Source organism: Coregonus lavaretus (assembly GCF_964263955.1).
Source record: "Coregonus lavaretus genome assembly, chromosome: 3".
In the NCBI taxonomy this organism is placed as follows: domain Eukaryota; kingdom Metazoa; phylum Chordata; class Actinopteri; order Salmoniformes; family Salmonidae; genus Coregonus; species Coregonus lavaretus.
Window position 1 is genome coordinate 20,653,494 of NC_139990.1, and position 72,089 is coordinate 20,725,582.

Sequence of the window (72,089 nt, forward strand, 5' to 3'; positions counted from 1 at the left end):
TCATTTGGATTTTGGGTGGATCAAAGCGGACCCGTTATTCCACTTTGACTCTGCACTTGTTAATCATTTAGAAACATCTGGATGGCCGAGGTGTTAAGGTGTTGGACTCATGATGGAATTGAATATTATTCAAGTTGATTTTAAACTAACTCCTGGTTGAAGTTTGATTTTGATTTATTCAAACCTCCTTTCACTCATTTGGATGTTGTGTTGATCCCTGCTGAAATAAATGGCTTTGTCCCCTTATTCCACATTGACTCAGCATTTGTTAAATCTTTAGAAACACCTGGAAGTTGAGTTTCTACGACGTTAGACTCATGATCCAAATGAAGAATGTTCTTGTTGGTTTGAAACCCCCTTCTTGTATCTAGTTAAACTTGTATTTGGATGAAATCAAGTCTCATTTAGATTTTGTCCGTCTCAAAGCCAAAATAACTGACTTTATGCCCCTAATTCCAATTTGACAGAGCACTTAATTGTACTTTACCTAAACCAGGATTGCCGAGAGGTTAAGGCGTTGGACTTAAGTTCCAATGGACATATGTCCTTGTGGGTTCGATCCCCACTCCTGGTAGACTTTTAGCTCTGAATTGGATGTAATCAACTCTCCTTCCACTCATTTGGATTTTGGGTGGATCAAAGCGGACCCGTTATTCCACTTTGACTCTGCACTTGTTAATCATTTAGAAACATCTGGATGGCCGAGGTGTTAAGGTGTTGGACTCATGATGGAATTGAAGATTATTCAAGTTGATTTGAAACTAACTCCTGGTTGAAGTTTGATTTTGATGTAATCAACCCTCCTTTCACTCATTTGGATGTTGTGTTTATCCCAGCTGAAATAAATGGCTTTGTCCCATTATTCCACATTGACTCAGCATTTGTTAAATCTTTAGAAACACCTGGAAGTCGAGTTTCTACGACGTTAGACTCATGATCCAAATGAAGAATGTTCTTGTTGGTTTGAAACCCCCTTCTTGTATCTAGTTAAACTTGTATTTGGATGAAATCAAGTCTCATTTAGATTTTGTCCGTCTCAAAGCCAAAATAACTGACTTTATGCCCCTAATTCCAATTTGACAGAGCACTTAATTGTACTTTACCTAAACCAGGATGGCCGAGAGGTTAAGGCGTTGGACTTAAGTTTCAATGGACATATGTCCTCGTGGGTTCGATCCCCACTCCTGGTAGACTTTTAGCTCTGAATTGGATGTAATCAACTCTCCTTCCACTCATTTGGATTTTGGGTGGATCAAAGCGGACCCGTTATTCCACTTTGACTCAGCACTTGTTAATCATTTAGAAACATCTGGATGGCCGAGGTGTTAAGGTGTTGGACTCATGATGGAATTGAAGATTATTCAAGTTGATTTGAAACTAACTCCTGGTTGAAGTTTGATTTTGATTTATTCAAACCTCCTTCCACTCATTTGGATGTTGTGTTGATCCCTGCTGAAATAAATGGCTTTGTCCCCTTATTCCACATTGACTCAGCATTTGTGAAATCTTTAGAAACACCTGGAAGTCGAGTTTCTACGACGTTAGACTCATGATCCAAATGAAGAATGTTCTTGTTGGTTTGAAACCCCCTTCTTGTATATAGTTAAACTTGTATTTGGATTAAATCAAGTCTCATTTAGATTTTGTCCGTCTCAAAGCCAAAATAACTGACTTTATGCCCCTAATTCCAATTTGACAGAGCACTTAATTGTACTTTACCTAAACCAGATTGGCCAAGAGGTTAAGGCGTTGGACTTAAGTTCCAATGGACATATGTCCTCGTGGGTTCGATCCCCACTCCTGGTAGACTTTTAGCTCTGAATTGGATGTAATCAACTCTCCTTCCACTCATTTGGATTTTGGGTGGATCAAAGCGGACCCGTTATTCCACTTTGACTCAGCACTTGTTAATCATTTAGAAACATCTGGATGGCCGAGGTGTTAAGGTGTTGGACTCATGATGGAATTGAAGATTATTCAAGTTGATTTGAAACTAACTCCTGGTTGAAGTTTGATTTTGATGTAATCAACCCTCCTTTCACTCATTTGGATGTTGTGTTTATCCCAGCTGAAATAAATGGCTTTGTCCCATTATTCCACATTGACTCAGCATTTGTTAAATCTTTAGAAACACCTGGAAGTCGAGTTTCTACGACGTTAGACTCATGATCCAAATGAAGAATGTTCTTGTTGGTTTGAAACCCCCTTCTTGTATCTAGTTAAACTTGTATTTGGATGAAATCAAGTCTCATTTAGATTTTGTCCGTCTCAAAGCCAAAATAACTGACTTTATGCCCCTAATTCCAATTTGACAGAGCACTTAATTGTACTTTACCTAAACCAGGATGGCCGAGAGGTTAAGGTGTTGGACTTAAGTTCCAATGGACATATGTCCTCATGGGTTCGATCCCCACTCCTGGTAGACTTTCAGCTCTGAATTGGATGTAATCAACTCTCCTTCCACTCATTTGGATTTTGGGTGGATCAAAGCGGACCCGTTATTCCACTTTGACTCTGCACTTGTTAATCATTTAGAAACATCTGGATGGCCTAGGTGTTAAGGTGTTGGACTCATGATGGAATTGAATATTATTCAAGTTGATTTTAAACTAACTCCTGGTTGAAGTTTGATTTTGATTTATTCAAACCTCCTTTCACTCATTTGGATGTTGTGTTGATCCCTGCTGAAATAAATGGCTTTGTCCCCTTATTCCACATTGACTCAGCATTTGTTAAATCTTTAGAAACACCTGGAAGTTGAGTTTCTACGACGTTAGACTCATGATCCAAATGAAGAATGTTCTTGTTGGTTTGAAACCCCCTTCTTGTATCTAGTTAAACTTGTATTTGGATGAAATCAAGTCTCATTTAGATTTTGTCCGTCTCAAAGCCAAAATAACTGACTTTATGCCCCTAATTCCAATTTGACAGAGCACTTAATTGTACTTTACCTAAACCAGGATTGCCGAGAGGTTAAGGCGTTGGACTTAAGTTCCAATGGACATATGTCCTTGTGGGTTCGATCCCCACTCCTGGTAGACTTTTAGCTCTGAATTGGATGTAATCAACTCTCCTTCCACTCATTTGGATTTTGGGTGGATCAAAGCGGACCCGTTATTCCACTTTGACTCTGCACTTGTTAATCATTTAGAAACATCTGGATGGCCGAGGTGTTAAGGTGTTGGACTCATGATGGAATTGAAGATTATTCAAGTTGATTTGAAACTAACTCCTGGTTGAAGTTTGATTTTGATGTAATCAACCCTCCTTTCACTCATTTGGATGTTGTGTTGATCCCAGCTGAAATAAATGGCTTTGTCCCATTATTCCACATTGACTCAGCATTTGTTAAATCTTTAGAAACACCTGGAAGTCGAGTTTCTACGACGTTAGACTCATGATCCAAATGAAGAATGTTCTTGTTGGTTTGAAACCCCCTTCTTGTATCTAGTTAAACTTGTATTTGGATGAAATCAAGTCTCATTTAGATTTTGTCCGTCTCAAAGCCAAAATAACTGACTTTATGCCCCTAATTCCAATTTGACAGAGCACTTAATTGTACTTTACCTAAACCAGGATGGCCGAGAGGTTAAGGCGTTGGACTTAAGTTTCAATGGACATATGTCCTCGTGGGTTCGATCCCCACTCCTGGTAGACTTTTAGCTCTGAATTGGATGTAATCAACTCTCCTTCCACTCATTTGGATTTTGGGTGGATCAAAGCGGACCCGTTATTCTACTTTGACTCAGCACTTGTTAATCATTTAGAAACATCTGGATGGCCGAGGTGTTAAGGTGTTGGACTCATGATGGAATTGAAGATTATTCAAGTTGATTTGAAACTAACTCCTGGTTGAAGTTTGATTTTGATTTATTCAAACCTCCTTTCACTCATTTGGATGTTGTGTTGATCCCTGCTGAAATAAATGGCTTTGTCCCCTTATTCCACATTGACTCAGCATTTGTGAAATCTTTAGAAACACCTGGAAGTCGAGTTTCTACGACGTTAGACTCATGATCCAAATGAAGAATGTTCTTGTTCGTTTGAAACCCCCTTCTTGTATCTAGTTAAACTTGTATTTGGATGAAATCAAGTCTCATTTAGATTTTGTCCGTCTCAAAGCCAAAATAACTGACTTTATGCCCCTAATTCCAATTTGACAGAGCACTTAATTGTACTTTATCTAAACTAGGATTGCCGAGAGGTTAAGGCGTTGGACTTAAGTTCCAATGGACATATGTCCTCGTGGGTTCGATCCCCACTCCTGGTAGACTTTTAGCTCTGAATTGGATGTAATCAACTCTCCTTCCACTCATTTGGATTTTGGGTGGATCAAAGCGGACCCGTTATTCCACTTTGACTCAGCACTTGTTAATCATTTAGAAACATCTGGATGGCCGAGGTGTTAAGGTGTTGGACTCATGATGGAATTGAAGATTATTCAAGTTGATTTGAAACTAACTCCTGGTTGAAGTTTGATTTTGATGTAATCAACCCTCCTTTCACTCATTTGGATGTTGTGTTGATCCCAGCTGAAATAAATGGCTTTTTCCCATTATTCCACATAGACTCAGCATTTCTTAAATCTTTAGAAACACCTGGAAGTCGAGTTTCTACGACGTTAGACTCATGATCCAAATGAAGAATGTTCTTGTTGGTTTGAAACCCCCTTCTTGTATCTAGTTAAACTTGTATTTGGATGAAATCAAGTCTCATTTAGATTTTGTCCGTCTCAAAGCCAAAATAACTGACTTTATGCCCCTAATTCCAATTTGACAGAGCACTTAATTGTACTTTACCTAAACCAGGATGGCCGAGAGGTTAAGGCGTTGGACTTAAGTTCCAATGGACAAATGTCCTCGTGGGTTCGATCCCCACTCCTGGTAGACTTTTAGCTCTGAATTGGATGTAATCAACTCTCCTTCCACTCATTTGGATTTTGGGTGGATCAAAGCGGACCCGTTATTCCACTTTGACTCTGCACTTGTTAATCATTTAGAAACATCTGGATGGCCGAGGTGTTAAGGTGTTGGACTCATGATGGAATTGAAGATTATTCAAGTTGATTTGAAACTAACTCCTGGTTGAAGTTTGATTTTGATGTAATCAACCCTCCTTTCACTCATTTGGATGTTGTGTTTATCCCAGCTGAAATAAATGGCTTTGTCCCATTATTCCACATTGACTCAGCATTTGTTAAATCTTTAGAAACACCTGGAAGTCGAGTTTCTACGACGTTAGACTCATGATCCAAATGAAGAATGTTCTTGTTGGTTTGAAACCCCCTTCTTGTATCTAGTTAAACTTGTATTTGGATGAAATCAAGTCTCATTTAGATTTTGTCCGTCTCAAAGCCAAAATAACTGACTTTATGCCCCTAATTCCAATTTGACAGAGCACTTAATTGTACTTTACCTAAACCAGGATGGCCGAGAGGTTAAGGCGTTGGACTTAAGTTTCAATGGACATATGTCCTCGTGGGTTCGATCCCCACTCCTGGTAGACTTTTAGCTCTGAATTGGATGTAATCAACTCTCCTTCCACTCATTTGGATTTTGGGTGGATCAAAGCGGACCCGTTATTCCACTTTGACTCTGCACTTGTTAATCATTTAGAAACATCTGGATGGCCGAGTTGTTAAGGTGTTGGACTCATGATGGAATTGAAGATTATTCAAGTTGATTTGAAACTAACTCCTGGTTGAAGTTTGATTTTGATGTAATCAACCCTCCTTTCACTCATTTGGATGTTGTGTTGATCCCAGCTGAAATAAATGGCTTTGTCCCATTATTCCACATTGACTCAGCATTTGTTAAATCTTTAGAAACACCTGGAAGTCGAGTTTCTACGACGTTAGACTCATGATCCAAATGAAGAATGTTCTTGTTGGTTTGAAACCCCCTTCTTGTATCTAGTTAAACTTGTATTTGGATGAAATCAAGTCTCATTTAGATTTTGTCCGTCTCAAAGCCAAAATAACTGACTTTATGCCCCTAATTCCAATTTGACAGAGCACTTAATTGTACTTTACCTAAACCAGGATGGCCGAGAGGTTAAGGCGTTGGACTTAAGTTCCAATGGACAAATGTCCTCGTGGGTTCGATCCCCACTCCTGGTAGACTTTTAGCTCTGAATTGGATGTAATCAACTCTCCTTCCACTCATTTGGATTTTGGGTGGATCAAAGCGGACCCGTTATTCCACTTTGACTCTGCACTTGTTAATAATTTAGAAACATCTGGATGGCCGAGGTGTTAAGGTGTTGGACTCATGATGGAATTGAAGATTATTCAAGTTGATTTGAAACTAACTCCTGGTTGAAGTTTGATTTTGATGTAATCAACCCTCCTTTCACTCATTTGGATGTTGTGTTTATCCCAGCTGAAATAAATGGCTTTGTCCCATTATTCCACATTGACTCAGCATTTGTTAAATCTTTAGAAACACCTGGAAGTCGAGTTTCTACGACGTTAGACTCATGATCCAAATGAAGAATGTTCTTGTTGGTTTGAAACCCCCTTCTTGTATCTAGTTAAACTTGTATTTGGATTAAATCAAGTTTCATTTAGATTTTGTCCGTCTCAAAGCCAAAATAACTGACTTAATGCCCCTAATTCCAATTTGACAGAGCACTTAATTGTACTTTACCTAAACCAGGATGGCCGAGAGGTTAAGGCGTTGGACTTAAGTTCCAACGGACATATGTCCTCGTGGGTTCGATCCCCACTCCTGGTAGACTTTTAGCTCTGAATTGGATGTAATCAACTCTCCTTCCACTCATTTGGATTTTGGGTGGATCAAAGCGGACCCGTTATTCCACTTTGACTCAGCACTTGTTAATCATTTAGAAACATCTGGATGGCCGAGGTGTTAAGGTGTTGGACTCATGATAGAATTGAAGATTATTCAAGTTGATTTGAAACTAACTCCTGGTTGAAGTTTGATTTTGATGTAATCAACCCTCCTTTCACTCATTTGGATGTTGTGTTGATCCCAGCTGAAATAAATGGCTTTTTCCCATTATTCCACATAGACTCAGCATTTCTTAAATCTTTAGAAACACCTGGAAGTCGAGTTTCTACGACGTTAGACTCATGATCCAAATGAAGAATGTTCTTGTTGGTTTGAAACCCCCTTCTTGTATCTAGTTAAACTTGTATTTGGATGAAATCAAGTCTCATTTAGATTTTGTCCGTCTCAAAGCCAAAATAACTGACTTTATGCCCCTAATTCCAATTTGACAGAGCACTTAATTGTACTTTACCTAAACCAGGATGGCCGAGAGGTTAAGGCGTTGGACTTAAGTTCCAATGGACAAATGTCCTCGTGGGTTCGATCCCCACTCCTGGTAGACTTTTAGCTCTGAATTGGATGTAATCAACTCTCCTTCCACTCATTTGGATTTTGGGTGGATCAAAGCGGACCCTTTATTCCACTTTGACTCTGCACTTGTTAATCATTTAGAAACATCTGGATGGCCGAGGTGTTAAGGTGTTGGACTCATGATGGAATTGAAGATTATTCAAGTTGATTTGAAACTAACTCCTGGTTGAAGTTTGATTTTGATGTAATCAACCCTCCTTTCACTCATTTGGATGTTGTGTTTATCCCAGCTGAAATAAATGGCTTTGTCCCATTATTCCACATTGACTCAGCATTTGTTAAATCTTTAGAAACACCTGGAAGTCGAGTTTCTACGACGTTAGACTCATGATCCAAATGAAGAATGTTCTTGTTGGTTTGAAACCCCCTTCTTGTATCTAGTTAAACTTGTATTTGGATGAAATCAAGTCTCATTTAGATTTTGTCCGTCTCAAAGCCAAAATAACTGACTTTATGCCCCTAATTCCAATTTGACAGAGCACTTAATTGTACTTTACCTAAACCAGGATGGCCGAGAGGTTAAGGCGTTGGACTTAAGTTCCAATGGACAAATGTCCTCGTGGGTTCGATCCCCACTCCTGGTAGACTTTTAGCTCTGAATTGGATGTAATCAACTCTCCTTCCACTCATTTGGATTTTGGGTGGATCAAAGCGGACCCTTTATTCCACTTTGACTCTGCACTTGTTAATCATTTAGAAACATCTGGATGGCCGAGGTGTTAAGGTGTTGGACTCATGATGGAATTGAAGATTATTCAAGTTGATTTGAAACTAACTCCTGGTTGAAGTTTGATTTTGATGTAATCAACCCTCCTTTCACTCATTTGGATGTTGTGTTTATCCCAGCTGAAATAAATGGCTTTGTCCCATTATTCCACATTGACTCAGCATTTGTTAAATCTTTAGAAACACCTGGAAGTCGAGTTTCTACGACGTTAGACTCATGATCCAAATGAAGAATGTTCTTGTTGGTTTGAAACCCCCTTCTTGTATCTAGTTAAACTTGTATTTGGATGAAATCAAGTCTCATTTAGATTTTGTCCGTCTCAAAGCCAAAATAACTGACTTTATGCCCCTAATTCCAATTTGACAGAGCACTTAATTGTACTTTACCTAAACCAGGATGGCCGAGAGGTTAAGGCGTTGGACTTAAGTTTCAATGGACATATGTCCTCGTGGGTTCGATCCCCACTCCTGGTAGACTTTTAGCTCTGAATTGGATGTAATCAACTCTCCTTCCACTCATTTGGATTTTGGGTGGATCAAAGCGGACCCGTTATTCCACTTTGACTCTGCACTTGTTAATCATTTAGAAACATCTGGATGGCCGAGGTGTTAAGGTGTTGGACTCATGATGGAATTGAAGATTATTCAAGTTGATTTGAAACTAACTCCTGGTTGAAGTTTGATTTTGATGTAATCAACCCTCCTTTCACTCATTTGGATGTTGTGTTGATCCCAGCTGAAATAAATGGCTTTGTCCCATTATTCCACATTGACTCAGCATTTGTTAAATCTTTAGAAACACCTGGAAGTCGAGTTTCTACGACGTTAGACTCATGATCCAAATGAAGAATGTTCTTGTTGGTTTGAAACCCCCTTCTTGTATCTAGTTAAACTTGTATTTGGATGAAATCAAGTCTCATTTAGATTTTGTCCGTCTCAAAGCCAAAATAACTGACTTTATGCCCCTAATTCCAATTTGACAGAGCACTTAATTGTACTTTACCTAAACCAGGATGGCCGAGAGGTTAAGGCGTTGGACTTAAGTTCCAATGGACAAATGTCCTCGTGGGTTCGATCCCCACTCCTGGTAGACTTTTAGCTCTGAATTGGATGTAATCAACTCTCCTTCCACTCATTTGGATTTTGGGTGGATCAAAGCGGACCCGTTATTCCACTTTGACTCTGCACTTGTTAATCATTTAGAAACATCTGGATGGCCGAGGTGTTAAGGTGTTGGACTCATGATGGAATTGAAGATTATTCAAGTTGATTTGAAACTAACTCCTGGTTGAAGTTTGATTTTGATGTAATCAACCCTCCTTTCACTCATTTGGATGTTGTGTTTATCCCAGCTGAAATAAATGGCTTTGTCACATTATTCCACATTGACTCAGCATTTGTTAAATCTTTAGAAACACCTGGAAGTCGAGTTTCTACGACGTTAGACTCATGATCCAAATGAAGAATGTTCTTGTTGGTTTGAAACCCCCTTCTTGTATCTAGTTAAACTTGTATTTGGATGAAATCAAGTCTCATTTAGATTTTGTCCGTCTCAAAGCCAAAATAACTGACTTTATGCCCCTAATTCCAATTTGACAGAGCACTTAATTGTACTTTACCTAAACCAGGATGGCCGAGAGGTTAAGGCGTTGGACTTAAGTTTCAATGGACATATGTCCTCGTGGGTTCGATCCCCACTCCTGGTAGACTTTTAGCTCTGAATTGGATGTAATCAACTCTCCTTCCACTCATTTGGATTTTGGGTGGATCAAAGCGGACCCGTTATTCCACTTTGACTCTGCACTTGTTAATCATTTAGAAACATCTGGATGGCCGAGGTGTTAAGGTGTTGGACTCATGATGGAATTGAAGATTATTCAAGTTGATTTGAAACTAACTCCTGGTTGAAGTTTGATTTTGATGTAATCAACCCTCCTTTCACTCATTTGGATGTTGTGTTTATCCCAGCTGAAATAAATGGCTTTGTCCCATTATTCCACATTGACTCAGCATTTGTTAAATCTTTAGAAACACCTGGAAGTCGAGTTTCTACGACGTTAGACTCATGATCCAAATGAAGAATGTTCTTGTTGGTTTGAAACCCCCTTCTTGTATCTAGTTAAACTTGTATTTGGATTAAATCAAGTCTCATTTAGATTTTGTCCGTCTCAAAGCCAAAATAACTGACTTTATGCCCCTAATTCCAATTTGACAGAGCACTTAATTGTACTTTACCTAAACCAGGATGGCCGAGAGGTTAAGGCGTTGGACTTAAGTTTCAATGGACATATGTCCTCGTGGGTTCGATCCCCACTCCTGGTAGACTTTTAGCTCTGAATTGGATGTAATCAACTCTCCTTCCACTCATTTGGATTTTGGGTGGATCAAAGCGGACCCGTTATTCCACTTTGACTCAGCACTTGTTAATCATTTAGAAACATCTGGATGGCCGAGGTGTTAAGGTGTTGGACTCATGATGGAATTGAAGATTATTCAAGTTGATTTGAAACTAACTCCTGGTTGAAGTTTGATTTTGATTTATTCAAACCTCCTTTCACTCATTTGGATGTTGTGTTGATCCCTGCTGAAATAAATGGCTTTGTCCCCTTATTCCACATTGACTCAGCATTTGTGAAATCTTTAGAAACACCTGGAAGTCGAGTTTCTACGACGTTAGACTCATGATCCAAATGAAGAATGTTCTTGTTCGTTTGAAACCCCCTTCTTGTATCTAGTTAAACTTGTATTTGGATGAAATCAAGTCTCATTTAGATTTTGTCCGTCTCAAAGCCAAAATAACTGACTTTATGCCCCTAATTCCAATTTGACAGAGCACTTAATTGTACTTTAGCTAAACCAGGATTGCCGAGAGGTTAAGGAGTAGGACTTAAGTTCCAATGGACATATGTCCTCGTGGGTTCGATCCCCACTCCTGGTAGACTTTTAGCTCTGAATTGGATGTAATCAACTCTCCTTCCACTCATTTGGATTTTGGGTGGATCAAAGCGGACCCGTTATTCCACTTTGACTCTGCACTTGTTAATCATTTAGAAACATCTGGATGGCCGAGGTGTTAAGGTGTTGGACTCATGATGGAATTGAAGATTATTCAAGTTGATTTGAAACTAACTCCTGGTTGAAGTTTGATTTTGATGTAATCAACCCTCCTTTCACTCATTTGGATGTTGTGTTGATCCCAGCTGAAATAAATGGCTTTGTCCCATTATTCCACATTGACTCAGCATTTGTTAAATCTTTAGAAACACCTGGAAGTCGAGTTTCTACAACGTTAGACTCATGATCCAAATGAAGAATGTTCTTGTTGGTTTGAAACCCCCTTCTTGTATCTAGTTAAACTTGTATTTGGATGAAATCAAGTCTCATTTAGATTTTGTCCGTCTCAAAGCCAAAATAACTGACTTTATGCCCCTAATTCCAATTTGACAGAGCACTTAATTGTACTTTACCTAAACCAGGATGGCCGAGAGGTTAAGGCGTTGGACTTAAGTTCCAATGGACAAATGTCCTCGTGGGTTCGATCCCCACTCCTGGTAGACTTTTAGCTCTGAATTGGATGTAATCAACTCTCCTTCCACTCATTTGGATTTTGGGTGGATCAAAGCGGACCCGTTATTCCACTTTGACTCTGCACTTGTTAATCATTTAGAAACATCTGGATGGCCGAGGTGTTAAGGTGTTGGACTCATGATGGAATTGAAGATTATTCAAGTTGATTTGAAACTAACTCCTGGTTGAAGTTTGATTTTGATGTAATCAACCCTCCTTTCACTCATTTGGATGTTGTGTTTATCCCAGCTGAAATAAATGGCTTTGTCCCATTATTCCACATTGACTCAGCATTTGTTAAATCTTTAGAAACACCTGGAAGTCGAGTTTCTACGACGTTAGACTCATGATCCAAATGAAGAATGTTCTTGTTGGTTTGAAACCCCCTTCTTGTATCTAGTTAAACTTGTATTTGGATGAAATCAAGTCTCATTTAGATTTTGTCCGTCTCAAAGCCAAAATAACTGACTTTATGCCCCTAATTCCAATTTGACAGAGCACTTAATTGTACTTTACCTAAACCAGGATGGCCGAGAAGTTAAGGCGTTGGACTTAAGTTTCAATGGACATATGTCCTCGTGGGTTCGATCCCCACTCCTGGTAGACTTTTAGCTCTGAATTGGATGTAATCAACTCTCCTTCCACTCATTTGGATTTTGGGTGGATCAAAGCGGACCCGTTATTCCACTTTGACTCTGCACTTGTTAATCATTTAGAAACATCTGGATGGCCGAGGTGTTAAGGTGTTGGACTCATGATGGAATTGAAGATTATTCAAGTTGATTTGAAACTAACTCCTGGTTGAAGTTTGATTTTGATGTAATCAATCCTCCTTTCACTCATTTGGATGTTGTGTTTATCCCAGCTGAAATAAATGGCTTTGTCCCATTATTCCACATTGACTCAGCATTTGTTAAATCTTTAGAAACACCTGGAAGTCGAGTTTCTACGACGTTAGACTCATGATCCAAATGAAGAATGTTCTTGTTGGTTTGAAACCCCCTTCTTGTATCTAGTTAAACTTGTATTTGGATTAAATCAAGTCTCATTTAGATTTTGTCCGTCTCAAAGCCAAAATAACTGACTTTATGCCCCTAATTCCAATTTGACAGAGCACTTAATTGTACTTTACCTAAACCAGGATGGCCGAGAGGTTAAGGCGTTGGACTTAAGTTCCAATGGACATATGTCCTCGTGGGTTCGATCCCCACTCCTGGTAGACTTTTAGCTCTGAATTGGATGTAATCAACTCTCCTTCCACTCATTTGGATTTTGGGTGGATCAAAGCGGACCCGTTATTCCACTTTGACTCAGCACTTGTTAATCATTTAGAAACATCTGGATGGCCGAGGTGTTAAGGTGTTGGACTCATGATGGAATTGAAGATTATTCAAGTTGATTTGAAACTAACTCCTGGTTGAAGTTTGATTTTGATGTAATCAACACTCCTTTCACTCATTTGGATGTTGTGTTTATCCCAGCTGAAATAAATGGCTTTGTCCCATTATTCCACATTGACTCAGCATTTGTTAAATCTTTAGAAACACCTGGAAGTCGAGTTTCTACGACGTTAGACTCATGATCCAAATGAAGAATGTTCTTGTTCGTTTGAAACCCCCTTCTTGTATCTAGTTAAACTTGTATTTGGATGAAATCAAGTCTCATTTAGATTTTGTCCGTCTCAAAGCCAAAATAACTGACTTTATGCCCCTAATTCCAATTTGACAGAGCACTTAATTGTACTTTAGCTAAACCAGGATTGCCGAGAGGTTAAGGCGTTGGACTTAAGTTCCAATGGACATATGTCCTCGTGGGTTCGATCCCCACTCCTGGTAGACTTTTAGCTCTGAATTGGATGTAATCAACTCTCCTTCCACTCATTTGGATTTTGGGTGGATCAAAGCGGACCCGTTATTCCACTTTGACTCTGCACTTGTTAATCATTTAGAAACATCTGGATGGCCGAGGTGTTAAGGTGTTGGAATCATGATGGAATTGAAGATTATTCAAGTTGATTTGAAACTAACTCCTGGTTGAAGTTTGATTTTGATGTAATCAATCCTCCTTTCACTCATTTGGATGTTGTGTTTATCCCAGCTGAAATAAATGGCTTTGTCCCATTATTCCACATTGACTCAGCATTTGTTAAATCTTTAGAAACACCTGGAAGTCGAGTTTCTACGACGTTAGACTCATGATCCAAATGAAGAATGTTCTTGTTGGTTTGAAACCCCCTTCTTGTATCTAGTTAAACTTGTATTTGGATTAAATCAAGTCTCATTTAGATTTTGTCCATCTCAAAGCCAAAATAACTGACTTTATGCCCCTAATTCCAATTTGACAGAGCACTTAATTGTACTTTACCTAAACCAGGATGGCCGAGAGGTTAAGGCGTTGGACTTAAGTTCCAATGGACATATGTCCTCGTGGGTTCGATCCCCACTCCTGGTAGACTTTTAGCTCTGAATTGGATGTAATCAACTCTCCTTCCACTCATTTGGATTTTGGGTGGATCAAAGCGGACCCGTTATTCCACTTTGACTCTGCACTTGTTAATCATTTAGAAACATCTGGATGGCCGAGGTGTTAAGGTGTTGGACTCATGATGGAATTGAAGATTATTCAAGTTGATTTGAAACTAACTCCTGGTTGAAGTTTGATTTTGATGTAATCAACCCTCCTTTCACTCATTTGGATGTTGTGTTTATCCCAGCTGAAATAAATGGCTTTGTCCCATTATTCCACATTGACTCAGCATTTGTTAAATCTTTAGAAACACCTGGAAGTCGAGTTTCTACGACGTTAGACTCATGATCCAAATGAAGAATGTTCTTGTTGGTTTGAAACCCCCTTCTTGTATCTAGTTAAACTTGTATTGGATGAAATCAAGTCTCATTTAGATTTTGTCCGTCTCAAAGCCAAAATAACTGACTTTATGCCCCTAATTCCAATTTGACAGAGCACTTAATTGTACTTTACCTAAACCAGGATTGCCGAGAGATTAAGGCGTTGGACTTAAGTTCCAATGGACATATGTCCTCGTGGGTTCGATCCCCACTCCTGGTAGACTTTTAGCTCTGAATTGGATGTAATCAACTCTCCTTCCACTCATTTGGATTTTGGGTGGATCAAAGCGGACCCGTTATTCCACTTTGACTCAGCACTTGTTAATCATTTAGAAACATCTGGATGGCCGAGGTGTTAAGGTGTTGGACTCATGATGGAATTGAAGATTATTCAAGTTGATTTGAAACTAACTCCTGGTTGAAGTTTGATTTTGATGTAATCAACCCTCCTTTCACTCATTTGGATGTTGTGTTTATCCCAGCTGAAATAAATGGCTTTGTCCCATTATTCCACATTGACTCAGCATTTGTTAAATCTTTAGAAACACCTGGAAGTCGAGTTTCTACGACGTTAGACTCATGATCCAAATGAAGAATGTTCTTGTTGGTTTGAAACCCCCTTCTTGTATCTAGTTAAACTTGTATTTGGATGAAATCAAGTCTCATTTAGATTTTGTCCGTCTCAAAGCCAAAATAACTTACTTTATGCCCCTAATTCCAATTTGACAGAGCACTTAATTGTACTTTACCTAAACCAGGATGGCCGAGAGGTTAAGGCGTTGGACTTAAGTTCCAATGGACATATGTCCTCGTGGGTTCGATCCCCACTCCTGGTAGACTTTTAGCTCTGAATTGGATGTAATCAACTCTCCTTCCACTCATTTGGATTTTGGGTGGATCAAAGCGGACCCGTTATTCCACTTTGACTCAGCACTTGTTAATCATTTAGAAACATCTGGATGGCCGAGGTGTTAAGGTGTTGGACTCATGATGGAATTGAAGATTATTCAAGTTGATTTGAAACTAACTCCTGGTTGAAGTTTGATTTTGATGTAATCAACCCTCCTTTCACTCATTTGGATGTTGTGTTTATCCCAGCTGAAATAAATGGCTTTGTCCCATTATTCCACATTGACTCAGCATTTGTTAAATCTTTAGAAACACCTGGAAGTCGAGTTTCTACGACGTTAGACTCATGATCCAAATGAAAAATGTTCTTGTTGGTTTGAAACCCCCTTCTTGTATCTAGTTAAACTTGTATTTGGATTAAATCAAGTCTCATTTAGATTTTGTCCGTCTCAAAGCCAAAATAACTGACTTTATTCCCCTAATTCCAATTTGACAGAGCACTTAATTGTACTTTACCTAAACCAGGATTGCCGAGAGATTAAGGCGTTGGACTTAAGTTCCAATGGACATATGTCCTCGTGGGTTCGATCCCCACTCCTGGTAGACTTTTAGCTCTGAATTGGATGTAATCAACTCTCCTTCCACTCATTTGGATTTTGGGTGGATCAAAGCGGACCCGTTATTCCACTTTGACTCAGCACTTGTTAATCATTTAGAAACATCTGGATGGCCGAGGTGTTAAGGTGTTGGACTCATGATGGAATTGAAGATTATTCAAGTTGATTTGAAACTAACTCCTGGTTGAAGTTTGATTTTGATGTAATCAACCCTCCTTTCACTCATTTGGATGTTGTGTTTATCCCAGCTGAAATAAATGGCTTTGTCCCATTATTCCACATTGACTCAGCATTTGTTAAATCTTTAGAAACACCTGGAAGTCGAGTTTCTACGACGTTAGACTCATGATCCAAATGAAGAATGTTCTTGTTGGTTTGAAACCCCCTTCTTGTATCTAGTTAAACTTGTATTTGGATGAAATCAAGTTTCATTTAGATTTTGTCCGTCTCAAAGCCAAAATAACTGACTTTATGCCCCTATTTCCAATTTGACAGAGCACTTAATTGTACTTTACCTAAACCAGGATGGCCGAGAGGTTAAGGCGTTGGACTTAAGTTCCAATGGACATATGTCCTCGTGGGTTCGATCCCCACTCCTGGTAGACTTTTAGCTCTGAATTGTATGTAATCAACTCTCCTTCCACTCATTTGGATTTTGGGTGGATCAAAGCGGACCCGTTATTCCACTTTGACTCTGCACTTGTTAATCATTTAGAAACATCTGGATGGCCAAGGTGTTAAGATGTTGGACTCATGATGGAATTGAAGATTATTCAAGTTTATTTGAAACTAACTCCTGGTTGAAGTTTGATTTTGATGTAATCAACCCTCCTTTCACTCATTTGGATGTTGTGTTTATCCCAGCTGAAATAAATGGCTTTGTCCCATTATTCCACATTGACTCAGCATTTGTTAAATCTTTAGAAACACCTGGAAGTCGAGTTTCTACGACGTTAGACTCATGATCCAAATGAAGAATGTTCTTGTTGGTTTGAAACCCCCTTCTTGTATCTAGTTAAACTTGTATTTGGATGAAATCAAGTCTCATTTAGATTTTGTCCGTCTCAAAGCCAAAATAACTGACTTTATGCCCCTAATTCCAATTTGACAGAGCACTTAATTGTACTTTACCTAAACCAGGATGGCAGAGAGGTTAAGGCGTTGGACTTAAGTTCCAATGGACATATGTCCTCGTGGGTTCGATCCCCACTCCTGGTAGACTTTTAGCTCTGAATTGGATGTAATCAACTCTCCTTCCACTCATTTGGATTTTGGGTGGATCAAAGCGGACCCGTTATTCCACTTTGACTCAGCACTTGTTAATCATTTAGAAACATCTGGATGGCCGAGGTGTTAAGGTGTTGGACTCATGATGGAATTGAAGATTATTCAAGTTGATTTGAAACTAACTCCTGGTTGAAGTTTGATTTTGATTTATTCAAACCTCCTTTCACTCATTTGGATGTTGTGTTGATCCCTGCTGAAATAAATGGCTTTGTCCCCTTATTCCACATTGACTCAGCATTTGTTAAATCTTTAGAAACACCTGGAAGTCGAGTTTCTACGACGTTAGACTCATGATCCAAATGAAGAATGTTCTTGTTGGTTTGAAACCCCCTTCTTGTATCTAGTTAAACTTGTATTTGGATGAAATCAAGTCTCATTTAGATTTTGTCCGTCTCAAAGCCAAAATAACTGACTTTATGCCCCTAATTCCAATTTGACAGAGCACTTAATTGTACTTTAGCTAAACCAGGATTGCCGAGAGGTTAAGGCGTTGGACTTAAGTTCTAATGGACATATGTCCTCGTGGGTTCGATCCCCACTCCTGGTAGACTTTTAGCTCTGAATTGGATGTAATCAACTCTCCTTCCACTCATTTGGATTTTGGGTGGATCAAAGCGGACCTGTTATTCCACTTTGACTCAGCACTTGTTAATCATTTAGAAACATCTGGATGGCCGAGGTGTTAAGGTGTTGGACTCATGATGGAATTGAAGATTATTCAAGTTGATTTGAAACTAACTCCTGGTTGAAGTTTGATTTTGATGTAATCAACCCTCCTTTCACTCATTTGGATGTTGTGTTTATCCCAGCTGAAATAAATGGCTTTGTCCCATTATTCCACATTGACTCAGCATTTGTTAAATCTTTAGAAACACCTGGAAGTCGAGTTTCTACGACGTTAGACTCATGATCCAAATGAAGAATGTTCTTGTTGGTTTGAAACCCCCTTCTTGTATCTAGTTAAACTTGTATTTGGATTAAATCAAGTCTCATTTAGATTTTGTCCGTCTCAAAGCCAAAATAACTGACTTTATGCCCCTAATTCCAATTTGACAGAGCACTTAATTGTACTTTACCTAAACCAGGATGGCCGAGAGGTTAAGGCGTTGGACTTAAGTTCCAATGGACATATGTCCTCGTGGGTTCGATCCCCACTCCTGGTAGACTTTTAGCTCTGAATTGGATGTAATCAACTCTCCTTCCACTCATTTGGATTTTGGGTGGATCAAAGCGGACCCGTTATTACACTTTGACTCAGCACTTGTTAATCATTTAGAAACATCTGGATGGCCGAGGTGTTAAGGTGTTGGACTCATGATGGAATTGAAGATTATTCAAGTTGATTTGAAACTAACTCCTGGTTGAAGTTTGATTTTGATGTAATCAACCCTCCTTTCACTCATTTGGATGTTGTGTTTATCCCAGCTGAAATAAATGGCTTTGTCCCATTATTCCACATTGACTCAGCATTTGTTAAATCTTTAGAAACACCTGGAAGTCGAGTTTCTACGACGTTAGACTCATGATCCAAATGAAGAATGTTCTTGTTGGTTTGAAACCCCCTTCTTGTATCTAGTTAAACTTGTATTGGATGAAATCAAGTCTCATTTAGATTTTGTCCGTCTCAAAGCCAAAATAACTGACTTTATGCCCCTAATTCCAATTTGACAGAGCACTTAATTGTACTTTACCTAAACCAGGATTGCCGAGAGATTAAGGCGTTGGACTTAAGTTCCAATGGACATATGTCCTCGTGGGTTCAATCCCCACTCCTGGTAGACTTTTAGCTCTGAATTGGATGTAATCAACTCTCCTTCCACTCATTTGGATTTTGGGTGGATCAAAGCGGACCCGTTATTCCACTTTGACTCAGCACTTGTTAATCATTTAGAAACATCTGGATGGCCGAGGTGTTAAGGTGTTGGACTCATGATGGAATTGAAGATTATTCAAGTTGACTTGAAACTAACTCCTGGTTGAAGTTTGATTTTGATGTAATCAACCCTCCTTTCACTCATTTGGATGTTGTGTTTATCCCAGCTGAAATAAATGGCTTTGTCCCATTATTCCACATTGACTCAGCATTTGTTAAATCTTTAGAAACACCTGGAAGTCGAGTTTCTACGACGTTAGACTCATGATCCAAATGAAGAATGTTCTTGTTGGTTTGAAACCCCCTTCTTGTATCTAGTTAAACTTGTATTTGGATGAAATCAAGTTTCATTTAGATTTTGTCCGTCTCAAAGCCAAAATAACTGACTTTATGCCCCTATTTCCAATTTGACAGAGCACTTAATTGTACTTTACCTAAACCAGGATGGCCGAGAGGTTAAGGCGTTGGACTTAAGTTCCAATGGACATATGTCCTCGTGGGTTCGATCCCCACTCCTGGTAGACTTTTAGCTCTGAATTGGATGTAATCAACTCTCCTTCCACTCATTTGGATTTTGGGTGGATCAAAGCGGACCCGTTATTCAACTTTGACTCTGCACTTGTTAATCATTTAGAAACATCTGGATGGCCGAGGTGTTAAGGTGTTGGACTCATGATGGAATTGAAGATTATTCAAGTTGATTTGAAACTAACTCCTGGTTGAAGTTTGATTTTGATGTAATCAACCCTCCTTTCACTCATTTGGATGTTGTGTTTATCCCAGCTGAAATAAATGGCTTTGTCCCATTATTCCACATTGACTCAGCATTTGTTAAATCTTTAGAAACACCTGGAAGTCGAGTTTCTACGACGTTAGACTCATGATCCAAATGAAGAATGTTCTTGTTGGTTTGAAACCCCCTTCTTGTATCTAGTTAAACTTGTATTTGGATGAAATCAAGTCTCATTTAGATTTTGTCCGTCTCAAAGCCAAAATAACTGACTTTATGCCCCTAATTCCAATTTGACAGAGCACTTAATTGTACTTTACCTAAACCAGGATTGCCGAGAGATTAAGGCGTTGGACTTAAGTTCCAATGGACATATGTCCTCGTGGGTTCGATCCCCACTCCTGGTAGACTTTTAGCTCTGAATTGGATGTAATCAACTCTCCTTCCACTCATTTGGATTTTGGGTGGATCAAAGCGGACCCGTTATTCCACTTTGACTCAGCACTTGTTAATCATTTAGAAACATCTGGATGGCCGAGGTGTTAAGGTGTTGGACTCATGATGGAATTGAAGATTATTCAAGTTGATTTGAAACTAACTCCTGGTTGAAGTTTGATTTTGATGTAATCAACCCTCCTTTCACTCATTTGGATGTTGTGTTTATCCCAGCTGAAATAAATGGCTTTGTCCCATTATTCCACATTGACTCAGCATTTGTTAAATCTTTAGAAACACCTGGAAGTCGAGTTTCTACGACGTTAGACTCATGATCCAAATGAAGAATGTTCTTGTTGGTTTGAAACCCCCTTCTTGTATCTAGTTAAACTTGTATTTGGATTAAATCAAGTCTCATTTAGATTTTGTCCGTCTCAAAGCCAAAATAACTGACTTTATACCCCTAATTCCAATTTGACAGAGCACTTAATTGTACTTTACCTAAACCAGGATGGCCGAGAGGTTAAGGCGTTGGACTTAAGTTCCAATGGACATATGTCCTCGTGGGATCGATCCCCACTCCTGGTAGACTTTTAGCTCTGAATTGGATGTAATCAACTCTCCTTCCACTCATTTGGATTTTGGGTGGATCAAAGCGGACCCGTTATTCCACTTTGACTCAGCACTTGTTAATCATTTAGAAACATCTGGATGGCCGAGGTGTTAAGGTGTTGGACTCATGATGGAATTGAAGATTATTCAAGTTGATTTGAAACTAACTCCTGGTTGAAGTTTGATTTTGATGTAATCAACCCTCCTTTCACTCATTTGGATGTTGTGTTTATCCCAGCTGAAATAAATGGCTTTGTCCCATTATTCCACATTGACTCAGCATTTGTTAAATCTTTAGAAACACCTGGAAGTCGAGTTTCTACGACGTTAGACTCATGATCCAAATGAAGAATGTTCTTGTTGGTTTGAAACCCCCTTCTTGTATCTAGTTAAACTTGTATTGGATGAAATCAAGTCTCATTTAGATTTTGTCCGTCTCAAAGCCAAAATAACTGACTTTATGCCCCTAATTCCAATTTGACAGAGCACTTAATTGTACTTTACCTAAACCAGGATTGCCGAGAGATTAAGGCGTTGGACTTAAGTTCCAATGGACATATGTCCTCGTGGGTTCAATCCCCAGTCCTGGTAGACTTTTAGCTCTGAATTGGATGTAATCAACTCTCCTTCCACTCATTTGGATTTTGGGTGGATCAAAGCGGACCCGTTATTCCACTTTGACTCAGCACTTGTTAATCATTTAGAAACATCTGGATGGCCGAGGTGTTAAGGTGTTGGACTCATGATGGAATTGAAGATTATTCAAGTTGACTTGAAACTAACTCCTGGTTGAAGTTTGATTTTGATGTAATCAACCCTCCTTTCACTCATTTGGATGTTGTGTTTATCCCAGCTGAAATAAATGGCTTTGTCCCATTATTCCACATTGACTCAGCATTTGTTAAATCTTTAGAAACACCTGGAAGTTGAGTTTCTACGACGTTAGACTCATGATCCAAATGAAGAATGTTCTTGTTGGTTTGAAACCCCCTTCTTGTATCTAGTTAAACTTGTATTTGGATGAAATCAAGTTTCATTTAGATTTTGTCCGTCTCAAAGCCAAAATAACTGACTTTATGCCCCTATTTCCAATTTGACAGAGCACTTAATTGTACTTTACCTAAACCAGGATGGCCGAGAGGTTAAGGCGTTGGACTTAAGTTCCAATGGACATATGTCCTCGTGGGTTCGATCCCCACTCCTGGTAGACTTTTAGCTCTGAATTGGATGTAATCAACTCTCCTTCCACTCATTTGGATTTTGGGTGGATCAAAGCGGACCCGTTATTCCACTTTGACTCTGCACTTGTTAATCATTTAGAAACATCTGGATGGCCGAGGTGTTAAGGTGTTGGACTCATAATGGAATTGAAGATTATTCAAGTTGATTTGAAACTAACTCCTGGTTGAAGTTTGATTTTGATGTAATCAACCCTCCTTTCACTCATTTGGATGTTGTGTTTATCCCAGCTGAAATAAATGGCTTTGTCCCATTATTCCACATTGACTCAGCATTTGTTAAATCTTTAGAAACACCTGGAAGTCGAGTTTCTACGACGTTAGACTCATGATCCAAATGAAGAATGTTCTTGTTGGTTTGAAACCCCCTTCTTGTATCTAGTTAAACTTGTATTTGGATGAAATCAAGTCTCATTTAGATTTTGTCCGTCTCAAAGCCAAAATAACTGACTTTATGCCCCTAATTCCAATTTGACAGAGCACTTAATTGTACTTTACCTAAACCAGGATGGCCGAGAGGTTAAGGCGTTGGACTTAAATTTCAATGGACATATGTCCTCGTGGGTTCGATCCCCACTCCTGGTAGACTTTTAGCTCTGAATTGGATGTAATCAACTCTCCTTCCACTCATTTGGATTTTGGGTGGATCAAAGCGGACCCGTTATTCCACTTTGACTCAGCACTTGTTAATCATTTAGAAACATCTGGATGGCCGAGGTGTTGGACTCATGATGGAATTGAAGATTATTCAAGTTGATTTGAAACTAACTCCTGGTTGAAGTTTGATTTTGATTTATTCAAACCTCCTTTCACTCATTTGGATGTTGTGTTGATCCCTGCTGAAATAAATGGCTTCGTCCCCTTATTCCACATTGACTCAGCATTTGTGAAATCTTTAGAAACACCTGGAAGTCGAGTTTCTACGACGTTAGACTCATGATCCAAATGAAGAATGTTCTTGTTGGTTTGAAACCCCCTTCTTGTATCTAGTTAAACTTGTATTTGGATGAAATCAAGTCTCATTTAGATTTTGTCCGTCTCAAAGCCAAAATAACTGACTTTATGCCCCTAATTCCAATTTGACAGAGCACTTAATTGTACTTTACCTAAACCAGGATGGCCAAGAGGTTAAGGCGTTGGACTTAAGTTCCAATGGACATATGTCCTCGTGGGTTCAATCCCCGCTTCTGGTAGACTTTTAGCTCTGAATTGGTTGTAATCAACTCTCCTTCCACTCATTTGGATTTTGGGTGGATCAAAGCGGACCCGTTATTCCACTTTGACTCAGCACTTGTTAATCATTTAGATACATCTGGATGGCCGAGGTGTTAAGGTGTTGGACTCATGATGGAATTGAAGATTATTCAAGTTGATTTGAAACTAACTCCTGGTTGAAGTTTGATTTTGATGTAATCAACCCTCCTTTCACTCATTTGGATGTTGTGTTTATCCCAGCTGAAATAAATGGCTTTGTCCCATTATTCCACATTGACTCAGCATTTGTTAAATCTTTAGAAACACCTGGAAGTCGAGTTTCTACGACGTTAGACTCATGATCCAAATGAAGAATGTTCTTGTTGGTTTGAAACCCCCTTCTTGTATCTAGTTAAACTTGTATTTGGATGAAATCAAGTCTCATTTAGATTTTGTCCGTCTCAAAGCCAAAATAACTGACTTTATGCCCCTAATTCCAATTTGACAGAGCACTTAATTGTACTTTACCTAAACCAGGATGGCCAAGAGGTTAAGGCGTTGGACTTAAGTTCCAATGGACATATGTCCTCGTGGGTTCAATCCCCGCTTCTGGTAGACTTTTAGCTCTGAATTGGTTGTAATCAACTCTCCTTCCACTCATTTGGATTTTGGGTGGATCAAAGCGGACCCGTTATTCCACTTTGACTCAGCACTTGTAATCATTTAGAAACATCTGGATGGCCGAGGTGTTAAGGTGTTGGTCTCATGATGGAATTGAAGATTATTCAAGTTGATTTGAAACTAACTCCTGGTTGAAGTTTGATTTTGATTTATTCAAACCTCCTTTCACTCATTTGGATGTTGTGTTTATCCCAGCTGAAATAAATGGCTTTGTCCCATTATTCCACATTGACTCAGCATTTGTTAAATCTTTAGAAACACCTGGAAGTCGAGTTTCTACGACGTTAGACTCATGATCCAAATGAAGAATGTTCTTGTTGGTTTGAAACCCCCTTCTTGTATCTAGTTAAACTTGTATTTGGATGAAATCAAGTCTCATTTAGATTTTGTCCGTCTCAAAGCCAAAATAACTGACTTTATGCCCCTAATTCCAATTTGACAGAGCACTTAATTGTACTTTACCTAAACCAGGATTGCCGAGAGATTAAGGCGTTGGACTTAAGTTCCAATGGACATATGTCCTCGTGGGTTCGATCCCCACTCCTGGTAGACTTTTAGCTCTGAATTGGATGTAATCAACTCTCCTTCCACTCATTTGGATTTTGGGTGGATCAAAGCGGACCCGTTATTCCACTTTGACTCAGCACTTGTTAATCATTTAGAAACATCTGGATGGCCGAGGTGTTAAGGTGTTGGACTCATGATGGAATTGAAGATTATTCAAGTTGATTTGAAACTAACTCCTGGTTGAAGTTTGATTTAGATGTAATCAACCCTCCTTTCACTCATTTGGATGTTGTGTTTATCCCAGCTGAAATAAATGGCTTTGTCCCATTATTCCACATTGACTCAGCATTTGTTAAATCTTTAGAAACACCTGGAAGTCGAGTTTCTACGACGTTAGACTCATGATCCAAATGAAGAATGTTCTTGTTGGTTTGAAACCCCCTTCTTGTATCTAGTTAAACTTGTATTTGGATTAAATCAAGTCTCATTTAGATTTTGTCCGTCTCAAAGCCAAAATAACTGACTTTATACCCCTAATTCCAATTTGACAGAGCACTTAATTGTACTTTACCTAAACCAGGATGGCCGAGAGGTTAAGGCGTTGGACTTAAGTTCCAATGGACATATGTCCTCGTGGGATCGATCCCCACTCCTGGTAGACTTTTAGCTCTGAATTGGATGTAATCAACTCTCCTTCCACTCATTTGGATTTTGGGTGGATCAAAGCGGACCCGTTATTCCACTTTGACTCAGCACTTGTTAATCATTTAGATACATCTGGATGGCCGAGGTGTTAAGGTGTTGGACTCATGATGGAATTGAAGATTATTCAAGTTGATTTGAAACTAACTCCTGGTTGAAGTTTGATTTTGATGTAATCAACCCTCCTTTCACTCATTTGGATGTTGTGTTTATCCCAGCTGAAATAAATGGCTTTGTCCCATTATTCCACATTGACTCAGCATTTGTTAAATCTTTAGAAACACCTGGAAGTCGAGTTTCTACGACGTTAGACTCATGATCCAAATGAAGAATGTTCTTGTTGGTTTGAAACCCCCTTCTTGTATCTAGTTAAACTTGTATTTGGATGAAATCAAGTCTCATTTAGATTTTGTCCGTCTCAAAGCCAAAATAACTGACTTTATGCCCCTAATTCCAATTTGACAGAGCACTTAATTGTACTTTACCTAAACCAGGATGGCCAAGAGGTTAAGGCGTTGGACTTAAGTTCCAATGGACATATGTCCTCGTGGGTTCAATCCCTGCTCCTGGTAGACTTTTAGCTCTGAATTGGATGTAATCAACTCTCCTTCCACTCATTTGGATTTTGGGTGGATCAAAGCGGACCCGTTATTCCACTTTGACTCAGCACTTGTTAATCATTTAGAAACATCTGGATGGCCGAGGTGTTAAGGTGTTGGTCTCATGATGGAATTGAAGATTATTCAAGTTGATTTGAAACTAACTCCTGGTTGAAGTTTGATTTTGATTTATTCAAACCTCCTTTCACTCATTTGGATGTTGTGTTTATCCCAGCTGAAATAAATGGCTTTGTCCCATTATTCCACATTGACTCAGCATTTGTTAAATCTTTAGAAACACCTGGAAGTCGAGTTTCTACGACGTTAGACTCATGATCCAAATGAAGAATGTTCTTGTTGGTTTGAAACCCCCTTCTTGTATCTAGTTAAACTTGTATTTGGATGAAATCAAGTCTCATTTAGATTTTGTCCGTCTCAAAGCCAAAATAACTGACTTTATGCCCCTAATTCCAATTTGACAGAGCACTTAATTGTACTTTACCTAAACCAGGATTGCCGAGAGATTAAGGCGTTGGACTTAAGTTCCAATGGACATATGTCCTCGTGGGTTCGATCCCTAATCCTGGTAGACTTTTAGCTCTGAATTGGATGTAATCAACTCTCCTTCCACTCATTTGGATTTTGGGTGGATCAAAGCGGACCCGTTATTCCACTTTGACTCAGCACTTGTTAATCATTTAGAAACATCTGGATGGCCGAGGTGTTAAGGTGTTGGACTCATGATGGAATTGAAGATTATTCAAGTTGATTTGAAACTAACTCCTGGTTGAAGTTTGATTTTGATGTAATCAACCCTCCTTTCACTCATTTGGATGTTGTGTTTATCCCAGCTGAAATAAATGGCTTTGTCCCATTATTCCACATTGACTCAGCATTTGTTAAATCTTTAGAAACACCTGAAAGTCGAGTTTCTACGACGTTAGACTCATGATCCAAATGAAGAATGTTCTTGTTGGTTTGAAACCCCCTTCTTGTATCTAGTTAAACTTGTATTTGGATGAAATCAAGTTTCATTTAGATTTTGTCCGTCTCAAAGCCAAAATAACTGACTTTATGCCCCTAATTCCAATTTGACAGAGCACTTAATTGTACTTTACCTAAACCAGGATGGCCGAGAGGTTAAGGCGTTGGACTTAAGTTCCAATGGACATATGTCCTCGTGGGTTCGATCCCCACTCCTGGTAGACTTTTAGCTCTGAATTGTATGTAATCAACTCTCCTTCCACTCATTTGGATTTTGGGTGGATCAAAGCGGACCCGTTATTCCACTTTGACTCTGCACTTGTTAATCATTTAGAAACATCTGGATGGCCGAGGTGTTAAGGTGTTGGACTCATGATGGAATTGAAGATTATTCAAGTTGATTTGAAACTAACTCCTGGTTGAAGTTTGATTTTGATGTAATCAACCCTCCTTTCACTCATTTGGATGTTGTGTTTATCCCAGCTGAAATAAATGGCTTTGTCCAATTATTCCACATTGACTCAGCATTTGTTAAATCTTTAGAAACACCTGGAAGTCGAGTTTCTACGACGTTAGACTCATGATCCAAATGAAGAATGTTCTTGTTGGTTTGAAACCCCCTTCTTGTATCTAGTTAAACTTGTATTTGGATGAAATCAAGTCTCATTTAGATTTTGTCCGTCTCAAAGCCAAAATAACTGACTTTATGCCCCTAATTCCAATTTGACAGAGCACTTAATTGTACTTTACCTAAACCAGGATGGCCGAGAGGTTAAGGCGTTGGATTAGATTTCAATGGACATATGTCCTCGTGGGTTCGATCCCCACTCCTGGTAGACTTTTAGCTCTGAATTGGATGTAATCAACTCTCCTTCCACTCATTTGGATTTTGGGTGGATCAAAGCGGACCCGTTATTCCACTTTGACTCAGCACTTGTTAATCATTTAGAAACATCTGGATGGCCGAGGTGTTAAGGTGTTGGACTCATGATGGAATTGAAGATTATTCAAGTTGATTTGAAACTAACTCCTGGTTGAAGTTTGATTTTGATTTATTCAAACCTCCTTTCACTCATTTGGATGTTGTGTTGATCCCTGCTGAAATAAATGGCTTTGTCCCCTTATTCCACATTGACTCAGCATTTGTGAAATCTTTAGAAACACCTGGAAGTCGAGTTTCTACGACGTTAGACTCATGATCCAAATGAAGAATGTTCTTGTTGGTTTGAAACCCCCTTCTTGTATCTAGTTAAACTTGTATTTGGATGAAATCAAGTCTCATTTAGATTTTGTCCGTCTCAAAGCCAAAATAACTGACTTTATGCCCCTAATTCCAATTTGACAGAGCACTTAATTGTACTTTAGCTAAACCAGGATTGCCGAGAGGTTAAGGCGTTGGACTTAAGTTCTAATGGACATATGTCCTCGTGGGTTCGATCCCCACTCCTGGTAGACTTTTAGCTCTGAATTGGATGTAATCAACTCTCCTTCCACTCATTTGGATTTTGGGTGGATCAAAGCGGACCTGTTATTCCACTTTGACTCAGCACTTGTTAATCATTTAGAAACATCTGGATGGCCGAGGTGTTAAGGTGTTGGACTCATGATGGAATTGAAGATTATTCAAGTTGATTTGAAACTAACTCCTGGTTGAAGTTTGATTTTGATGTAATCAACCCTCCTTTCACTCATTTGGATGTTGTGTTTATCCCAGCTGAAATAAATGGCTTTGTCCCATTATTCCACATTGACTCAGCATTTGTTAAATCTTTAGAAACACCTGGAAGTCGAGTTTCTACGACGTTAGACTCATGATCCAAATGAAGAATGTTCTTGTTGGTTTGAAACCCCCTTCTTGTATCTAGTTAAACTTGTATTTGGATGAAATCAAGTCTCATTTAGATTTTGTCCGTCTCAAAGCCAAAATAACTGACTTTATACCCCTAATTCCAATTTGACAGAGCACTTAATTGTACTTTACCTAAACCAGGATGGCCGAGAGGTTAAGGCGTTGGACTTAAGTTCCAATGGACATATGTCCTCGTGGGATCGATCCCCACTCCTGGTAGACTTTTAGCTCTGAATTGGATGTAATCAACTCTCCTTCCACTCATTTGGATTTTGGGTGGATCAAAGCGGACCCGTTATTCCACTTTGACTCAGCACTTGTTAATCATTTAGAAACATCTGGATGGCCGAGGTGTTAAGGTGTTGGACTCATGATGGAATTGAAGATTATTCAAGTTGATTTGAAACTAACTCCTGGTTGAAGTTTGATTTTGATGTAATCAACCCTCCTTTCACTCATTTGGATGTTGTGTTTATCCCAGCTGAAATAAATGGCTTTGTCCCATTATTCCACATTGACTCAGCATTTGTTAAATCTTTAGAAACACCTGGAAGTCGAGTTTCTACGACGTTAGACTCATGATCCAAATGAAGAATGTTCTTGTTGGTTTGAAACCCCCTTCTTGTATCTAGTTAAACTTGTATTTGGATGAAATCAAGTCTCATTTAGATTTTGTCCGTCTCAAAGCCAAAATAACTGACTTTATGCCCCTAATTCCAATTTGACAGAGCACTTAATTGTACTTTACCTAAACCAGGATGGCCAAGAGGTTAAGGCGTTGGACTTAAGTTCCAATGGACATATGTCCTCGTGGGTTCAATCCCCGCTCCTGGTAGACTTTTAGCTCTGAATTGGATGTAATCAACTCTCCTTCCACTCATTTGGATTTTGGGTGGATCAAAGCGGACCCGTTATTCCACTTTGACTCAGCACTTGTTAATCATTTAGAAACATCTGGATGGCCGAGGTGTTAAGGTGTTGGACTCATGATGGAATTGAAGATTATTCAAGTTGATTTGAAACTAACTCCTGGTTGAAGTTTGATTTTGATTTATTCAAACCTCCTTTCACTCATTTGGATGTTGTGTTTATCCCAGCTGAAATAAATGGCTTTGTCCCATTATTCCACATTGACTCAGCATTTGTTAAATCTTTAGAAACACCTGGAAGTCGAGTTTCTACGACGTTAGACTCATGATCCAAATGAAGAATGTTCTTGTTGGTTTGAAACCCCCTTCTTGTATCTAGTTAAACTTGTATTTGGATTAAATCAAGTCTCATTTAGATTTTGTCCGTCTCAAAGCCAAAATAACTGACTTTATACCCCTAATTCCAATTTGACAGAGCACTTAATTGTACTTTACCTAAACCAGGATGGCCGAGAGGTTAAGGCGTTGGACTTAAGTTCCAATGGACATATGTCCTCGTGGGATCGATCCCCACTCCTGGTAGACTTTTAGCTCTGAATTGGATGTAATCAACTCTCCTTCCACTCATTTGGATTTTGGGTGGATCAAAGCGGACCCGTTATTCCACTTTGACTCAGCACTTGTTAATCATTTAGAAACATCTGGATGGCCGAGGTGTTAAGGTGTTGGACTCATGATGGAATTGAAGATTATTCAAGTTGATTTGAAACTAACTCCTGGTTGAAGTTTGATTTTGATGTAATCAACCCTCCTTTCACTCATTTGGATGTTGTGTTTATCCCAGCTGAAATAAATGGCTTTGTCCCATTATTCCACATTGACTCAGCATTTGTTAAATCTTTAGAAACACCTGGAAGTCGAGTTTCTACGACGTTAGACTCATGATCCAAATGAAGAATGTTCTTGTTGGTTTGAAACCCCCTTCTTGTATCTAGTTAAACTTGTATTTGGATTAAATCAAGTCTCATTTAGATTTTGTCCGTCTCAAAGCCAAAATAACTGACTTTATGCCCCTAATTCCAATTTGACAGAGCACTTAATTGTACTTTACCTAAACCAGGATGGCCGAGAGGTTAAGGCGTTGGACTTAAGTTCAAATGGACATATGTCCTCGTGGGTTCGATCCCCACTCCTGGTAGACTTTTAGCTCTGAATTGGATGTAATCAACTCTCCTTCCACTCATTTGGATTTTGGGTGGATCAAAGCGGACCCGTTATTCCACTTTGACTCAGCACTTGTTAATCATTTAGAAACATCTGGATGGCCGAGGTGTTAAGGTGTTGGACTCATGATGGAATTGAAGATTATTCAAGTTGATTTGAAACTAACTCCTGGTTGAAGTTTGATTTTGATGTAATCAACCCTCCTTTCACTCATTTGGATGTTGTGTTTATCCCAGCTGAAATAAATGGCTTTGTCCCATTATTCCACATTGACTCAGCATTTGTTAAATCTTTAGAAACACCTGGAAGTCGAGTTTCTACGACGTTAGACTCATGATCCAAATGAAGAATGTTCTTGTTGGTTTGAAACCCCCTTCTTGTATCTAGTTAAACTTGTATTGGATGAAATCAAGTCTCATTTAGATTTTGTCCGTCTCAAAGCCAAAATAACTGACTTTATGCCCCTAATTCCAATTTGACAGAGCACTTAATTGTACTTTACCTAAACCAGGATTGCCGAGAGATTAAGGCGTTGGACTTAAGTTCCAATGGACATATGTCCTCGTGGGTTCAATCCCCACTCCTGGTAGACTTTTAGCTCTGAATTGGATGTAATCAACTCTCCTTCCACTCATTTGGATTTTGGGTGGATCAAAGCGGACCCGTTATTCCACTTTGACTCAGCACTTGTTAATCATTTAGAAACATCTGGATGGCCGAGGTGTTAAGGTGTTGGACTCATGATGGAATTGAAGATTATTCAAGTTGACTTGAAACTAACTCCTGGTTGAAGTTTGATTTTGATGTAATCAACCCTCCTTTCACTCATTTGGATGTTGTGTTTATCCCAGCTGAAATAAATGGCTTTGTCCCATTATTCCACATTGACTCAGCATTTGTTAAATCTTTAGAAACACCTGGAAGTCGAGTTTCTACGACGTTAGACTCATGATCCAAATGAAGAATGTTCTTGTTGGTTTGAAACCCCCTTCTTGTATCTAGTTAAACTTGTATTTGGATGAAATCAAGTTTCATTTAGATTTTGTCCGTCTCAAAGCCAAAATAACTGACTTTATGCCCCTATTTCCAATTTGACAGAGCACTTAATTGTACTTTACCTAAACCAGGATGGCCGAGAGGTTAAGGCGTTGGACTTAAGTTCCAATGGACATATGTCCTCGTGGGTTCGATCCCCACTCCTGGTAGACTTTTAGCTCTGAATTGTATGTAATCAACTCTCCTTCCACTCATTTGGATTTTGGGTGGATCAAAGCGGACCCGTTATTCCACTTTGACTCTGCACTTGTTAATCATTTAGAAACATCTGGATGGCCGAGGTGTTAAGGTGTTGGACTCATGATGGAATTGAAGATTATTCAAGTTGATTTGAAACTAACTCCTGGTTGAAGTTTGATTTTGATGTAATCAACCCTCCTTTCACTCATTTGGATGTTGTGTTTATCCCAGCTGAAATAAATGGCTTTGTCCCATTATTCCACATTGACTCAGAATTTGTTAAATCTTTAGAAACACCTGGAAGTCGAGTTTCTACGACGTTAGACTCATGATCCAAATGAAGAATGTTCTTGTTGGTTTGAAACCCCCTTCTTGTATCTAGTTAAACTTGTATTTGGATGAAATCAAGTCTCATTTAGATTTTGTCCGTCTCAAAGCCAAAATAACTGACTTTATGCCCCTAATTCCAATTTGACAGAGCACTTAATTGTACTTTACCTAAACCAGAATGGCCGAGAGGTTAAGGCGTTGGACTTAAATTTCAATGGACATATGTCCTCGTGGGTTCGATCCCCACTCCTGGTAGACTTTTAGCTCTGAATTGGATGTAATCAACTCTCCTTCCACTCATTTGGATTTTGGGTGGATCAAAGCGGACCCGTTATTCCACTTTGACTCAGCACTTGTTAATCATTTAGAAACATCTGGATGGCCGAGGTGTTAAGGTGTTGGACTCATGATGGAATTGAAGATTATTCAAGTTGATTTGAAACTAACTCCTGGTTGAAGTTTGATTTTGATTTATTCAAACCTCCTTTCAGTCATTTGGATGTTGTGTTGATCCCTGCTGAAATAAATGGCTTTGTCCCCTTATTCCACATTGACTCAGCATTTGTGAAATCTTTAGAAACACCTGGAAGTCGAGTTTCTACGACGTTAGACTCATGATCCAAATGAAGAATGTTCAGGTTGGTTTGAAACCCCCTTCTTGTATCTAGTTAAACTTGTATTTGGATGAAATCAAGTCTCATTTAGATTTTGTCCGTCTCAAAGCCAAAATAACTGACTTTATGCCCCTAATTCCAATTTGACAGAGCACTTAATTGTACTTTAGCTAAACCAGGATTGCCGAGAGGTTAAGGCGTTGGACTTAAGTTCCAATGGACATATGTCCTCGTGGGTTCGATCCCCACTCCTGGTAGACTTTTAGCTCTGAATTGGATGTAATCAACTCTCCTTCCACTCATTTGGATTTTGGGTGGATCAAAGCGGACCCGTTATTCCACTTTGACTCAGCACTTGTTAATCATTTAGAAACATCTGGATGGCCGAGGTGTTAAGGTGTTGGACTCATGATGGAATTGAAGATTATTCAAGTTGATTTGAAACTAACTCCTGGTTGAAGTTTGATTTTGATGTAATCAACCCTCCTTTCACTCATTTGGATGTTGTGTTTATCCCAGCTGAAATAAATGGCTTTGTCCCATTATTCCACATTGACTCAGCATTTGTTAAATCTTTAGAAACACCTGGAAGTCGAGTTTCTACGACGTTAGACTCATGATCCAAATGAAGAATGTTCTTGTTGGTTTGAAACCCCCTTCTTGTATCTAGTTAAACTTGTATTTGGATGAAATCAAGTCTCATTTAGATTTTGTCCGTCTCAAAGCCAAAATAACTGACTTTAAGCCCCTAATTCCAATTTGACAGAGCACTTAATTGTACTTTACCTAAACCAGGATGGCCAAGAGGTTAAGGCGTTGGACTTAAGTTCCAATGGACATATGTCCTCGTGGGTTCAATCCCCGCTCCTGGTAGACTATTAGCTCTGAATTGGATGTAATCAACTCTCCTTCCACTCATTTGGATTTTGGGTGGATCAAAGCGGACCCGTTATTCCACTTTGACTCAGCACTTGTTAATCATTTAGAAACATCTGGATGGCCGAGGTGTTAAGGTGTTGGTCTCATGATGGAATTGAAGATTATTCAAGTTGATTTGAAACTAACTCCTGGTTGAAGTTTGATTTTGATTTATTCAAACCTCCTTTCACTCATTTGGATGTTGTGTTTATCCCAGCTGAAATAAATGGCTTTGTCCCATTATTCCACATTGACTCAGCATTTGTTAAATCTTTAGAAACACCTGGAAGTCGAGTTTCTACGACGTTAGACTCATGATCCAAATGAAGAATGTTCTTGTTGGTTTGAAACCCCCTTCTTGTATCAGGTTAAACTTGTATTTGGATGAAATCAAGTTTCATTTAGATTTTGTCCGTCTCAAAGCCAAAATAACTGACTTTATGCCCCTAATTCCAATTTGACAGAGCACTTAATTGTACTTTACCTAAACCAGGATTGCCGAGAGATTAAGGCGTTGGACTTAAGTTCCAATGGACATATGTCCTCGTGGGTTCGATCCCCACTCCTGGTAGACTTTTAGCTCTGAATTGGATGTAATCAACTCTCCTTCCACTCATTTGGATTTTGGGTGGATCAAAGCGGACCCGTTATTCCACTTTGACTCAGCACTTGTTAATCATTTAGAAACATCTGGATGGCCGAGGTGTTAAGGTGTTGGACTCATGATGGAATTGAAGATTATTCAAGTTGATTTGAAACTAACTCCTGGTTGAAGTTTGATTTTGATGTAATCAACCCTCCTTTCACTCATTTGGATGTTGTGTTTATCCCAGCTGAAATAAATGGCTTTGTCCCATTATTCCACATTGACTCAGCATTTGTTAAATCTTTAGAAACACCTGAAAGTCGAGTTTCTACGACGTTAGACTCATGATCCAAATGAAGAATGTTCTTGTTGGTTTGAAACCCCCTTCTTGTATCTAGTTAAACTTGTATTTGGATGAAATCAAGTTTCATTTAGATTTTGTCCGTCTCAAAGCCAAAATAACTGACTTTATGCCCCTAATTCCAATTTGACAGAGCACTTAATTGTACTTTACCTAAACCAGGATGGCCGAGAGGTTAAGGCGTTGGACTTAAGTTCCAATGGACATATGTCCTCGTGGGTTCGATCCCCACTCCTGGTAGACTTTTAGCTCTGAATTGTATGTAATCAACTCTCCTTCCACTCATTTGGATTTTGGGTGGATCAAAGCGGACCCGTTATTCCACTTTGACTCTGCACTTGTTAATCATTTAGAAACATCTGGATGGCCGAGGTGTTAAGGTGTTGGACTCATGATGGAATTGAAGATTATTCAAGTTGATTTGAAACTAACTCCTGGTTGAAGTTTGATTTTGATGTAATCAACCCTCCTTTCACTCATTTGGATGTTGTGTTTATCCCAGCTGAAATAAATGGCTTTGTCCAATTATTCCACATTGACTCAGCATTTGTTAAATCTTTAGAAACACCTGGAAGTCGAGTTTCTACGACGTTAGACTCATGATCCAAATGAAGAATGTTCTTGTTGGTTTGAAACCCCCTTCTTGTATCTAGTTAAACTTGTATTTGGATGAAATCAAGTCTCATTTAGATTTGTCCGTCTCAAAGCCAAAATAACTGACTTTATGCCCCTAATTCCAATTTGACAGAGCACTTAATTGTACTTTACCTAAACCAGGATGGCCGAGAGGTTAAGGCGTTGGATTAAATTTCAATGGACATATGTCCTCGTGGGTTCGATCCCCACTCCTGGTAGACTTTTAGCTCTGAATTGGATGTAATCAACTCTCCTTCCACTCATTTGGATTTTGGGTGGATCAAAGCGGACCCGTTATTCCACTTTGACTCAGCACTTGTTAATCATTTAGAAACATCTGGATGGCCGAGGTGTTAAGGTGTTGGACTCATGATGGAATTGAAGATTATTCAAGTTGATTTGAAACTAACTCCTGGTTGAAGTTTGATTTTGATTTATTCAAACCTCCTTTCACTCATTTGGATGTTGTGTTGATCCCTGCTGAAATAAATGGCTTTGTCCCCTTATTCCACATTGACTCAGCATTTGTGAAATCTTTAGAAACACCTGGAAGTCGAGTTTCTACGACGTTAGACTCATGATCCAAATGAAGAATGTTCTTGTTGGTTTGAAACCCCCTTCTTGTATCTAGTTAAACTTGTATTTGGATGAAATCAAGTCTCATTTAGATTTTGTCCGTCTCAAAGCCAAAATAACTGACTTTATGCCCCTAATTCCAATTTGACAGAGCACTTAATTGTACTTTAGCTAAACCAGGATTGCCGAGAGGTTAAGGCGTTGGACTTAAGTTCCAATGGACATATGTCCTCGTGGGTTCGATCCCCACTCCTGGTAGACTTTTAGCTCTGAATTGGATGTAATCAACTCTCCTTCCACTCATTTGGATTTTGGGTGGATCAAAGCGGACCCGTTATTCCACTTTGACTCAGCACTTGTTAATCATTTAGAAACATCTGGATGGCCGAGGTGTTAAGGTGTTGGACTCATGATGGAATTGAAGATTATTCAAGTTGATTTGAAACTAACTCCTGGTTGAAGTTTGATTTTGATGTAATCAACCCTCCTTTCACTCATTTGGATGTTGTGTTTATCCCAGCTGAAATAAATGGCTTTGTCCCATTATTCCACATTGACTCAGCATTTGTTAAATCTTTAGAAACACCTGGAAGTCGAGTTTCTACGACGTTAGACTCATGATCCAAATGAAGAATGTTCTTGTTGGTTTGAAACCCCCTTCTTGTATCTAGTTAAACTTGTATTTGGATTAAATCAAGTCTCATTTAGATTTTGTCCGTCTCAAAGCCAAAATAACTGACTTTATACCCCTAATTCCAATTTGACAGAGCACTTAATTGTACTTTACCTAAACCAGGATGGCCGAGAGGTTAAGGCGTTGGATTAAATTTCAATGGACATATGTCCTCGTGGGTTCGATCCCCACTCCTGGTAGACTTTTAGCTCTGAATTGGATGTAATCAACTCTCCTTCCACTCATTTGGATTTTGGGTGGATCAAAGCGGACCCGTTATTCCACTTTGACTCAGCACTTGTTAATCATTTAGAAACATCTGGATGGCCGAGGTGTTAAGGTGTTGGACTCATGATGGAATTGAAGATTATTCAAGTTGATTTGAAACTAACTCCTGGTTGAAGTTTGATTTTGATTTATTCAAACCTCCTTTCACTCATTTGGATGTTGTGTTGATCCCTGCTGAAATAAATGGCTTTGTCCCCTTATTCCACATTGACTCAGCATTTGTGAAATCTTTAGAAACACCTGGAAGTCGAGTTTCTACGACGTTAGACTCATGATCCAAATGAAGAATGTTCTTGTTGGTTTGAAACCCCCTTCTTGTATCTAGTTAAACTTGTATTTGGATGAAATCAAGTCTCATTTAGATTTTGTCCGTCTCAAAGCCAAAATAACTGACTTTATGCCCCTAATTCCAATTTGACAGAGCACTTAATTGTACTTTAGCTAAACCAGGATTGCCGAGAGGTTAAGGCGTTGGACTTAAGTTCCAATGGACATATGTCCTCGTGGGTTCGATCCCCACTCCTGGTAGACTTTTAGCTCTGAATTGGATGTAATCAACTCTCCTTCCACTCATTTGGATTTTGGGTGGATCAAAGCGGACCCGTTATTCCACTTTGACTCAGCACTTGTTAATCATTTAGAAACATCTGGATGGCCGAGGTGTTAAGGTGTTGGACTCATGATGGAATTGAAGATTATTCAAGTTGATTTGAAACTAACTCCTGGTTGAAGTTTGATTTTGATGTAATCAACCCTCCTTTCACTCATTTGGATGTTGTGTTTATCCCAGCTGAAATAAATGGCTTTGTCCCATTATTCCACATTGACTCAGCATTTGTTAAATCTTTAGAAACACCTGGAAGTCGAGTTTCTACGACGTTAGACTCATGATCCAAATGAAGAATGTTCTTGTTGGTTTGAAACCCCCTTCTTGTATCTAGTTAAACTTGTATTTGGATGAAATCAAGTCTCATTTAGATTTTGTCCGTCTCAAAGCCAAAATAACTGACTTTATGCCCCTAATTCCAATTTGACAGAGCACTTAATTGTACTTTACCTAAACCAGGATGGCCAAGAGGTTAAGGCGTTGGACTTAAGTTCCAATGGACATGTGTCCTCGTGGGTTCAATCCCCGCTCCTGGTAGACTTTTAGCTCTGAATTGGATGTAATCAACTCTCCTTCCACTCATTTGGATTTTGGGTGGATCAAAGCGGACCCGTTATTCCACTTTGACTCAGCACTTGTTAATCATTTAGAAACATCTGGATGGCCGAGGTGTTAAGGTGTTGGTCTCATGATGGAATTGAAGATTATTCAAGTTGATTTGAAACTAACTCCTGGTTGAAGTTTGATTTTGATTTATTCAAACCTCCTTTCACTCATTTGGATGTTGTGTTTATCCCAGCTGAAATAAATGGCTTTGTCCCATTATTCCACATTGACTCAGCATTTGTTAAATCTTTAGAAACACCTGGAAGTCGAGTTTCTACGACGTTAGACTCATGATCCAAATGAAGAATGTTCTTGTTGGTTTGAAACCCCCTTCTTGTATCTAGTTAAACTTGTATTTGGATGAAATCAAGTTTCATTTAGATTTTGTCCGTCTCAAAGCCAAAATAACTGACTTTATGCCCCTAATTCCAATTTGACAGAGCACTTAATTGTACTGTACCTAAACCAGGATTGCCGAGAGATTAAGGCGTTGGACTTAAGTTCCAATGGACATATGTCCTCGTGGGTTCGATCCCCACTCCTGGTAGACTTTTAGCTCTGAATTGGATGTAATCAACTCTCCTTCCACTCATTTGGATTTTGGGTGGATCAAAGCGGACCCGTTATTCCACTTTGACTCAGCACTTGTTAATCATTTAGAAACATCTGGATGGCCGAGGTGTTAAGGTGTTGGACTCATGATGGAATTGAAGATTATTCAAGTTGATTTGAAACTAACTCCTGGTTGAAGTTTGATTTTGATGTAATCAACCCTCCTTTCACTCATTTGGATGTTGTGTTTATCCCAGCTGAAATAAATGGCTTTGTCCCATTATTCCACATTGACCAGCATTTGTTAAATCTTTAGAAACACCTGAAAGTCGAGTTTCTACGACGTTAGACTCATGATCCAAATGAAGAATGTTCTTGTTGGTTTGAAACCCCCTTCTTGTATCTAGTTAAACTTGTATTTGGATGAAATCAAGTTTCATTTAGATTTTGTCCGTCTCAAAGCCAAAATAACTGACTTTATGCCCCTAATTCCAATTTGACAGAGCACTTAATTGTACTTTACCTAAACCAGGATGGCCGAGAGGTTAAGGCGTTGGATAAAATTTCAATGGACATATGTCCTCGTGGGTTCGATCCCCACTCCTGGTAGACTTTTAGCTCTGAATTGGATGTAATCAACTCTCCTTCCACTCATTTGGATTTTGGGTGGATCAAAGCGGACCCGTTATTCCACTTTGACTCAGCACTTGTTAATCATTTAGATACATCTGGATGGCCGAGGTGTTAAGGTGTTGGACTCATGATGGAATTGAAGATTATTCAAGTTGATTTGAAACTAACTCCTGGTTGAAGTTTGATTTTGATGTAATCAACCCTCCTTTCACTCATTTGGATGTTGTGTTTATCCCAGCTGAAATAAATGGCTTTGTCCCATTATTCCACATTGACTCAGCATTTGTTAAATCTTTAGAAACACCTGGAAGTCGAGTTTCTACGACGTTAGACTCATGATCCAAATGAAGAATGTTCTTGTTGGTTTGAAACCCCCTTCTTGTATCTAGTTAAACTTGTATTTGGATGAAATCAAGTCTCATTTAGATTTTGTCCGTCTCAAAGCCAAAATAACTGACTTTATGCCCCTAATTCCAATTTGACAGAGCACTTAATTGTACTTTACCTAAACCAGGATGGCCGAGAGGTTAAGGCGTTGGATTAAATTTCAATGGACATATGTCCTCGTGGGTTCGATCCCCACTCCTGGTAGACTTTTAGCTCTGAATTGGATGTAATCAACTCTCCTTCCACTCATTTGGATTTTGGGTGGATCAAAGCGGACCCGTTATTCCACTTTGACTCAGCACTTGTTAATCATTTAGATACATCTGGATGGCCGAGGTGTTAAGGTGTTGGACTCATGATGGAATTGAAGATTATTCAAGTTGATTTGAAACTAACTCCTGGTTGAAGTTTGATTTTGATGTAATCAACCCTCCTTTCACTCATTTGGATGTTGTGTTTATCCCAGCTGAAATAAATGGCTTTGTCCCATTATTCCACATTGACTCAGCATTTGTTAAATCTTTAGAAACACCTGGAAGTCGAGTTTCTACGACGTTAGACTCATGATCCAAATGAAGAATGTTCTTGTTGGTTTGAAACCCCCTTCTTGTATCTAGTTAAACTTGTATTTGGATTAAATCAAGTCTCATTTAGATTTTGTCCGTCTCAAAGCCAAAATAACTGACTTTATACCCCTAATTCCAATTTGACAGAGCACTTAATTGTACTTTACCTAAACCAGGATGGCCGAGAGGTTAAGGCGTTGGACTTAAGTTCCAATGGACATATGTCCTCGTGGGATCGATCCCCACTCCTGGTAGACTTTTAGCTCTGAATTGGATGTAATCAACTCTCCTTCCACTCATTTGGATTTTGGGTGGATCAAAGCGGACCCGTTATTCCACTTTGACTCAGCACTTGTTAATCATTTAGATACATCTGGATGGCCGAGGTGTTAAGGTGTTGGACTCATGATGGAATTGAAGATTATTCAAGTTGATTTGAAACTAACTCCTGGTTGAAGTTTGATTTTGATGTAATCAACCCTCCTTTCACTCATTTGGATGTTGTGTTTATCCCAGCTGAAATAAATGGCTTTGTCCCATTATTCCACATTGACTCAGCATTTGTTAAATCTTTAGAAACACCTGGAAGTCGAGTTTCTACGACGTTAGACTCATGATCCAAATGAAGAATGTTCTTGTTGGTTTGAAACCCCCTTCTTGTATCTAGTTAAACTTGTATTTGGATGAAATCAAGTCTCATTTAGATTTTGTCCGTCTCAAAGCCAAAATAACTGACTTTATGCCCCTAATTCCAATTTGACAGAGCACTTAATTGTACTTTACCTAAACCAGGATGGCCAAGAGGTTAAGGCGTTGGACTTAAGTTCCAATGGACATATGTCCTCGTGGGTTCAATCCCCGCTCCTGGTAGACTTTTAGCTCTGAATTGGATGTAATCAACTCTCCTTCCACTCATTTGGATTTTGGGTGGATCAAAGCGGACCCGTTATTCCACTTTGACTCAGCACTTGTTAATCATTTAGAAACATCTGGATGGCCGAGGTGTTAAGGTGTTGGTCTCATGATGGAATTGAAGATTATTCAAGTTGATTTGAAACTAACTCCTGGTTGAAGTTTGATTTTGATTTATTCAAACCTCCTTTCACTCATTTGGATGTTGTGTTTATCCCAGCTGAAATAAATGGCTTTGTCCCATTATTCCACATTGACTCAGCATTTGTTAAATCTTTAGAAACACCTGGAAGTCGAGTTTCTACGACGTTAGACTCATGATCCAAATGAAGAATGTTCTTGTTGGTTTGAAACCCCCTTCTTGTATCTAGTTAAACTTGTATTTGGATGAAATCAAGTTTCATTTAGATTTTGTCCGTCTCAAAGCCAAAATAACTGACTTTATGCCCCTAATTCCAATTTGACAGAGCACTTAATTGTACTGTACCTAAACCAGGATTGCCGAGAGATTAAGGCGTTGGACTTAAGTTCCAATGGACATATGTCCTCGTGGGTTCGATCCCCACTCCTGGTAGACTTTTAGCTCTGAATTGGATGTAATCAACTCTCCTTCCACTCATTTGGATTTTGGGTGGATCAAAGCGGACCCGTTATTCCACTTTGACTCAGCACTTGTTAATCATTTAGAAACATCTGGATGGCCGAGGTGTTAAGGTGTTGGACTCATGATGGAATTGAAGATTATTCAAGTTGATTTGAAACTAACTCCTGGTTGAAGTTTGATTTTGATGTAATCAACCCTCCTTTCACTCATTTGGATGTTGTGTTTATCCCAGCTGAAATAAATGGCTTTGTCCCATTATTCCACATTGACTCAGCATTTGTTAAATCTTTAGAAACACCTGAAAGTCGAGTTTCTACGACGTTAGACTCATGATCCAAATGAAGAATGTTCTTGTTGGTTTGAAACCCCCTTCTTGTATCTAGTTAAACTTGTATTTGGATGAAATCAAGTTTCATTTAGATTTTGTCCGTCTCAAAGCCAAAATAACTGACTTTATGCCCCTAATTCCAATTTGACAGAGCACTTAATTGTACTTTACCTAAACCAGGATGGCCGAGAGGTTAAGGCGTTGGACTTAAGTTCCAATGGACATATGTCCTCGTGGGTTCGATCCCCACTCCTGGTAGACTTTTAGCTCTGAATTGTATGTAATCAACTCTCCTTCCACTCATTTGGATTTTGGGTGGATCAAAGCGGACCCGTTATTCCACTTTGACTCTGCACTTGTTAATCATTTAGAAACATCTGGATGGCCGAGGTGTTAAGGTGTTGGACTCATGATGGAATTGAAGATTATTCAAGTTGATTTGAAACTAACTCCTGGTTGAAGTTTGATTTTGATGTAATCAACCCTCCTTTCACTCATTTGGATGTTGTGTTTATCCCAGCTGAAATAAATGGCTTTGTCCAATTATTCCACATTGACTCAGCATTTGTTAAATCTTTAGAAACACCTGGAAGTCGAGTTTCTACGACGTTAGACTCATGATCCAAATGAAGAATGTTCTTGTTGGTTTGAAACCCCCTTCTTGTATCTAGTTAAACTTGTATTTGGATGAAATCAAGTCTCATTTAGATTTTGTCCGTCTCAAAGCCAAAATAACTGACTTTATGCCCCTAATTCCAATTTGACAGAGCACTTAATTGTACTTTACCTAAACCAGGATGGCCGAGAGGTTAAGGCGTTGGATTAAATTTCAATGGACATATGTCCTCGTGGGTTCGATCCCCACTCCTGGTAGACTTTTAGCTCTGAATTGGATGTAATCAACTCTCCTTCCACTCATTTGGATTTTGGGTGGATCAAAGCGGACCCGTTATTCCACTTTGACTCAGCACTTGTTAATCATTTAGAAACATCTGGATGGCCGAGGTGTTAAGGTGTTGGACTCATGATGGAATTGAAGATTATTCAAGTTGATTTGAAACTAACTCCTGGTTGAAGTTTGATTTTGATTTATTCAAACCTCCTTTCACTCATTTGGATGTTGTGTTGATCCCTGCTGAAATAAATGGCTTTGTCCCCTTATTCCACATTGACTCAGCATTTGTGAAATCTTTAGAAACACCTGGAAGTCGAGTTTCTACGACGTTAGACTCATGATCCAAATGAAGAATGTTCTTGTTGGTTTGAAACCCCCTTCTTGTATCTAGTTAAACTTGTATTTGGATGAAATCAAGTCTCATTTAGATTTTGTCCGTCTCAAAGCCAAAATAACTGACTTTATGCCCCTAATTCCAATTTGACAGAGCACTTAATTGTACTTTAGCTAAACCAGGATTGCCGAGAGGTTAAGGCGTTGGACTTAAGTTCCAATGGACATATGTCCTCGTGGGTTCGATCCCCACTCCTGGTAGACTTTTAGCTCTGAATTGGATGTAATCAACTCTCCTTCCACTCATTTGGATTTTGGGTGGATCAAAGCGGACCCGTTATTCCACTTTGACTCAGCACTTGTTAATCATTTAGAAACATCTGGATGGCCGAGGTGTTAAGGTGTTGGACTCATGATGGAATTGAAGATTATTCAAGTTGATTTGAAACTAACTCCTGGTTGAAGTTTGATTTTGATGTAATCAACCCTCCTTTCACTCATTTGGATGTTGTGTTTATCCCAGCTGAAATAAATGGCTTTGTCCCATTATTCCACATTGACTCAGCATTTGTTAAATCTTTAGAAACACCTGGAAGTCGAGTTTCTACGACGTTAGACTCATGATCCAAATGAAGAATGTTCTTGTTGGTTTGAAACCCCCTTCTTGTATCTAGTTAAACTTGTATTTGGATTAAATCAAGTCTCATTAAGATTTTGTCCGTCTCAAAGCCAAAATAACTGACTTTATACCCCTAATTCCAATTTGACAGAGCACTTAATTGTACTTTACCTAAAACAGGATGGCCGAGAGGTTAAGGCGTTGGACTTAAGTTCCAATTGACATATGTCCTCGTGGGTTCGATCCCCACTCCTGGTAGACTTTTAGCTCTGAATTGGATGTAATCAACTCTCCTTCCACTCATTTGGATTTTGGGTGGATCAAAGCGGACCCGTTATTCCACTTTGACTCAGCACTTGTTAATCATTTAGAAACATCTGGATGGCCGAGGTGTTAAGGTGTTGGACTCATGATGGAATTGAAGATTATTCAAGTTGATTTGAAACTAACTCCTGGTTGAAGTTTGATTTTGATGTAATCAACCCTCCTTTCACTCATTTGGATGTTGTGTTTATCCCAGCTGAAATAAATGGCTTTGTCCCATTATTCCACATTGACTCAGCATTTGTTAAATCTTTAGAAACACCTGGAAGTCGAGTTTCTACGACGTTAGACTCATGATCCAAATGAAGAATGTTCTTGTTGGTTTGAAACCCCCTTCTTGTATCTAGTTAAACTTGTATTTGGATGAAATCAAGTCTCATTTAGATTTTGTCCGTCTCAAAGCCAAAATAACTGACTTTATGCCCCTAATTCCAATTTGACAGAGCACTTAATTGTACTTTACCTAAACCAGGATGGCCAAGAGGTTAAGGCGTTGGACTTAAGTTCCAATGGACATATGTCCTCGTGGGTTCGATCCCCGCTCCTGGTAGACTTTTAGCTCTGAATTGGATGTAATCAACTCTCCTTCCACTCATTTGGATTTTGGGTGGATCAAAGCGGACCCGTTATTCCACTTTGACTCTGCACTTGTTAATCATTTAGAAACATCTGGATGGCCGAGGTGTTAAGGTGTTGGACTCATGATGGAATTGAAGATTATTCAAGTTCATTTGAAACTAACTCCTGGTTGAAGTTTGATTTTGATGTAATCAACCCTCCTTTCACTCATTTGGATGTTGTGTTTATCCCAGCTGAAATGAATGGCTTTGTCCCATTATTCCACATTGACTCAGCATTTGTTAAATCTTTAGAAACACCTGGAAGTCGAGTTTCTACGACGTTAGACTCATGATCCAAATGAAGAATGTTCTTGTTGGTTTGAAACCCCCTTCTTGTATCTAGTTAAACTTGTATTTGGATGAAATCAAGTTTCATTTAGATTTTGTCCGTCTCAAAGCCAAAATAACTGACTTTATGCCCCTAATTCCAATTTGACAGAGCACTTAATTGTACTTTACCTAAACCAGGATGGCCGAGAGGTTAAGGCGTTGGACTTAAGTTCCAATGGACATATGTCCTCGTGGGTTCGATCCCCACTCCTGGTAGACTTTTAGCTCTGAATTGTATGTAATCAACTCTCCTTCCACTCATTTGGATTTTGGGTGTATCAAAGCGGACCCGTTATTCCACTTTGACTCTGCACTTGTTAATCATTTAGAAACATCTGGATGGCCGAGGTGTTAAGGTGTTGGACTCATGATGGAATTGAAGATTATTCAAGTTGATTTGAAACTAACTCCTGGTTGAAGTTTGATTTTGATGTAATCAACCCTCCTTTCACTCATTTGGATGTTGTGTTTATCCCAGCTGAAATAAATGGCTTTGTCCCATTATTCCACATTGACTCAGCATTTGTTAAATCTTTAGAAACACCTGGAAGTCGAGTTTCTACGACGTTAGACTCATGATCCAAATGAAGAATGTTCTTGTTGGTTTGAAACCCCCTTCTTGTATCTAGTTAAACTTGTATTTGGATGAAATCAAGTCTCATTTAGATTTTGTCCGTCTCAAAGCCAAAATAACTGACTTTATGCCCCTAATTCCAATTTGACAGAGCACTTAATTGTACTTTACCTAAACCAGGATGGCCGAGAGGTTAAGGCGTTGGACTTAAATTTCAATGGACATATGTCCTCGTGGGTTCGATCCCCACTCCTGGTAGACTTTTAGCTCTGAATTGGATGTAATCAACTCTCCTTCCACTCATTTGGATTTTGGGTGGATCAAAGCGGACCCGTTATTCCACTTTGACTCAGCACTTGTTAATCATTTAGAAACATCTGGATGGCCGAGGTGTTAAGGTGTTGGACTCATGATGGAATTGAAGATTATTCAAGTTGATTTGAAACTAACTCCTGGTTGAAGTTTGATTTTGATGTAATCAACCCTCCTTTCACTCATTTGGATGTTGTGTTTATCCCAGCTGAAATAAATGGCTTTGTCCCATTATTCCACATTGACTCAGCATTTGTTAAATCTTTAGAAACACCTGGAAGTCGAGTTTCTACGACGTTAGACTCATGATCCAAATGAAGAATGTTCTTGTTGGTTTGAAACCCCCTTCTTGTATCTAGTTAAACTTGTATTTGGATGAAATCAAGTCTCATTTAGATTTTGTCCGTCTCAAAGCCAAAATAACTGACTTTATGCCCCTAATTCCAATTTGACAGAGCACTTAATTGTACTTTACCTAAACCAGGATGGCCGAGAGGTTAAGGCGTTGGACTTAAATTTCAATGGACATATGTCCTCGTGGGTTCGATCCCCACTCCTGGTAGACTTTTAGCTCTGAATTGGATGTAATCAACTCTCCTTCCACTCATTTGGATTTTGGGTGGATCAAAGCGGACCCGTTATTCCACTTTGACTCAGCACTTGTTAATCATTTAGAAACATCTGGATGGCGAGGTGTTAAGGTGTTGGACTCATGATGGAATTGAAGATTATTCAAGTTGATTTGAAACTAACTCCTGGTTGAAGTTTGATTTTGATTTATTCAAACCTCCTTTCACTCATTTGGATGTTGTGTTGATCCCTGCTGAAATAAATGGCTTTGTCCCCTTATTCCACATTGACTCAGCATTTGTGAAATCTTTAGAAACACCTGGAAGTCGAGTTTCTACGACGTTAGACTCATGATCCAAATGAAGAATGTTCTTGTTGGTTTGAAACCCCCTTCTTGTATCTAGTTAAACTTGTATTTGGATGAAATCAAGTCTCATTTAGATTTTGTCCGTCTCAAAGCCAAAATAACTGACTTTATGCCCCTAATTCCAATTTGACAGAGCACTTAATTGTACTTTACCTAAACCAGGATGGCCGAGAGGTTAAGGCGTTGGATAAAATTTCAATGGACATATGTCCTCGTGGGTTCGATCCCCACTCCTGGTAGACTTTTAGCTCTGAATTGGATGTAATCAACTCTCCTTCCACTCATTTGGATTTTGGGTGGATCAAAGCGGACCCGTTATTCCACTTTGACTCAGCACTTGTTAATCATTTAGATACATCTGGATGGCCGAGGTGTTAAGGTGTTGGACTCATGATGGAATTGAAGATTATTCAAGTTGATTTGAAACTAACTCCTGGTTGAAGTTTGATTTTGATGTAATCAACCCTCCTTTCACTCATTTGGATGTTGTGTTTATCCCAGCTGAAATAAATGGCTTTGTCCCATTATTCCACATTGACTCAGCATTTGTTAAATCTTTAGAAACACCTGGAAGTCGAGTTTCTACGACGTTAGACTCATGATCCAAATGAAGAATGTTCTTGTTGGTTTGAAACCCCCTTCTTGTATCTAGTTAAACTTGTATTTGGATGAAATCAAGTCTCATTTAGATTTTGTCCGTCTCAAAGCCAAAATAACTGACTTTATGCCCCTAATTCCAATTTGACAGAGCACTTAATTGTACTTTACCTAAACCAGGATGGCCGAGAGGTTAAGGCGTTGGATTAAATTTCAATGGACATATGTCCTCGTGGGTTCGATCCCCACTCCTGGTAGACTTTTAGCTCTGAATTGGATGTAATCAACTCTCCTTCCACTCATTTGGATTTTGGGTGGATCAAAGCGGACCCGTTATTCCACTTTGACTCAGCACTTGTTAATCATTTAGATACATCTGGATGGCCGAGGTGTTAAGGTGTTGGACTCATGATGGAATTGAAGATTATTCAAGTTGATTTGAAACTAACTCCTGGTTGAAGTTTGATTTTGATGTAATCAACCCTCCTTTCACTCATTTGGATGTTGTGTTTATCCCAGCTGAAATAAATGGCTTTGTCCCATTATTCCACATTGACTCAGCATTTGTTAAATCTTTAGAAACACCTGGAAGTCGAGTTTCTACGACGTTAGACTCATGATCCAAATGAAGAATGTTCTTGTTGGTTTGAAACCCCCTTCTTGTATCTAGTTAAACTTGTATTTGGATTAAATCAAGTCTCATTTAGATTTTGTCCGTCTCAAAGCCAAAATAACTGACTTTATACCCCTAATTCCAATTTGACAGAGCACTTAATTGTACTTTACCTAAACCAGGATGGCCGAGAGGTTAAGGCGTTGGACTTAAGTTCCAATGGACATATGTCCTCGTGGGTTCGATCCCCACTCCTGGTAGACTTTTAGCTCTGAATTGGATGTAATCAACTCTCCTTCCACTCATTTGGATTTTGGGTGGATCAAAGCGGACCCGTTATTCCACTTTGACTCAGCACTTGTTAATCATTTAGATACATCTGGATGGCCGAGGTGTTAAGGTGTTGGACTCATGATGGAATTGAAGATTATTCAAGTTGATTTGAAACTAACTCCTGGTTGAAGTTTGATTTTGATGTAATCAACCCTCCTTTCACTCATTTGGATGTTGTGTTTATCCCAGCTGAAATAAATGGCTTTGTCCCATTATTCCACATTGACTCAGCATTTGTTAAATCTTTAGAAACACCTGGAAGTCGAGTTTCTACGACGTTAGACTCATGATCCAAATGAAGAATGTTCTTGTTGGTTTGAAACCCCCTTCTTGTATCTAGTTAAACTTGTATTTGGATGAAATCAAGTCTCATTTAGATTTTGTCCGTCTCAAAGCCAAAATAACTGACTTTATGCCCCTAATTCCAATTTGACAGAGCACTTAATTGTACTTTACCTAAACCAGGATGGCCGAGAGGTTAAGGCGTTGGATAAAATTTCAATGGACATATGTCCTCGTGGGTTCGATCCCCACTCCTGGTAGACTTTTAGCTCTGAATTGGATGTAATCAACTCTCCTTCCACTCATTTGGATTTTGGGTGGATCAAAGCGGACCCGTTATTCCACTTTGACTCAGCACTTGTTAATCATTTAGATACATCTGGATGGCCGAGGTGTTAAGGTGTTGGACTCATGATGGAATTGAAGATTATTCAAGTTGATTTGAAACTAACTCCTGGTTGAAGTTTGATTTTGATGTAATCAACCCTCCTTTCACTCATTTGGATGTTGTGTTTATCCCAGCTGAAATAAATGGCTTTGTCCCATTATTCCACATTGACTCAGCATTTGTTAAATCTTTAGAAACACCTGGAAGTCGAGTTTCTACGACGTTAGACTCATGATCCAAATGAAGAATGTTCTTGTTGGTTTGAAACCCCCTTCTTGTATCTAGTTAAACTTGTATTTGGATGAAATCAAGTCTCATTTAGATTTTGTCCGTCTCAAAGCCAAAATAACTGACTTTATGCCCCTAATTCCAATTTGACAGAGCACTTAATTGTACTTTACCTAAACCAGGATGGCCGAGAGGTTAAGGCGTTGGATTAAATTTCAATGGACATATGTCCTCGTGGGTTCGATCCCCACTCCTGGTAGACTTTTAGCTCTGAATTGGATGTAATCAACTCTCCTTCCACTCATTTGGATTTTGGGTGGATCAAAGCGGACCCGTTATTCCACTTTGACTCAGCACTTGTTAATCATTTAGATACATCTGGATGGCCGAGGTGTTAAGGTGTTGGACTCATGATGGAATTGAAGATTATTCAAGTTGATTTGAAACTAACTCCTGGTTGAAGTTTGATTTTGATGTAATCAACCCTCCTTTCACTCATTTGGATGTTGTGTTTATCCCAGCTGAAATAAATGGCTTTGTCCCATTATTCCACATTGACTCAGCATTTGTTAAATCTTTAGAAACACCTGGAAGTCGAGTTTCTACGACGTTAGACTCATGATCCAAATGAAGAATGTTCTTGTTGGTTTGAAACCCCCTTCTTGTATCTAGTTAAACTTGTATTTGGATTAAATCAAGTCTCATTTAGATTTTGTCCGTCTCAAAGCCAAAATAACTGACTTTATACCCCTAATTCCAATTTGACAGAGCACTTAATTGTACTTTACCTAAACCAGGATGGCCGAGAGGTTAAGGCGTTGGACTTAAGTTCCAATGGACATATGTCCTCGTGGGATCGATCCCCACTCCTGGTAGACTTTTAGCTCTGAATTGGATGTAATCAACTCTCCTTCCACTCATTTGGATTTTGGGTGGATCAAAGCGGACCCGTTATTCCACTTTGACTCAGCACTTGTTAATCATTTAGATACATCTGGATGGCCGAGGTGTTAAGGTGTTGGACTCATGATGGAATTGAAGATTATTCAAGTTGATTTGAAACTAACTCCTGGTTGAAGTTTGATTTTGATGTAATCAACCCTCCTTTCACTCATTTGGATGTTGTGTTTATCCCAGCTGAAATAAATGGCTTTGTCCCATTATTCCACATTGACTCAGCATTTGTTAAATCTTTAGAAACACCTGGAAGTCGAGTTTCTACGACGTTAGACTCATGATCCAAATGAAGAATGTTCTTGTTGGTTTGAAACCCCCTTCTTGTATCTAGTTAAACTTGTATTTGGATGAAATCAAGTCTCATTTAGATTTTGTCCGTCTCAAAGCCAAAATAACTGACTTTATGCCCCTAATTCCAATTTGACAGAGCACTTAATTGTACTTTACCTAAACCAGGATGGCCAAGAGGTTAAGGCGTTGGACTTAAGTTCCAATGGACATATGTCCTCGTGGGTTCAATCCCCGCTCCTGGTAGACTTTTAGCTCTGAATTGGATGTAATCAACTCTCCTTCCACTCATTTGGATTTTGGGTGGATCAAAGCGGACCCGTTATTCCACTTTGACTCAGCACTTGTTAATCATTTAGAAACATCTGGATGGCCGAGGTGTTAAGGTGTTGGTCTCATGATGGAATTGAAGATTATTCAAGTTGATTTGAAACTAACTCCTGGTTGAAGTTTGATTTTGATTTATTCAAACCTCCTTTCACTCATTTGGATGTTGTGTTTATCCCAGCTGAAATAAATGGCTTTGTCCCATTATTCCACATTGACTCAGCATTTGTTAAATCTTTAGAAACACCTGGAAGTCGAGTTTCTACGACGTTAGACTCATGATCCAAATGAAGAATGTTCTTGTTGGTTTGAAACCCCCTTCTTGTATCTAGTTAAACTTGTATTTGGATGAAATCAAGTTTCATTTAGATTTTGTCCGTCTCAAAGCCAAAATAACTGACTTTATGCCCCTAATTCCAATTTGACAGAGCACTTAATTGTACTGTACCTAAACCAGGATTGCCGAGAGATTAAGGCGTTGGACTTAAGTTCCAATGGACATATGTCCTCGTGGGTTCGATCCCCACTCCTGGTAGACTTTTAGCTCTGAATTGGATGTAATCAACTCTCCTTCCACTCATTTGGATTTTGGGTGGATCAAAGCGGACCCGTTATTCCACTTTGACTCAGCACTTGTTAATCATTTAGAAACATCTGGATGGCCGAGGTGTTAAGGTGTTGGACTCATGATGGAATTGAAGATTATTCAAGTTGATTTGAAACTAACTCCTGGTTGAAGTTTGATTTTGATGTAATCAACCCTCCTTTCACTCATTTGGATGTTGTGTTTATCCCAGCTGAAATAAATGGCTTTGTCCCATTATTCCACATTGACTCAGCATTTGTTAAATCTTTAGAAACACCTGAAAGTCGAGTTTCTACGACGTTAGACTCATGATCCAAATGAAGAATGTTCTTGTTGGTTTGAAACCCCCTTCTTGTATCTAGTTAAACTTGTATTTGGATGAAATCAAGTTTCATTTAGATTTTGTCTGTCTCAAAGCCAAAATAACTGACTTTATGCCCCTAATTCCAATTTGACAGAGCACTTAATTGTACTTTACCTAAACCAGGATGGCCGAGAGGTTAAGGCGTTGGACTTAAGTTCCAATGGACATATGTCCTCGTGGGTTCGATCCCCACTCCTGGTAGACTTTTAGCTCTGAATTGTATGTAATCAACTCTCCTTCCACTCATTTGGATTTTGGGTGGATCAAAGCGGACCCGTTATTCCACTTTGACTCTGCACTTGTTAATCATTTAGAAACATCTGGATGGCCGAGGTGTTAAGGTGTTGGACTCATGATGGAATTGAAGATTATTCAAGTTGATTTGAAACTAACTCCTGGTTGAAGTTTGATTTTGATGTAATCAACCCTCCTTTCACTCATTTGGATGTTGTGTTTATCCCAGCTGAAATAAATGGCTTTGTCCAATTATTCCACATTGACTCAGCATTTGTTAAATCTTTAGAAACACCTGGAAGTCGAGTTTCTACGACGTTAGACTCATGATCCAAATGAAGAATGTTCTTGTTGGTTTGAAACCCCCTTCTTGTATCTAGTTAAACTTGTATTTGGATGAAATCAAGTCTCATTTAGATTTTGTCCGTCTCAAAGCCAAAATAACTGACTTTATGCCCCTAATTCCAATTTGACAGAGCACTTAATTGTACTTTACCTAAACCAGGATGGCCGAGAGGTTAAGGCGTTGGATTAAATTTCAATGGACATATGTCCTCGTGGGTTCGATCCCCACTCCTGGTAGACTTTTAGCTCTGAATTGGATGTAATCAACTCTCCTTCCACTCATTTGGATTTTGGGTGGATCAAAGCGGACCCGTTATTCCACTTTGACTCAGCACTTGTTAATCATTTAGAAACATCTGGATGGCCGAGGTGTTAAGGTGTTGGACTCATGATGGAATTGAAGATTATTCAAGTTGATTTGAAACTAACTCCTGGTTGAAGTTTGATTTTGATTTATTCAAACCTCCTTTCACTCATTTGGATGTTGTGTTGATCCCTGCTGAAATAAATGGCTTTGTCCCCTTATTCCACATTGACTCAGCATTTGTGAAATCTTTAGAAACACCTGGAAGTCGAGTTTCTACGACGTTAGACTCATGATCCAAATGAAGAATGTTCTTGTTGGTTTGAAACCCCCTTCTTGTATCTAGTTAAACTTGTATTTGGATGAAATCAAGTCTCATTTAGATTTTGTCCGTCTCAAAGCCAAAATAACTGACTTTATGCCCCTAATTCCAATTTGACAGAGCACTTAATTGTACTTTAGCTAAACCAGGATTGCCGAGAGGTTAAGGCGTTGGACTTAAGTTCCAATGGACATATGTCCTCGTGGGTTCGATCCCCACTCCTGGTAGACTTTTAGCTCTGAATTGGATGTAATCAACTCTCCTTCCACTCATTTGGATTTTGGGTGGATCAAAGCGGACCCGTTATTCCACTTTGACTCAGCACTTGTTAATCATTTAGAAACATCTGGATGGCCGAGGTGTTAAGGTGTTGGACTCATGATGGAATTGAAGATTATTCAAGTTGATTTGAAACTAACTCCTGGTTGAAGTTTGATTTTGATGTAATCAACCCTCCTTTCACTCATTTGGATGTTGTGTTTATCCCAGCTGAAATAAATGGCTTTGTCCCATTATTCCACATTGACTCAGCATTTGTTAAATCTTTAGAAACACCTGGAAGTCGAGTTTCTACGACGTTAGACTCATGATCCAAATGAAGAATGTTCTTGTTGGTTTGAAACCCCCTTCTTGTATCTAGTTAAACTTGTATTTGGATTAAATCAAGTCTCATTAAGATTTTGTCCGTCTCAAAGCCAAAATAACTGACTTTATACCCCTAATTCCAATTTGACAGAGCACTTAATTGTACTTTACCTAAACCAGGATGGCCGAGAGGTTAAGGCGTTGGACTTAAGTTCCAATTGACATATGTCCTCGTGGGTTCGATCCCCACTCCTGGTAGACTTTTAGCTCTGAATTGGATGTAATCAACTCTCCTTCCACTCATTTGGATTTTGGGTGGATCAAAGCGGACCCGTTATTCCACTTTGACTCAGCACTTGTTAATCATTTAGAAACATCTGGATGGCCGAGGTGTTAAGGTGTTGGACTCATGATGGAATTGAAGATTATTCAAGTTGATTTGAAACTAACTCCTGGTTGAAGTTTGATTTTGATGTAATCAACCCTCCTTTCACTCATTTGGATGTTGTGTTTATCCCAGCTGAAATAAATGGCTTTGTCCCATTATTCCACATTGACTCAGCATTTGTTAAATCTTTAGAAACACCTGGAAGTCGAGTTTCTACGACGTTAGACTCATGATCCAAATGAAGAATGTTCTTGTTGGTTTGAAACCCCCTTCTTGTATCTAGTTAAACTTGTATTTGGATGAAATCAAGTCTCATTTAGATTTTGTCCGTCTCAAAGCCAAAATAACTGACTTTATGCCCCTAATTCCAATTTGACAGAGCACTTAATTGTACTTTACCTAAACCAGGATGGCCAAGAGGTTAAGGCGTTGGACTTAAGTTCCAATGGACATATGTCCTCGTGGGTTCGATCCCCGCTCCTGGTAGACTTTTAGCTCTGAATTGGATGTAATCAACTCTCCTTCCACTCATTTGGATTTTGGGTGGATCAAAGCGGACCCGTTATTCCACTTTGACTCTGCACTTGTTAATCATTTAGAAACATCTGGATGGCCGAGGTGTTAAGGTGTTGGACTCATGATGGAATTGAAGATTATTCAAGTTGATTTGAAACTAACTCCTGGTTGAAGTTTGATTTTGATGTAATCAACCCTCCTTTCACTCATTTGGATGTTGTGTTTATCCCAGCTGAAATGAATGGCTTTGTCCCATTATTCCACATTGACTCAGCATTTGTTAAATCTTTAGAAACACCTGGAAGTCGAGTTTCTACGACGTTAGACTCATGATCCAAATGAAGAATGTTCTTGTTGGTTTGAAACCCCCTTCTTGTATCTAGTTAAACTTGTATTTGGATGAAATCAAGTTTCATTTAGATTTTGTCCGTCTCAAAGCCAAAATAACTGACTTTATGCCCCTAATTCCAATTTGACAGAGCACTTAATTGTACTTTACCTAAACCAGGATGGCCGAGAGGTTAAGGCGTTGGACTTAAGTTCCAATGGACATATGTCCTCGTGGGTTAGATCCCCACTCCTGGTAGACTTTTAGCTCTGAATTGTATGTAATCAACTCTCCTTCCACTCATTTGGATTTTGGGTGTATCAAAGCGGACCCGTTATTCCACTTTGACTCTGCACTTGTTAATCATTTAGAAACATCTGGATGGCCGAGGTGTTAAGGTGTTGGACTCATGATGGAATTGAAGATTATTCAAGTTGATTTGAAACTAACTCCTGGTTGAAGTTTGATTTTGATGTAATCAACCCTCCTTTCACTCATTTGGATGTTGTGTTTATCCCAGCTGAAATAAATGGCTTTGTCCCATTATTCCACATTGACTCAGCATTTGTTAAATCTTTAGAAACACCTGGAAGTCGAGTTTCTACGACGTTAGACTCATGATCCAAATGAAGAATGTTCTTGTTGGTTTGAAACCCCCTTCTTGTATCTAGTTAAACTTGTATTTGGATGAAATCAAGTTTCATTTAGATTTTGTCCGTCTCAAAGCCAAAATAACTGACTTTATGCCCCTAATTCCAATTTGACAGAGCACTTAATTGTACTTTACCTAAACCAGGATGGCCGAGAGGTTAAGGCGTTGGACTTAAGTTCCAATGGACATATGTCCTCGTGGGTTCGATCCCCACTCCTGGTAGACTTTTAGCTCTGAATTGTATGTAATCAACTCTCCTTCCACTCATTTGGATTTTGGGTGTATCAAAGCGGACCCGTTATTCCACTTTGACTCTGCACTTGTTAATCATTTAGAAACATCTGGATGGCCGAGGTGTTAAGGTGTTGGACTCATGATGGAATTGAAGATTATTCAAGTTGATTTGAAACTAACTCCTGGTTGAAGTTTGATTTTGATGTAATCAACCCTCCTTTCACTCATTTGGATGTTGTGTTTATCCCAGCTGAAATAAATGGCTTTGTCCCATTATTCCACATTGACTCAGCATTTGTTAAATCTTTAGAAACACCTGGAAGTCGAGTTTCTACGACGTTAGACTCATGATCCAAATGAAGAATGTTCTTGTTGGTTTGAAACCCCCTTCTTGTATCTAGTTAAACTTGTATTTGGATGAAATCAAGTCTCATTTAGATTTTGTCCGTCTCAAAGCCAAAATAACTGACTTTATGCCCCTAATTCCAATTTGACAGAGCACTTAATTGTACTTTACCTAAACCAGGATGGCCGAGAGGTTAAGGCGTTGGACTTAAATTTCAATGGACATATGTCCTCGTGGGTTCGATCCCCACTCCTGGTAGACTTTTAGCTCTGAATTGGATGTAATCAACTCTCCTTCCACTCATTTGGATTTTGGGTGGATCAAAGCGGACCCGTTATTCCACTTTGACTCAGCACTTGTTAATCATTTAGAAACATCTGGATGGCCGAGGTGTTAAGGTGTTGGACTCATGATGGAATTGAAGATTATTCAAGTTGATTTGAAACTAACTCCTGGTTGAAGTTTGATTTTGATGTAATCAACCCTCCTTTCACTCATTTGGATGTTGTGTTTATCCCAGCTGAAATAAATGGCTTTGTCCCATTATTCCACATTGACTCAGCATTTGTTAAATCTTTAGAAACACCTGGAAGTCGAGTTTCTACGACGTTAGACTCATGATACAAATGAAGAATGTTCTTGTTGGTTTGAAACCCCCTTCTTGTATCTAGTTAAACTTGTATTTGGATGAAATCAAGTCTCATTTAGATTTTGTCCGTCTCAAAGCCAAAATAACTGACTTTATGCCCCTAATTCCAATTTGACAGAGCACTTAATTGTACTTTACCTAAACCAGGATGGCCGAGAGGTTAAGGCGTTGGACTTAAATTTCAATGGACATATGTCCTCGTGGGTTCGATCCCCACTCCTGGTAGACTTTTAGCTCTGAATTGGATGTAATCAACTCTCCTTCCACTCATTTGGATTTTGGGTGGATCAAAGCGGACCCGTTATTCCACTTTGACTCAGCACTTGTTAATCATTTAGAAACATCTGGATGGCGAGGTGTTAAGGTGTTGGACTCATGATGGAATTGAAGATTATTCAAGTTGATTTGAAACTAACTCCTGGTTGAAGTTTGATTTTGATTTATTCAAACCTCCTTTCACTCATTTGGATGTTGTGTTGATCCCTGCTGAAATAAATGGCTTTGTCCCCTTATTCCACATTGACTCAGCATTTGTGAAATCTTTAGAAACACCTGGAAGTCGAGTTTCTACGACGTTAGACTCATGATCCAAATGAAGAATGTTCTTGTTGGTTTGAAACCCCCTTCTTGTATCTAGTTAAACTTGTATTTGGATGAAATCAAGTCTCATTTAGATTTTGTCCGTCTCAAAGCCAAAATAACTGACTTTATGCCCCTAATTCCAATTTGACAGAGCACTTAATTGTACTTTACCTAAACCAGGATGGCCAAGAGGTTAAGGTGTTGGAATTAAGTTTCAATGGACATATGTCCTCGTGGGTTCGATCCCCGCTCCTGGTAGACTTTTAGCTCTGAATTGGATGTAATCAACTCTCCTTCCACTCATTCGGATTTTGGGTGGATCAAAGCGGACCCGTTATTCCACTTTGACTCTGCACTTGTTAATCATTTAGAAACATCTGGATGGCCGAGGTGTTAAGGTGTTGGACTCATGATGGAATTGAAGATTATTCAAGTTGATTTGAAACTAACTCCTGGTTGAAGTTTGATTTTGATGTAATCAACACTCCTTTCACTCATTTGGATGTTGTGTTTATCCCAGCTGAAATAAATGGCTTTGTCCCATTATTCCACATTGACTCAGCATTTGTTAAATCTTTAGAAACACCTGGAAGTCGAGTTTCTACGACGTTAGACTCATGATCCAAATGAAGAATGTTCTTGTTGGTTTGAAACCCCCTTCTTGTATCTAGTTAAACTTGTATTTGGATGAAATCAAGTTTCATTTAGATTTTGTCCGTCTCAAAGCCAAAATAACTGACTTTATGCCCCTAATTCCAATTTGACAGAGCACTTAATTGTACTTTACCTAAACCAGGATGGCCGAGAGGTTAAGGCGTTGGACTTAAGTTCCAATGGACATATGTCCTCGTGGGTTCGATCCCCACTCCTGGTAGACTATTAGCTCTGAATTGTATGTAATCAACTCTCCTTCCACTCATTTGGATTTTGGGTGGATCAAAGCGGACCCGTTATTCCACTTTGACTCTGCACTTGTTAATCATTTAGAAACATCTGGATGGCCGAGGTGTTAAGGTGTTGGACTCATGATGGAATTGAAGATTATTCAAGTTGATTTGAAACTAACTCCTGGTTGAAGTTTGATTTTGATGTAATCAACCCTCCTTTCACTCATTTGGATGTTGTGTTTATCCCAGCTGAAATAAATGGCTTTGTCCCATTATTCCACATTGACTCAGCATTTGTTAAATCTTTAGAAACACCTGGAAGTCGAGTTTCTACGACGTTAGACTCATGATCCAAATGAAGAATGTTCTTGTTGGTTTGAAACCCCCTTCTTGTATCTAGTTAAACTTGTATTTGGATGAAATCAAGTCTCATTTAGATTTTGTCCGTCTCAAAGCCAAAATAACTGACTTTATGCCCCTAATTCCAATTTGACAGAGCACTTAATTGTACTTTACCTAAACCAGGATGGCCGAGAGGTTAAGGCGTTGGACTTAAATTTCAATGGACATATGTCCTCGTGGGTTCGATCCCCACTCCTGGTAGACTTTTAGCTCTGAATTGGATGTAATCAACTCTCCTTCCACTCATTTGGATTTTGGGTGGATCAAAGCGGACCCGTTATTCCACTTTGACTCAGCACTTGTTAATCATTTAGAAACATCTGGATGGCCGAGGTGTTAAGGTGTTGGACTCATGATGGAATTGAAGATTATTCAAGTTGATTTGAAACTAACTCCTGGTTGAAGTTTGATTTTGATTTATTCAAACCTCCTTTCACTCATTTGGATGTTGTGTTGATCCCTGCTGAAATAAATGGCTTTGTCCCCTTATTCCACATTGACTCAGCATTTGTGAAATCTTTAGAAACACCTGGAAGTCGAGTTTCTACGACGTTAGACTCATGATCCAAATGAAGAATGTTCTTGTTGGTTTGAAACCCCCTTCTTGTATCTAGTTAAACTTGTATTTGGATGAAATCAAGTCTCATTTAGATTTTGTCCGTCTCAAAGCCAAAATAACTGACTTTATGCCCCTAATTCCAATTTGACAGAGCACTTAATTGTACTTTAGCTAAACCAGGATTGCCGAGAGGTTAAGGCGTTGGACTTAAGTTCCAATGGACATATGTCCTCGTGGGTTCGATCCCCAATCCTGGTAGACTTTTAGCTCTGAATTGGATGTAATCAACTCTCCTTCCACTCATTTGGATTTTGGGTGGATCAAAGCGGACCCGTTATTCCACTTTGACTCAGCACTTGTTAATCATTTAGAAACATCTGGATGGCCGAGGTGTTAAGGTGTTGGACTCATGATGGAATTGAAGATTATTCAAGTTGATTTGAAACTAACTCCTGGTTGAAGTTTGATTTTGATGTAATCAACCCTCCTTTCACTCATTTGGATGTTGTGTTTATCCCAGCTGAAATAAATGGCTTTGTCCCATTATTCCACATTGACTCAGCATTTGTTAAATCTTTAGAAACAACTGGAAGTCGAGTTTCTACGACGTTAGACTCATGATCCAAATGAAGAATGTTCTTGTTGGTTTGAAACCCCCTTCTTGTATCTAGTTAAACTTGTATTTGGATTAAATCAAGTCTCATTTAGATTTTGTCCGTCTCAAAGCCAAAATAACTGACTTTATACCCCTAATTCCAATTTGACAGAGCACTTAATTGTACTTTACCTAAACCAGGATGGCCGAGAGGTTAAGGCGTTGGACTTAAGTTCCAATGGACATATGTCCTCGTGGGTTCGATCCCCAATCCTGGTAGACTTTTAGCTCTGAATTGGATGTAATCAACTCTCCTTCCACTCATTTGGATTTTGGGTGGATCAAAGCGGACCCGTTATTCCACTTTGACTCAGCACTTGTTAATCATTTAGAAACATCTGGATGGCCGAGGTGTTAAGGTGTTGGACTCATGATGGAATTGAAGATTATTCAAGTTGATTTGAAACTAACTCCTGGTTGAAGTTTGATTTTGATGTAATCAACCCTCCTTTCACTCATTTGGATGTTGTGTTTATCCCAGCTGAAATAAATGGCTTTGTCCCATTATTCCACATTGACTCAGCATTTGTTAAATCTTTAGAAACACCTGGAAGTCGAGTTTCTACGACGTTAGACTCATGATCCAAATGAAGAATGTTCTTGTTGGTTTGAAACCCCCTTCTTGTATCTAGTTAAACTTGTATTTGGATTAAATCAAGTCTCATTTAGATTTTGTCCGTCTCAAGGCCAAAATAACTGACTTTATACCCCTAATTCCAATTTGACAGAGCACTTAATTGTACTTTACCTAAACCAGGATGGCCGAGAGGTTAAGGCGTTGGACTTAAGTTCCAATGGACATATGTCCTCGTGGGTTCGATCCCCACTCCTGGTAGACTTTTAGCTCTGAATTGGATGTAATCAACTCTCCTTCCAATCATTTGGATTTTGGGTGGATCAAAGCGGACCCGTTATTCCACTTTGACTCAGCACTTGTTAATCATTTAGAAACATCTGGATGGCCGAGGTGTTAAGGTGTTGGACTCATGATGGAATTGAAGATTATTCAAGTTGATTTGAAACTAACTCCTGGTTGAAGTTTGATTTTGATGTAATCAACCCTCCTTTCACTCATTTGGATGTTGTGTTTATCCCAGCTGAAATAAATGGCTTTGTCCCATTATTCCACATTGACTCAGCATTTGTTAAATCTTTAGAAACACCTGGAAGTCGAGTTTCTACGACGTTAGACTCATGATCCAAATGAAGAATGTTCTTGTTGGTTTGAAACCCCCTTCTTGTATCTAGTTAAACTTGTATTTGGATTAAATCAAGTCTCATTTAGATTTTGTCCGTCTCAAAGCCAAAATAACTGACTTTATGCCCCTAATTCCAATTTGACAGAGCACTTAATTGTACTTTACCTAAACCAGGATGGCCGAGAGGTTAAGGCGTTGGACTTAAGTTCCAATGGACATATGTCCTCGTGGGTTCGATCCCCACTCCTGGTAGACTTTTAGCTCTGAATTGGATGTAATCAACTCTCCTTCCACTCATTTGGATTTTGGGTGGATCAAAGCGGACCCGTTATTCCACTTTGACTCTGCACTTGTTAATCATTTAGAAACATCTGGATGGCCGAGGTGTTAAGGTGTTGGACTCATGATGGAATTTAAGATTATTCAAGTTGATTTGAAACTAACTCCTGGTTGAAGTTTGATTTTGATGTAATCAACCCTCCTTTCACTCATTTGGATGTTGTGTTTATCCCAGCTGAAATAAATGGCTTTGTCCCATTATTCCACATTGACTCAGCATTTGTTAAATCTTTAGAAACACCTGGAAGTCGAGTTTCTACGACGTTAGACTCATGATCCAAATGAAGAATGTTCTTGTTGGTTTGAAACCCCCTTCTTGTATCTAGTTAAACTTGTATTTGGATGAAATCAAGTCTCATTTAGATTTTGTCCGTCTCAAAGCCAAAATAACTGACTTTATGCCCCTAATTCCAATTTGACAGAGCACTTAATTGTACTTTACCTAAACCAGGATGGCCGAGAGGTTAAGGCGTTGGACTTAAATTTCAATGGACATATGTCCTCGTGGGTTCGATCCCCACTCCTGGTAGACTTTTAGCTCTGAATTGGATGTAATCAACTCTCCTTCCACTCATTTGGATTTTGGGTGGATCAAAGCGGACCCGTTATTCCACTTTGACTCAGCACTTGTTAATCATTTAGAAACATCTGGATGGCCGAGGTGTTAAGGTGTTGGACTCATGATGGAATTGAAGATTATTCAAGTTGATTTGAAACTAACTCCTGGTTGAAGTTTGATTTTGATTTATTCAAACCTCCTTTCACTCATTTGGATGTTGTGTTGATCCCTGCTGAAATAAATGGCTTTGTCCCCTTATTCCACATTGACTCAGCATTTGTGAAATCTTTAGAAACACCTGGAAGTCGAGTTTCTACGACGTTAGACTCATGATCCAAATGAAGAATGTTCTTGTTGGTTTGAAACCCCCTTCTTGTATCTAGTTAAACTTGTATTTGGATGAAATCAAGTCTCATTTAGATTTTGTCCGTCTCAAAGCCAAAATAACTGACTTTATGCCCCTAATTCCAATTTGACAGAGCACTTAATTGTACTTTAGCTAAACCAGGATTGCCGAGAGGTTAAGGCGTTGGACTTAAGTTCCAATGGACATATGTCCTCGTGGGTTCGATCCCCAATCCTGGTAGACTTTTAGCTCTGAATTGGATGTAATCAACTCTCCTTCCACTCATTTGGATTTTGGGTGGATCAAAGCGGACCCGTTATTCCACTTTGACTCAGCACTTGTTAATCATTTAGAAACATCTGGATGGCCGAGGTGTTAAGGTGTTGGACTCATGATGGAATTGAAGATTATTCAAGTTGATTTGAAACTAACTCCTGGTTGAAGTTTGATTTTGATGTAATCAACCCTCCTTTCACTCATTTGGATGTTGTGTTTATCCCAGCTGAAATAAATGGCTTTGTCCCATTATTCCACATTGACTCAGCATTTGTTAAATCTTTAGAAACACCTGGAAGTCGAGTTTCTACGACGTTAGACTCATGATCCAAATGAAGAATGTTCTTGTTGGTTTGAAACCCCCTTCTTGTATTTAGTTAAACTTGTATTTGGATGAAATCAAGTCTCATTTAGATTTTGTCCGTCTCAAAGCCAAAATAACTGACTTTATACCCCTAATTCCAATTTGACAGAGCACTTAATTGTACTTTACCTAAACCAGGATGGCTGAGAGGTTAAGGCGTTGGACTTTAGTTCCAATGGACATATGTCCTCGTGGGTTCGATCCCCAATCCTGGTAGACTTTTAGCTCTGAATTGGATGTAATCAACTCTCCTTCCACTCATTTGGATTTTGGGTGGATCAAAGCGGACCCGTTATTCCACTTTGACTCAGCACTTGTTAATCATTTAGAAACATCTGGATGGCCGAGGTGTTAAGGTGTTGGACTCATGATGGAATTGAAGATTATTCAAGTTGATTTGAAACTAACTCCTGGTTGAAGTTTGATTTTGATGTAATCAACCCTCCTTTCACTCATTTGGATGTTGTGTTTATCCCAGCTGAAATAAATGGCTTTGTCCCATTATTCCACATTGACTCAGCATTTGTTAAATCTTTAGAAACACCTGGAAGTCGAGTTTCTACGACGTTAGACTCATGATCCAAATGAAGAATGTTCTTGTTGGTTTGAAACCCCCTTCTTGTATCTAGTTAAACTTGTATTTGGATGAAATCAAGTTTCATTTAGATTTTGTCCGTCTCAAAGCCAAAATAACTGACTTTATGCCCCTAATTCCAATTTGACAGAGCACTTAATTGTACTTTACCTAAACCAGGATGGCCGAGAGGTTAAGGCGTTGGACTTAAGTTCCAATGGACATATGTCCTCGTGGGTTCGATCCCCACTCCTGGTAGACTTTTAGCTCTGAATTGTATGTAATCAACTCTCCTTCCACTCATTTGGATTTTGGGTGGATCAAAGCGGACCCGTTATTCCACTTTGACTCTGCACTTGTTAATCATTTAGAAACATCTGGATGGCCGAGGTGTTAAGGTGTTGGACTCATGATGGAATTGAAGATTATTCAAGTTGATTTGAAACTAACTCCTGGTTGAAGTTTGATTTTGATGTAATCAACCCTCCTTTCACTCATTTGGATGTTGTGTTTATCCCAGCTGAAATAAATGGCTTTGTCCCATTATTCCACATTGACTCAGCATTTGTTAAATCTTTAGAAACACCTGGAAGTCGAGTTTCTACGACGTTAGACTCATGATCCAAATGAAGAATGTTCTTGTTGGTTTGAAACCCCCTTCTTGTATCTAGTTAAACTTGTATTTGGATGAAATCAAGTCTCATTTAGATTTTGTCCGTCTCAAAGCCAAAATAACTGACTTTATGCCCCTAATTCCAATTTGACAGAGCACTTAATTGTACTTTACCTAAACCAGGATGGCCGAGAGGTTAAGGCGTTGGACTTAAATTTCAATGGACATATGTCCTCGTGGGTTCGATCCCCACTCCTGGTAGACTTTTAGCTCTGAATTGGATGTAATCAACTCTCCTTCCACTCATTTGGATTTTGGGTGGATCAAAGCGGACCCGTTATTCCACTTTGACTCAGCACTTGTTAATCATTTAGAAACATCTGGATGGCCGAGGTGTTAAGGTGTTGGACTCATGATGGAATTGAAGATTATTCAAGTTGATTTGAAACTAACTCCTGGTTGAAGTTTGATTTTGATTTATTCAAACCTCCTTTCACTCATTTGGATGTTGTGTTGATCCCTGCTGAAATAAATGGCTTTGTCCCCTTATTCCACATTGACTCAGCATTTGTGAAATCTTTAGAAACACCTGGAAGTCGAGTTTCTACGACGTTAGACTCATGATCCAAATGAAGAATGTTCTTGTTGGTTTGAAACCCCCTTCTTGTATCTAGTTAAACTTGTATTTGGATGAAATCAAGTCTCATTTAGATTTTGTCCGTCTCAAAGCCAAAATAACTGACTTTATGCCCCTAATTCCAATTTGACAGAGCACTTAATTGTACTTTAGCTAAACCAGGATTGCCGAGAGGTTAAGGCGTTGGATTTAAGTTCCAATGGACATATGTCCTCGTGGGTTCGATCCCCAATCCTGGTAGACTTTTAGCTCTGAATTGGATGTAATCAACTCTCCTTCCACTCATTTGGATTTTGGGTGGATCAAAGCGGACCCGTTATTCCACTTTGACTCAGCACTTGTTAATCATTTAGAAACATCTGGATGGCCGAGGTGTTAAGGTGTTGGACTCATGATGGAATTGAAGATTATTCAAGTTGATTTGAAACTAACTCCTGGTTGAAGTTTGATTTTGATGTAATCAACCCTCCTTTCACTCATTTGGATGTTGTGTTTATCCCAGCTGAAATAAATGGCTTTGTCCCATTATTCCACATTGACTCAGCATTTGTTAAATCTTTAGAAACACCTGGAAGTCGAGTTTCTACGACGTTAGACTCATGATCCAAATGAAGAATGTTCTTGTTGGTTTGAAACCCCCTTCTTGTATCTAGTTAAACTTGTATTTGGATTAAATCAAGTCTCATTTAGATTTTGTCCGTCTCAAAGCCAAAATAACTGACTATATACCCCTAATTCCAATTTGACAGAGCACTTAATTGTACTTTACCTAAACCAGGATGGCTGAGAGGTTAAGGCGTTGGACTTTAGTTCCAATGGACATATGTCCTCGTGGGTTCGATCCCCAATCCTGGTAGACTTTTAGCTCTGAATTGGATGTAATCAACTCTCCTTCCACTCATTTGGATTTTGGGTGGATCAAAGCGGACCCGTTATTCCACTTTGACTCAGCACTTGTTAATCATTTAGAAACATCTGGATGGCCGAGGTGTTAAGGTGTTGGACTCATGATGGAATTGAAGATTATTCAAGTTGATTTGAAACTAACTCCTGGTTGAAGTTTGATTTTGATGTAATCAACCCTCCTTTCACTCATTTGGATGTTGTGTTTATCCCAGCTGAAATAAATGGCTTTGTCCCATTATTCCACATTGACTCAGCATTTGTTAAATCTTTAGAAACACCTGGAAGTCGAGTTTCTACGACGTTAGACTCATGATCCAAATGAAGAATGTTCTTGTTGGTTTGAAACCCCCTTCTTGTATCTAGTTAAACTTGTATTTGGATTAAATCAAGTCTCATTTAGATTTTGTCCGTCTCAAAGCCAAAATAACTGACTTTATACCCCTAATTCCAATTTGACAGAGCACTTAATTGTACTTTACCTAAACCAGGATGGCCGAGAGGTTAAGGCGTTGGACTTAAGTTCCAATGGACATATGTCCTCGTGGGTTCGATCCCCACTCCTGGTAGACTTTTAGCTCTGAATTGGATGTAATCAACTCTCCTTCCACTCATTTGGATTTTGGGTGGATCAAAGCGGACCCGTTATTCCACTTTGACTCAGCACTTGTTAATCATTTAGAAACATCTGGATGGCCGAGGTGTTAAGGTGTTGGACTCATGATGGAATTGAAGATTATTCAAGTTGATTTGAAACTAACTCCTGGTTGAAGTTTGATTTTGATGTAATCAACCCTCCTTTCACTCATTTGGATGTTGTGTTTATCCCAGCTGAAATAAATGGCTTTGTCCCATTATTCCACATTGACTCAGCATTTGTTAAATCTTTAGAAACACCTGGAAGTCGAGTTTCTACGACGTTAGACTCATGATCCAAATGAAGAATGTTCTTGTTGGTTTGAAACCCCCTTCTTGTATCTAGTTAAACTTGTATTTGGATGAAATCAAGTCTCATTTAGATTTTGTCCGTCTCAAAGCCAAAATAACTGACTTTATGCCCCTAATTCCAATTTGACAGAGCACTTAATTGTACTTTACCTAAACCAGGATGGCCAAGAGGTTAAGGCGTTGGACTTAAGTTCCAATGGACATATGTCCTCGTGGGTTCGATCCCCGCTCCTGGTAGACTTTTAGCTCTGAATTGGATGTAATCAACTCTCCTTCCACTCATTTGGATTTTGGGTGGATCAAAGCGGACCCGTTATTCCACTTTGACTCAGCACTTGTTAATCATTTAGAAACATCTGGATGGCCGAGGTGTTAAGGTGTTGGACTCATGATGGAATTGAAGATTATTCAAGTTGATTTGAAACTAACTCCTGGTTGAAGTTTGATTTTGATTTATTCAAACCTCCTTTCACTCATTTGGATGTTGTGTTTATACCAGCTGAAATAAATGGCTTTGTCCCATTATTCCACATTGACTCAGCATTTGTTAAATCTTTAGAAACACCTGGAAGTCGAGTTTCTACGACGTTAGACTCATGATCCAAATGAAGAATGTTCTTGTTGGTTTGAAACCCCCTTCTTGTATCTAGTTAAACTTGTATTTGGATGAAATCAAGTCTCATTTAGATTTTGTCCGTCTCAAAGCCAAAATAACTGACTTTATGCCCCTAATTCCAATTTGACAGAGCACTTAATTGTACTTTACCTAAACCAGGATGGCCGAGAGGTTAAGGCGTTGGACTTAAATTTCAATGGACATATGTCCTCGTGGGTTCGATCCCCACTCCTGGTAGACTTTTAGCTCTGAATTGGATGTAATCAACTCTCCTTCAACTCATTTGGATTTTGGGTGGATCAAAGCGGACCCGTTATTCCACTTTGACTCAGCACTTGTTAATCATTTAGAAACATCTGGATGGCCGAGGTGTTAAGGTGTTGGACTCATGATGGAATTGAAGATTATTCAAGTTGATTTGAAACTAACTCCTGGTTGAAGTTTGATTTTGATTTATTCAAACCTCCTTTCACTCATTTGGATGTTGTGTTGATCCCTGCTGAAATAAATGGCTTTGTCCCCTTATTCCACATTGACTCAGCATTTGTGAAATCTTTAGAAACACCTGGAAGTCGAGTTTCTACGACGTTAGACTCATGATCCAAATGAAGAATGTTCTTGTTGGTTTGAAACCCCCTTCTTGTATCTAGTTAAACTTGTATTTGGATGAAATCAAGTTTCATTTAGATTTTGTCCGTCTCAAAGCCAAAATAACTGACTTTATGCCCCTAATTCCAATTTGACAGAGCACTTAATTGTACTTTAGCTAAACCAGGATTGCCGAGAGGTTAAGGCGTTGGACTTAAGTTCCAATGGACATATGTCCTCGTGGGTTCGATCCCCAATCCTGGTAGACTTTTAGCTCTGAATTGGATGTAATCAACTCTCCTTCCACTCATTTGGATTTTGGGTGGATCAAAGCGGACCCGTTATTCCACTTTGACTCAGCACTTGTTAATCATTTAGAAACATCTGGATGGCCGAGGTGTTAAGGTGTTGGACTCATGATGGAATTGAAGATTATTCAAGTTGATTTGAAACTAACTCCTGGTTGAAGTTTGATTTTGATGTAATCAACCCTCCTTTCACTCATTTGGATGTTGTGTTTATCCCAGCTGAAATAAATGGCTTTGTCCCATTATTCCACATTGACTCAGCATTTGTTAAATCTTTAGAAACAACTGGAAGTCGAGTTTCTACGACGTTAGACTCATGATCCAAATGAAGAATGTTCTTGTTGGTTTGAAACCCCCTTCTTGTATCTAGTTAAACTTGTATTTGGATTAAATCAAGTCTCATTTAGATTTTGTCCGTCTCAAAGCCAAAATAACTGACTTTATACCCCTAATTCCAATTTGACAGAGCACTTAATTGTACTTTACCTAAACCAGGATGGCCGAGAGGTTAAGGCGTTGGACTTAAGTTCCAATGGACATATGTCCTTGTGGGTTCGATCCTCAATCCTGGTAGACTTTTAGCTCTGAATTGGATGTAATCAACTCTCCTTCCACTCATTTGGATTTTGGGTGGATCAAAGCGGACCCGTTATTCCACTTTGACTCAGCACTTGTTAATCATTTAGAAACATCTGGATGGCCGAGGTGTTAAGGTGTTGGACTCATGATGGAATTGAAGATTATTCAAGTTGATTTGAAACTAACTCCTGGTTGAAGTTTGATTTTGATGTAATCAACCCTCCTTTCACTCATTTGGATGTTGTGTTTATCCCAGCTGAAATAAATGGCTTTGTCCCATTATTCCACATTGACTCAGCATTTGTTAAATCTTTAGAAACACCTGGAAGTCGAGTTTCTACGACGTTAGACTCATGATCCAAATGAAGAATGTTCTTGTTGGTTTGAAACCCCCTTCTTGTATCTAGTTAAACTTGTATTTGGATTAAATCAAGTCTCATTTAGATTTTGTCCGTCTCAAAGCCAAAATAACTGACTTTATACCCCTAATTCCAATTTGACAGAGCACTTAATTGTACTTTACCTAAACCAGGATGGCCGAGAGGTTAAGGCGTTGGACTTAAGTTCCAATGGACATATGTCCTCGTGGGTTCGTTCCCCACTCCTGGTAGACTTTTAGCTCTGAATTGGATGTAATCAACTCTCCTTCCACTCATTTGGATTTTGGGTGGATCAAAGCGGACCCGTTATTCCACTTTGACTCAGCACTTGTTAATCATTTAGAAACATCTGGATGGCCGAGGTGTTAAGGTGTTGGACTCATGATGGAATTGAAGATTATTCAAGTTGATTTGAAACTAACTCCTGGTTGAAGTTTGATTTTGATGTAATCAACCCTCCTTTCACTCATTTGGATGTTGTGTTTATCCCAGCTGAAATAAATGGCTTTGTCCCATTATTCCACATTGACTCAGCATTTGTTAAATCTTTAGAAACACCTGGAAGTCGAGTTTCTACGACGTTAGACTCATGATCCAAATGAAGAATGTTCTTGTTGGTTTGAAACCCCCTTCTTGTATCTAGTTAAACTTGTATTTGGATGAAATCAAGTCTCATTTAGATTTTGTCCGTCTCAAAGCCAAAATAACTGACTTTATGCCCCTAATTCCAATTTGACAGAGCACTTAATTGTACTTTACCTAAACCAGGATGGCCAAGAGGTTAAGGCGTTGGACTTAAGTTCCAATGGACATATGTCCTCGTGGGTTCGATCCCCGCTCCTGGTAGACTTTTAGCTCTGAATTGGATGTAATCAACTCTCCTTCCACTCATTTGGATTTTGGGTGGATCAAAGCGGACCCGTTATTCCACTTTGACTCAGCACTTGTTAATCATTTAGAAACATCTGGATGGCCGAGGTGTTAAGGTGTTGGACTCATGATGGAATTGAAGATTATTCAAGTTGATTTGAAACTAACTCCTGGTTGAAGTTTGATTTTGATTTATTCAAACCTCCTTTCACTCATTTGGATGTTGTGTTTAGCCCAGCTGAAATAAATGGCTTTGTCCCATTATTCCACATTGACTCAGCATTTGTTAAATCTTTAGAAACACCTGGAAGTCGAGTTTCTACGACGTTAGACTCATGATCCAAATGAAGAATGTTCTTGTTGGTTTGAAACCCCCTTCTTGTATCTAGTTAAACTTGTATTTGGATGAAATCAAGTTTCATTTAGATTTTGTCCGTCTCAAAGCCAAAATAACTGACTTTATGCCCCTAATTCCAATTTGACAGAGCACTTAATTGTACTTTACCTAAACCAGGATGGCCAAGAGGTTAAGGCGTTGGACTTAAGTTCCAATGGACATATGTCCTCGTGGGTTCGATCCCCGCTCCTGGTAGACTTTTAGCTCTGAATTGGATGTAATCAACTCTCCTTCCACTCATTTGGATTTTGGGTGGATCAAAGCGGACCCGTTATTCCACTTTGACTCAGCACTTGTTAATCATTTAGAAACATCTGGATGGCCGAGGTGTTAAGGTGTTGGACTCATGATGGAATTGAAGATTATTCAAGTTGATTTGAAACTAACTCCTGGTTGAAGTTTGATTTTGATTTATTCAAACCTCCTTTCACTCATTTGGATGTTGTGTTTATCCCAGCTGAAATAAATGGCTTTGTCCCATTATTCCACATTGACTCAGCATTTGTTAAATCTTTAGAAACACCTGGAAGTCGAGTTTCTACGACGTTAGACTCATGATCCAAATGAAGAATGTTCTTGTTGGTTTGAAACCCCCTTCTTGTATCTAGTTAAACTTGTATTTGGATGAAATCAAGTCTCATTTAGATTTTGTCCGTCTCAAAGCCAAAATAACTGACTTTATGCCCCTAATTCCAATTTGACAGAGCACTTAATTGTACTTTATCTAAACCAGGATGGCCGAGAGGTTAAGGCGTTGGACTTAAATTTCAATGGACATATGTCCTCGTTGGTTCGATCCCCACTCCTGGTAGACTTTTAGCTCTGAATTGGATGTAATCAACTCTCCTTCAACTCATTTGGATTTTGGGTGGATCAAAGCGGACCCGTTATTCCACTTTGACTCAGCACTTGTTAATCATTTAGAAACATCTGGATGGCCGAGGTGTTAAGGTGTTGGACTCATGATGGAATTGAAGATTATTCAAGTTGATTTGAAACTAACTCCTGGTTGAAGTTTGATTTTGATTTATTCAAACCTCCTTTCACTCATTTGGATGTTGTGTTGATCCCTGCTGAAATAAATGGCTTTGTCCCCTTATTCCACATTGACTCAGCATTTGTGAAATCTTTAGAAACACCTGGAAGTCGAGTTTCTACGACGTTAGACTCATGATCCAAATGAAGAATGTTCTTGTTGGTTTGAAACCCCCTTCTTGTATCTAGTTAAACTTGTATTTGGATGAAATCAAGTCTCATTTAGATTTTGTCCGTCTCAAAGCCAAAATAACTGACTTTATGCCCCTAATTCCAATTTGACAGAGCACTTAATTGTACTTTAGCTAAACCAGGATTGCCGAGAGGTTAAGGCGTTGGACTTAAGTTCCAATGGACATATGTCCTCGTGGGTTCGATCCCCAATCCTGGTAGACTTTTAGCTCTGAATTGGATGTAATCAACTCTCCTTCCACTCATTTGGATTTTGGGTGGATCAAAGCGGACCCGTTATTCCACTT